Source organism: Mytilus edulis, chromosome 2 (assembly GCF_963676685.1).
Source record: "Mytilus edulis chromosome 2, xbMytEdul2.2, whole genome shotgun sequence".
Classification (NCBI taxonomy): domain Eukaryota; kingdom Metazoa; phylum Mollusca; class Bivalvia; order Mytilida; family Mytilidae; genus Mytilus; species Mytilus edulis.
Window position 1 is genome coordinate 18,389,891 of NC_092345.1, and position 72,089 is coordinate 18,461,979.

At 31.8% G+C, this 72,089-nt stretch overlaps 1 protein-coding gene across 1 annotated transcript; it reads left to right on the top strand.

Annotated features, from left to right (window-relative positions):
- Positions 1 to 1,538: 1,538 nt before the first annotated feature.
- LOC139511625 (uncharacterized) lies at positions 1,539 to 23,207 on the top strand. The gene is made up of 3 exons (XM_071298547.1): positions 1,539 to 1,826; positions 17,843 to 17,996; positions 21,884 to 23,207. The coding sequence occupies exons 1-3, from the start codon at positions 1,781 to 1,783 to the stop codon at positions 22,077 to 22,079; spliced, it is 396 nt and encodes a 131-aa protein (XP_071154648.1). The 5' UTR covers positions 1,539 to 1,780; the 3' UTR covers positions 22,080 to 23,207.
- Positions 23,208 to 72,089: the final 48,882 nt, after the last annotated feature.

Below are 72,089 nucleotides of genomic sequence, written 5' to 3' on the forward strand. Positions count from 1 at the left end.
GAAGCTTTTAAACTGTCTTCACAGTTAGTTTACTATAAAATATAATGCTGAAAGCTTAGTGACATTTAGTGTTAGAATGATGGGACTTTAAACATCTCGATAACTAGAATGCTGATAACACAATGTTGATTGCTAAACTCCTATTTTTTTTAACCTATTATGTTTGTTTGCAGTCAAGTCAGGATTATAACAATAGCTTTTCATTTGTTTGTGTACATTGTATTTGATTATGCTATATGATAAGAGACTTTCCGATTTGAATTAACCTTAGAGTTTTTTTTTTTTTGTTTGCTTTTGTACTTTTTTTCGATCAAGATATTTCTGCAATATCAAAAATACAAAGATTTAAACACAAACCTTATACTTGTTCTTCACTTAGTGATACATTTTGAATTCGTTCATATATCATAGACTTAGATTTCAACAAACGCGTTTTAAATGAAAACAATTAGATCAGTTTGTCATTTTGAGTTTATAGTTTTATTATTTAAATTGATTCTTTTGGCGTATCAATACTTTTTAACTTTCCTTTTATGCAAATTTTCAAACTCAAATCCTTTCCAATAAAATTGCTCATATCATAGATATAGAAAGATGTAGTATGAGTTCAAATGAGACAACTTTCCATCCAAGTCACAATTTGTTAAAGTAAACCATTATAGGTCAATGTACGGTCTTCAACATGAAGCCTTGGCTCACACCGAAAAGCAAGCTATAAAGCCCCTCCCTCCCCAAAAAAATAGATAAAAATACTTGTGTAATACCATTCAAACGGGAAAACCAACGTTCTTATATATGTAAAAAAATGTTAAATTAATATAATTGTCTGATAAATAATCGTTAGTAATTTGTTTATAATTGCCAAACATATCCTTATTCCTATGTATCTTTATGATGATAGTTAAGCCAAGTGTTCATTGTCATCTTTTAACTAAATCCCAACCAAAGTATACTGGCAAACGGACATGCAGATGCCGATATTAACTATCCACTTCTTTTCACAGTATATAATGAATTCAAAATGTAAATTTAATATAGTTTTTCTCTATAAAATATAGAAAACGTAATGTATTATAAAAGTTTTATGTTATAATACAAACATAGACCACAGAAACCGATAGAACAGAGTTAGTGCGTCGCTTATAATTGTCCATAAATTTGTCAATGAAGCATTATCTAGTCAGAGTTTAAACAATCAAACATGCTGATATATTGATTTATGTTACTTAGAATGAAAATTGACGATAATAGCTGACACAATTTAATGGACTACTTGACTTTCGCTTACCATAAACGTTCATTATTCAGTTAAGTTTCTGCATTATCGTTAAAAAAAAAACCCAAAAAAAACAGACAGATAATTTTACACATGTCCAATTTCTCAACACCTACAGCGTATACTTTTTCACATCCATTCAAACAATCTGTAACTATTTTCTTGTTTCGCTATTAAGAATATAACACTTGAATTACTGTCTTAATTAACTATTTCTAGTAAAACTATATTAACTGGTGTTTTTAAACTTCTGATATGTAGTGAAATAAGCTACAAAAGATAAGACAATGAACTCTGATGGCTTTTATTCTGGATGAAAAGCCTACGTAAAACATGATGACAGCGATTGCTTATGGCAAATATGATCGATAAACGTGAATGACAAGGTCGTACACACAATATTCTTCTTAACAAATGGAGTATGCCGGATTCATATTCAGGACTGATATTTTGTAGATTTTCTTGGTTTGAATGCATACCATTTTTTAATATGACATCTGTAATATGGAGTTATTCTTTAATAATACAAGCGATCTACTTCCTCCGTCAGGTAAGAATTTATATCTAATACAAAATCGGATTTACAAAAAAAAATTAATTGGAGAATAATTGTATTGCAGTGAATATACATTAAAATATGTTATTTTAAAAAAAATATTCATTTCAATAAAAAGTAAAAATTCATTAGCTTATTAAATTTTATTATTATAAACGTTTTTGAATTAGAGAAGACGTATATTTTGGTGAACATAGATAATCTAGGATACTTTTGTTTTCAGATATTCATTTTATTAAAATGTACAAAGCCATGCGATTTCTATGATTATTAAGAAATGTCTCACCTCGTTTTTTAGCGAAGTTCGTGGAGATTTGTTACATTTTTATGTTATTTTTGGAGATAAAAAATATACATTTAATTGCTTGTTCGGTCAATGATTTACACTACATCAATAAACTTATCACAGATACCAGATTTGAAATTTAGTATATGAGCCAGACGCGCGTTTCATTTACAAAAGACTCATCAGTGACGCTCGAATCAAAATGAGTTAAAAGGGCCAAATATGTACGAAGTTAATAAACTCATAAAAATTATAAATATAAAATTGATTTCACAAAAAGCTTTCAATTGTAATTGATTTGACTTTTCTTAATATTATTGAAAAAAAAACCCGGCTTTCTTTCTTATTGCATTGATTATATTACTGTTAGTCGTTTTTGAAACCACTCAATTGCAGTATATTAATCTGCTGAAGGCCATATTTAATCAAAAGTAATGCCTTTGTTTTCCCACGTATCTAAACTTTCTTTTTCTCAATTTACGTTTCTGCTTAAATAATAAAAGGAGTGTTTCTTTCGTTTACAAAATCTCATAATTGCCTATTTAGATTATACTGTAAATTCAGAAATTATTGCGAGGTTTTTATTATTGCGAAAAATGCGTCAAAGTTGTAAACGCAATAATACAAACTCGCATTTTGAAATATTTTATATGAATTAAACAGGATTTTTCTCAAAATCGTAAAGATTAAAATCGCATTTAATAATTCTGTTTTCTATGAGATAAAGATAATAGATTTAACAAATTTTTACTCGAAATGTTTAAAGCGTATTACAATGTAATGGTGGCGTTTGATATAAGAAAAAAGTAAAATCACAAAAATACTGAACTCCGAGGAAAATTCAAAACGGAAAGTCTTTAATCAAATGGCAAAATCAAATGATATAACACATCAAACGAAAGGACAACAACTGTTATATTTCTGACTTGGTACAGGCATTTTCATATGTAGAAAACGGTGGATTGAACTTGGTTTTATAGCACTAAACCTCACACTTTTATGACAGTCGCATCAAATTGCGATAATTTTACAACGATGCGTGAACAAAACAAACATAATCGGTAAAATAGTCAAAATATGGTTACATTGAACAGTTGCATTTGACTATTTACCGGATTTGTTATCACATAAACAACACGACGGGTGCCACATGCGGAGCAGGATCTGCTTACCCTTCCGGAGCACCTGAGATCACCCCTAGTTTTTGGTGGTGTTCGTGTTGCTTATTCTTTAGTTTTCTATGTTGTGTCATGTGTACTATTGTTTGTCTGGTTGTCATTTTCATTTTTAGCCATGGCGTTGTCAGTTTATTTTCGATAGATGAGTTTGACTGTCCCACTGGTATATTTCGTACCACTTTTACAGCAGTTTTGACTTATCATAATCAATTGACTACAATTTAGTTCATTTTTGTTGCTGAATAAAATAAAATAACAATAAAAATACAATTATTTTTTAATCATTATCTTTTTTGTTGCTGTTATATCATAGAAGACGCGTTAACCTTTACAGTATGATATTGACCACGTAAACTAGATTCAAATGACGTCAAATTCTCGTTTGAAAATACTGAACCTTCAGTTATATTCAGACTATAAAATTTATATACAAACAATTATGGTTGAGTTTCGTACATATTTATAAAATGTTCATCATGTTCATTGTTTTTAGATGAAAGTTTTTTGTATTTATTTTACCGTTTGCCCTTTACGATAGGATCAATATACTTTTTAAAAAGATATTTTTTAACCACATAAATAAATGGCTTGACAATAGATACCAAAGAAAGAGATCAAAAGACAAATAAAACATCGGCGGTTGATTTCAGGTACACTGGAATGGTAAGGAGATCCTGGTTCATATGCACACGGGTTGATTCTCATATAAGTATAAACCGGATGATAAGTCTTATTCGGGAGATCACATTCGGGAGACAGACGGAATTGTGGTCAAGATTATTAGAACATATCGGTCGTCATTTGTGAAACTGATATTCCCTAACGGTCAACTAACTTGTGACGGTTTCCGTAAAATTTACAAAGGGATAATTTCAACTTCACCGCTTAGGACTCTTGGTTCAATAGATTTGAGTGAGTGGTTAAAAGGAACTAATGATATATGTACGCATTTGAAGAAACAAATCTATTCAGTCAGCTGTTTGTAGTTATTGTTTCTTATATAGAAAGTAATCATGGATTGAACCAAAAAACTGATAGTTAACTAGTATCAAAAGTTAATGTTTAGATCAGCAATCGTTGATGCTGATAATAAGTTAGGATTCGTATTAACTTGAATAAAAACAAATATACACAGAGGACTAAGTTTTGTTAATATATATATGCATGCATTGGTTCAATTATTTCTTTAACATAATACTTAACACAAACTCGAGTTTGTATCTTCAACAAATTAAGGGCTTCAGTGGCCGAGGTGGTTTTATAACTAGTGCCGAATACTTGTCGTTAATAAATTGTCATTGTTAGAAAGATACATACTAAGATGAAAAACTTATGATACCTATTTATCGACAAGCTCAATCCAGACTTTTTACAATCGGGAATTTTACAGACCAAGGGAGTGGATCCCAAACATAAACTTAATATTTCTTGTATACTGGTAGAATCCATTTATTACAAAAAATGTAAACATTGCGAATAACAACGCACAACATCCCAATAGTGAAAAATAAAACTTGTATTCCTAGATTTAAAAAAAAATAATATTCTGCAGATTGAAACATGTGTACAATCTTTTGTGTCCCATTCAATATCATCATTAACGGGTTGTGTTTACCACATTTATGACACTGAATGCTTTTGTTAACTAGAAGTGTGATATTTTTTTAACAACAATACAGTGACTGTTTACCATATCAGAGCACATGACGAATTTTGCAATTCAATATATAATTCGAGTACTAATATTCTGTTCGTGGCTGATATTTTAATGTCTGTCTTCTTTACTATTATCTGGTCTGTTCTTTTCGACTTGCTCATCGAATATACAGCTTCCAACAATCATAATATGATCTAAAATTATCATTGAAAGCCTGGAGGGATCGGTCGGAATTCGGAATTCGATAATTGAATATTACATTACATATGTATATGATATCTAAACTTTTACATTCGAGTTTCGAAAATACAATATTCAAAATAGTCAATCGGAAAACAGCTGTTAAATTTATCAAACTACTGCAGACAATAACATATATTGTACTGATGAATAAATTTACTTAACTGAACTACAACTTGTTAATAATCTATAGCAATTTTGCATCTCCTGAAGGAATATGATATTTGATAAAAACAAATGTGTCTTTGCTTTTACTAAAACAAATGTGTCTTTGCTTTTGCTAAAAACAAATGTGTCTTTGCTTACACCACGGCAAAGAATTAATAATAGTTATCGTTGCAATTTATTTTGTTATCAACATTTTCTGTTTTCCAGTTTGTATATTCTTACATATGTATTTTGCGATTTCATCCTACTATTATGGATATAGTTTTATTAATAACCATTCAATTTTCAAATTTAACTAAAATTCAATCTCCGTACTCAACCATTTTTTATGCTTAGTTGCTTCGTGGAAACCATCAAACAGAAAAAAATAACAAGGGAGTGTAGAAATTCGATTTTAATTCGATTGTACCACTATCGTAACACAATAATCTAATATCTTCCATGTGTTTATTTTGTTGGAATCAATTATACTGATAAAGAGCATTATTAAAATCGGACATAGATTTTCTTTTAAATAGAAAGGATTAGCATCAACGCATGGTTTAAAAAATAACAAAGCTTGCACTGATAAGTTTAATGTGTTTGAAATTAGATTTTAAAACCAAGTTGTTTATTGAAACTTCTATCTGTAGTGTTTGCTACAAGGGGATTTGTCCAACAAAATATACTGATGAGTGCACGTGTCCCCCAATTTCACATCGCGGACAATGTGTGTACACAACTCCTGGTGACCATTTGCTGGAGTGTTTGCCACCATTTGTTTTGACCACATCAGTCTGTAATTTTATTTTCACAATTAAAAGGAGAGTTCTAGAACTTTTGCCATCTAGTTTTAACTGTCCTATCAGAATGGCATCGTATGCACACGATTCCACTGAGACCGTTTGCAATCAAGATCACATACTTGTTCCGAAGTCTAAAGAATTATAGTCATTTCGTACACTAGCCATTTCTTATCCCCCCTATTTCGTACCCTGGCAAAAACCATTTCGTACCCTGACCATTTTGTACCTCATGGAATATCAACATGAATACCATTTTGTACCTCATGGAAGATTTACATGTTTACCATTTCGTACCTCATGGAAGATTTATAAGTATACAATTTCGTACCTCTGGGATATTTATATCCGTTTACCATTTCGTACCTCATGGAAGATTAATAAGTATGCAATTTCGTACCTCATGGAAGGTTTGTATGTTTAACATTCCGTACCTAATGGAAGATTTATAAGTAAACCATTTCGTACCTCGTGGAAGGTTATTATGTTTATTATTTCGTAAATTTGAACTTATTATAGTAACTATTATAGTTGCAGATAATGATTTCTTTGTTGGTTAATTAACCTCATATTTTTAGAGTTTAACTATTAATTAAAGATAATTCCTGCAAACAAACATATTGTAATTATAACTATTCCTAGTTTCCTAGTGCGGCTTAAACAAAACAATCATTGGTGTTTATCAAAAGTCTATGTCTAGATGCATAATTTTATTTATGTTATATTTAAAAAAAAACCCATTAAAATCATGAAAAACTTTACAAAAATATGATACGTAATAGTTAACATGTATAAGTCCATGAGGTACGAAATGGAACATGCATTTGGTCCATAGGGTACGAAATGGATATTATCGTGGGTACGAAATGGTAAATGTTAAGTACGAAATGGCAAAATGTGGGTACGAAATTGCAGAGGTACGAAATGGTCATGGTACAAAATGACTTGCTTCCAGTCTAAACATCATGTGTAATAGACAATATGGTATCTTTATTGTGATTTATGCATTTAGTGGTTGAAGTTGAACTGTGGCCATTTAATCGACTATTTCACCACAATGACACCAAGTTCTAACTCTTGAATAACAGGATCAAAATTGAATACTTGAAACACACTTCATAATGCAATAAATAAACTCATCATATACACCAGGAACAAATTCCGTATGTACGCTAGACTCACGTCTCGTCCACAAAAGACCTCCTAGTGACGCTCAAATCCAAAAAAGATAAAAAAAAAAAAAAAAAAAAAAAAGCCAAATAAAGTACGAAGTTAAAGAGCATTGAGGACCAAAATTCCTGAAAGTTTTGACAGCTTAGGTAATCTATTCCTGAGGTAGAATAGCCTTAGTATTTCAAAAAATTCAAAAGTTTTGTAAACAGTTGATTGATAAGTATATGTTACTGTATTACAATCGTTGTATAAATATCAATCGAATTAAAGTTAGAACTGGGTTTTTACTAACATGAGCAACACGACGGGTGCCAAATGTGAGAAATATCTCTTACCCACTCCGAGAATCTGTGAGCAGCCTCAGTTTTAGTGCAGTTCGTCTTTAGTTTTCTATGCTGTGTACTGTTGTTTTTATGTTGGTCTTTTTAATCTTTAACCATGACGGTGTCAATTTATTTTCGACTTATGAGTTTGAATGCCCCCCTTTGTTATCGTTCGCCTGTCTTTTCCTATACTGAACACACGATTTATTCGTCATAACATAGCAGGTGGGGACATTTACAACAGCGTAGCAGTTTTGTTGTAAAAATGTTCTAATATAATTTGATGTGGTGTTACTATTGATACATTTGACATAAAAGCTCTCAGTGGTTTGTTTAGTTTATAAAGTTGTTTTCATCTAGAGGAGATCTATTAAGTTAAAACGCATGTATGTATAGGTTGCTTGGTCTTTAATCCTACCCTAAACTAAATATGGAGAATTGTTTTATAAATGAAAGTGATTATAATTCTTTCTCTAATTTTTGTGTTATTTTCATATTTCTTGATCGGTGTAAGAAAAATATTTCTCCTCACTAGTGAAATATATGTTCTCGGCAAATGATTAGTTGAAATTTGCTTATGACGTCAAAATATTTTGTCTCTTCTGAATTTTCCTATTGTGACGTCATGAAAAAAGTCGACCATGCCTGATGACGTCGCATATAAAGAGCACAAGTTTCTGAAAATCTTAGAAAAAGAAGAATAAAAATCATCAGAGAAACAGATTCCGACACTATAACTCGTGTATTACGATATTTCTTCACTCTCGACAGTTAAATTTTAATTATTTAAAAAGCTCGGCAAGCCTCGCGCTTTAAATAATAAAATTTAACTGTCTCGAGTGGAGACATATCGTAATACACTTGTTGCAGTGTAGAAATCTATATTTATAATCGCTTTTTATGTATAGTCCTGCTTAGAGTTGCAGTATATAAATCTGCTGAGGACCAGTAATGTATTTCTCTTCTCAATTATTTAAAAAAAAATTTGATTACGTTTCGTCTTTATAACTAAAGGGAATGTTATTTGTTTTTAAACTGATCATCAAAAGTTTGTTTTAGGTTGATTTCCATAAGATATAGGTATTGTGTCATAAGACTAGTGACTGTTGATAATATAATATAATCTTTTGCTATTTTAGGTGTTCGTAGCCCATTAAAAAAAAACATGCAAAATGACTTTCAGATATCAAAGAAATTGAAAGAAGCAGTTAAATAGTTATCAATTTCATTAACGATAAATTTCCAATTTGATTTAAAAAAAAAACCATATACATTGATCTGTAATTCTTATTGTCTCCATAGTAAAGACAGTGGAGGATGAAAGTGAATTTATGTTATTTTTAAGTACTTTGAGTTAGTGTGTTAATAGTACATGTAGTACAGTAACATTTTTTTATTTCCTGACCACAAACAGAGTTTGTTATTCAATATTTAATTTTCTGTTGATAGTTATGAAGGCTAATGATTTTTCTCTCTATTGTCTTTTATCGACGGTTGGTAATTAATATTTCATCGAATGTATCGCTTTAAGCAATTATAATATAAACAATCATTTGAATTGAAAGCCGAGAAGGATCATTCTAGATTCAATAACCAAATTCGAGTTCTTAAGAAATATAACCAATTATTCGTTATCTAGACATATATCTTTTTATGCAATAGCCTATCAGAATGACATCTTATGAACGAAACACTTCCTGTGTGACCCTTAAACATATCCTATTCCTGGCAGAATTGCTTACCATCATTCGTAACAGGGGCATAATGTACGTTTAATAACATTTAATCCTTCTGTGGTAGAATTGGGATATTGACCAGTTTATAGACTCTTGTACCAAAATGACAACATGTTCTGTCTGTTGAATAACATCAACAAAATTCAAAGTTCGAAACACACTTTATAATATAATCAATGTTCCTGTTACTGCCCTGCAATGCTATACTGTACACACAATCTTTGCATCATTACACAGCGGCGGGGACATTTAGATACGGCGCAGCGATCTGGTTGTGAATATGATGACCACGTTGTTTTTCTGTTGCATGTCACAAACTGTTAAAGACATTCTGACATATTTATTCGATTTTTAAGAATTCATCTGATAGTTTTTCATTTATAGAGTGAATACAATCATATATTAATGAACATTGTATTGTGTAAAAGCTATGCCTCTAAATTATATGAAGCGAAAAATAATTACAATAAATTTCAAATTAATATTTCAAAAGATAAAATTTCAAAAAGCCATTAGTCTTTGACCTAGATTTCCGACAACTGGCGTATTTCAATTTTTGCCATTTTAGCACTAGATCCAGATTTTAACAGTAAGAATAGATATAAATATTTTATTGAAGTATGATAACGTTTTTAGTACGTACGACATTTGTTCTAAAGTTACATTCATTATATAGACTGAGCTTACCTTATAAAGATTAATCCTGATATTCACAAACAACACAGTAAATCACCATCTAAACAACATTTGTTTAACGTATGTATTACCATCACGTTTTGTAAAGTACACGTATTTAGCTCATACGTTCTGTTAAGGAGACGGCATGATTGAAGGTTTTCTTCAAATTACAAAAAAAGTTAAGTTCAAAAGCATTTTAAATATCACGCTATTTCTACTGATAAAGAAAATAGGTGATATAATCTAAACTGAGATGTTCCTATTGATATATTTGCAGAGAGGTTTTGGTTATATGTTTGTTTTATCCAAATAATCATCTTTAAAGGAAAATAATTTGTATTATATTGTTATTCGGTTTAAAACAAAACTTTACGACAAAAGAGATGATTTCAGCTTTCCAATTGTGAACATTCCATTTCTTAGTAGCAACATTCCAGCAGCACCTGCATACGGGGTATATATCTCCCAATTGATACGATATTCACGTGCTTGTATTTCCTATCATGATTTTCTTGATAGAGGGCTACTGCTCACAAGGAAGCTATTAAACCAAGAGTTCCAAATGGTGAAGTTGAAATCATCCCTTCGTAAACTTTACTGACGCCATCACGAGATGGTTGACCGTTATTGAATAACCGGTTCAAAGATGATATCGGATATGTTCGTTACGTCGTTACTACAATCCCCTTCCCTTTCATGAATGTGACCTACCGAATTAGACTATTTACCGGATTTTTTATAACATGAGCAACACGACGGGTGCCACATGTGGAACCGGATCTGCTTACACTTCCGGAGCACCTGTGATCACCACCAGTTTTTGGTGGTGTTCGTGTTGCTTATTCTTTAGTTTTCTATGTTGTGTCATGTGTACTATTGCTTGTCTGTTTGTCCTTTTCATTTTTAGCCATGGTGTTGTCAGTTTATTTTTGATTAATGAGTTTGACTGTCCCTCTGGTATCTTTCGTCCCCCTTTTACACAAAAAATGTACCATTTCAAGTTAAAATTTCCGATATTTTTAGAATTACGTTCAAATGCCTTGCGATAACTTTACAGAAAGCCATGCGATAATAACCGGAAGCAGTTGATATAAACCAGAAGTAGATCACAACGAAAGTCATATCACACGGCTAAGACAATTCCTCAAATTTAATGAATAAATATATGTACAAACTAGTTTAAAGAGGGGGTACAATTTAACAGTATTTTCTATAAGTAAACGATAAATGTATTTATTATATACCTCGTAGTAAATACAAGAACACCGTGTGCGTAATATGTTCGATGGAAATCATGCTGCATCAGCCAGCTGTGATGATATCGATATAAGTCACGGCTACAAATGCTTAATCAAACCCTTTATCTGCACGATGTCACGTGATCGATATCAGTCAAGGTATCAAACCCCTTATATATGTTTTACGTAACTTCAAGTAGAAAAAAAGTCTTATCTAGCTGTACTTAAGGTACACGTATCTAATACAATTATAAAGTAGAGCTCTTGGGATTATATTGGTGTTTCAGTTTGATGTGATATTGAAAAAGCCATATGGTATTCTCTATAAGTATATCTGTTGATTTAGAAAATATGAGTTGAGTAAAAAGTAACAGTATATTGCTCAAAATAAAATGGAGTGTTGCTATTAAGGAAATTTAAGATATGCCAATCTTATAATGTGTAATTCATTACTGAGAATGTAAATAATAAACAAGAAACTGCATTTTAAGATGAAAGCAATAATGATGCCAAAAGCATTTTCATATATATTTTAAAACGATAACAAACTTGCCATTATCATCGGCAGTATAACAGGTGCTCCAGAAGGGGAAGTAGAGCCAGCTCCACAAGTAACAAGGAAAAAAGAAGAATAAATTGTGGAATATATCTGTGGTAAAAATATTTCAAACGACAGAATTGATTTTGCTTATGTTTCGGTACTTATACATCTTCGGATTTCAAATGTTTGGCTTTGAGCGTCCCTGATGAAGGTAAATCCAGAAAAGCGCTTCGGACGCAATACATTATTAAACGTGTTGTTTTATATTTTTTGTTCTAATTCACACTGATGATATTGTTATTGATATGAAAAACATAGACAGACATGTCTGATATCATCAATTATATAGTTAAACATAGTTCGTCAATAATATTTTCTTTGAAAGAAAAGTCATCATTTATGCACTACAGTAGGTTCTATATTGATCAAATTACATACTAAATTTTATATAAAAGAAATGATAACTGATATTCAAGGTGTATGGGTATTATTGAAGTTTTTTTTTATGATAATGCAAATAAATGTTCCAGTTATAGCACCAATCTATTACGAAGGGAAAAATTCTTTGTTGAATTTGTAATGCTTTTTTTTTAATTTTATAAGTACCAATATCAGTTAAAGTGCAATTTCATGATTAAAAAAACGTGAGATAGATAATAATTCAAGACAAATCAAACACCAAAAACATGATATAAAAATAAGTAGATGTGGTATGATTATTTTAGATACCAAGATGACAAATTTAATCCTTTCTTATTGAAAGTTTTCTTTTCCTTGTTAGAAGTATTCTGTTGACTCATTGATTTAAAGTTTGTATTTATCAGTTTATGATCGTGATTTTAGTAAATACGGTTGCTTTATTGACAGCTTTATTTATTTCCTGGTGCCATTGGAATATTTTAAATAATTACTTGGTATCTTTTTTTACCTTTGGTATGTTTTGCACATACTTAACATTTGTATTCATTTATTGAAGCTTATTCTTACGACTTTGTTAAGGATGTGAAATGCAATATATTGACAACAGCTTATTATGAAGAGTTACAAGGAATGATTGCATTCAGAATTAAAAGGAATAAAAAGCCCTGCGGTTTGTTTTAGATATCAGGCACTTGTACTCCTTCATACGGCAGTACATGTTTACATTATTTTCATTAAGATGATATTTGGACTCTTTTAACCCTTTTAAAAATTGAAAAGAGTAGTTGTATGATTTATTTTTGAGAAATTGATTTTATAATCTAATGCCTCCTTTTTTCTTTGCCGGGTCTTTGCACTAGTGTTCCCAAATATTCGTGCGTCAATAATTACTGAAATTTCCTTTGTCGACGTAACACGTCGTTGCATCACATTTGTAAACCCCTTCCTCTGAGATATTAATCTGATATAAACAACATTATGTAATCTATATCTTGACAACATAGACGTTCTGGAACCTTTTTAATACTACTTTCTCATACAAATTTGTTGTTATTGAACACTTATTATTTCATTACCTCCAAACACATCGTTTCATTAGTTTGAAGAACTTAATGATAACCAGGCATCAAGTTCAATTATAGCGGAGTTACATAACAACTTAAAATCATCAAGAAAAACAACAGCTTTATCTAATTCAGATCTAATCGAAAAAGTTTGCAGTTCATTTATTATGTTGGTTAAGTTTTGTCTTTGATTGTTTTTCCCTCTTATAGTATAACACACATTATAACCATTTACGATTCAAACTTTTGGACAAAAACAAAACATTTGTTTACATCATCAAAAGGTGCAGTAGTACGAACTTGATTTAAATCTTACTTGAAATTATTTCATGTTTGGGGTGGATTGAGTGCAAAAAACCTGTTTAACGCCGCCACATTCTTTAGTTAATTCCCAAGCTGTTTAGCGACTATCGTTGGTTCACGTCTGTCATATTTGTGGATTCTCAATTGAATTCTTTCATATTTTGCATGTTGAGGCCTTTATAGGTGACTGTAAATCATAGTTTTTTTTCCAATTTGACGTCTGGACGGCTGCCTAAAATTGCGTACATCCACTTTATTTAACTCTGGTGGATATTTGTCTCATAACCAATCATACCACATCTACTTATTTTTGTATCATGTTTTTGATGCTTGATTTGTCTTCAATTATTATCTATCTCACGTTTTTTTATCATGAAATTGCAAATGCGGGCGTATATTAGTCTGTCCACATTATAAGAGCTGTAATGAATAATACATTACATTACAATACATTAAGTTGTTTATGGTATCTGTCTGTCTGGTCTTAAATATTCTTACGAAGGTTTGAACATATTTCTGTCCTTGAGATTCTCGAAAAAGTAATACATATGATTGTTATCTTGGTGAATATTTTGAGGCATATGTTTAATGATGATCTAGACGAAAGGATCCGGTTTTCATTTTTCTGTTGTACATGTATAATGCTTCATTCTCAAAGCGTACTCTTTAACTAATTTAAGGAGTAATTTTCATTGTAATGATATAGACACTAGTATCTTTTACAGCATTGTAGCGTAGTGCCGGAAGTCTTTCAAAACCTGACGAACACTAATTAATATGATGTAATGGTATTAAAAGACCGTTAAATATTTGTCTTCCTTCTTCAACTCCCGTCGCTTAAAATATCTAATCGATATGACTTGCTATAAAATGTGAAATGTATTGGAATTCTGAGGATATTTAAAACGATAACATGTATCAAACAATTACATTAGTAGTACAATGTTACTGTGAAATTATCCGATTTGTACTCTAATAAATTTATATCAACCTTTCAAAAGCCTTTTTAAAACAATTATGGCTATAACGTTATGGACTATGTTGTTCTGAATATTGCAACCATAACAAATATTCATCTTATTTATATATACGTCTTTCAATAAACACTTGTTAACATTGTTAGTAGAATATGATTGTATTCTTAAATTTTTCTGATCAAATATCATTTTCTGTTACATGTTCATATTAGTTTGTTGCGGGTCTACCCGTTGTCAGTTGTAAATACCCAGGGGTTTTCTGTATAAACTATTCATATGAGAGTATATTTGGTAAATATGTATCATATTGCAATTTATAGTAAACGAAGGATTTATGAGGACTGTCGCACCAACTGAATTTTATACTGTAAGGACATGTGTTTTTGAACCATTCTTAAGTAAAGAAGGTTTTTAGTTTTGGTACAATTTCTCCCAAACTAACAATGTCTAAAATTCTGTCAAAGTTTTACATGGAATATGAATGAAATGTAGTGTATATGAAAATATCTTCTTGAAAACAACCGAGCCAATAGAGACAATAACACTATTATAACATAAGAGGTGAATTTTAAAGTGAACGTTCAGTAACATCTTCAAGAATCAGTATATAAGTTTAGAGCAGATATAACTAGATAGCTCTCGGTGAGTTGTGAATCGGACGAAAAACTGGTCACTATAATATAGAAAATTGCGCTGAAAGTGACGTTATGCACACACAAAAAGCCAAACATGTTTGAAATTAAGGCGGTTTTATAACATATTAAACATGGCTGTCATCTGGTATATACATGCTATATTGTATTGTTCACCATAACTAACGTGCAAACGATAATATAAACAAATTTCTAAACAAATTTGTAAATATAATTTAGACCTCATTTACATTCTATTAAAATCGGTAGCAAAAGGTATTAGAATCTCTTGACAAAAACGTCTTTTTTTTTTTTTTTTACAAAAACCTACTTTAACTTATTATTTTATGTCCTTATACCGTTTAAGAGTACAACCTATACATATATTGTAAATAATTTATCTTTTAGAAAAACAATATTTGTAAAGAAAATTAATACCTGTAGCATAATATTTATTTTTCTAATCTCCTGTTCTGTCTTACATTCAGAATCTATATTATTTTATTACAGTTTTGTACTTTTGCTTAGGAGGTAGTCAAAGAGTTTTTTTGGGTGATGGTTTGAATTCATTTCATAAAAAATTTCACGCAAATTAATAAAGAAAAGAGAAAAAATATTGTATTGAAACATCAACAAAAGCATGAACACACCAAAAAAAAAAAAACAGGGATCCAAGGAAATGAATTCTGAGAAATGTGCATCAAACCATATTAAAATATGTATGACTAAACTTTTAACACTGTGCAAAATTAAATGAGTTATGATAAAAAAAAATCCTCCATATCCGACAATTTTATGTCTACATTTGTAATTATTCCATATAAATGATAATTTGACTGACACTCCATAATCCTAATACGCATCTACCTTCACAATAGTCTGACTAAATACAGATCCAATGTCCAAGCTATGTTCATAAGTTTGTTTTTTTATTCTTCATTTTTTTTCTTCAAAACTAAATAAATATGCTATTGCATATTTTTTTCTATAATGACTTGAAAGTTTGAAACATAAAGATTCATTTTATGGAGGGAAATTTAGAAGAAACAGTTTAGAGTCAATGATTTAAACGACAAAAAACAAACAAATTATACAAGAAAAGAAGGAGGGTTAATGAAAATTCAACTTCTGTTTGGAGAATTTATTTTATTTGCTTTCATCATAATGTAGACTAGAATTTATATACAGATGACATTATAAGGGTGTAAAAATCGTAATAAAATTATGTCGTTTCAGTGCTACTTTCTTCCTGAAAATGTCTGCTTTTTGTTTGGCATTGTTCTTGATTAACATTGATAAGGAATACTTTAGACCATAATGAGATGGTCCGATAGGACTTGTTATCTTGCACATAAGGTTGTAGATAAATTGTAAATGTCTGCCATCATTCTAAATTGTATATCCAAAATGTCATGATATAATCTGAACACTTTAAAGTGCAGAAATAATTTTTAGTTCAAATGTCATGATAAAAACATAAACATTTCAAATCTGACAATGTTGACCCAAATATGCCAATTTCATAGATATTCTTGTGCAAAAATAGCATGAATAGATAAGAATCACAGACGCATAATAATATTAGTATTTAAATGCATGTATCTTAAAGCCTTATATCTTGCAATCACATGAATGATGTTATTTTATTGATTTATAATGATTACAATTCAAAGGGGTAAAATAAAGCCTGGTTGCACCTAATGTTTCTAAAAACAGAACAAAACCAAATGTCAGCTGTAAGAAACAGTCAGTCATAAGATAAACCTCGAGTGAGGCAGTTATAAACATGCTATTTCGAAAATATAACACTGAATGAATTTTCTTACTTAAAAAAAGTCCGCTGGAAAAGATACAATTGTCAATGAAATACCATTTTGGAATGAGCTGACAAAAGCATATTACTATAAACTATTATCTTCCACTTCCGTGTTAACTATAGGTAAATTTCATCACGTGCATTTTTGCAGACTATAGCATAGAATCGCACATTTCATAAAACAATAACTGATTCAATAATGCTGTTCCTTGAAAAAAGTAAAATCACAAAAATACTGAACGTAGAGGAAAATCAATTCGGAAAGTCTATAATCACATGGCAAAATCAAATAACAAAACGCATCAAAAACGAATGGACAAGAACTGTCATATTCCTGACTTGGTACAGGCATTTTCAAATGTAGAAAATTGAATATAGAGAAAATAATATATTAGGAAATGTAGGGTTAACGTCAAATTATGTAGCAAATCAACAACGACAGATATCCTACATTTCCTATCTTATAATAACTGTTTTGTACGCTCGATTTATATATTAATAAATCGGATGTCATTAGAATGTATTGTAACGACTCAATCTAATAAAAGATTGAAAAAAAAACGGAAATATTGAAATGGTTTGGAATATTTAAAAGAGGAGGTTCAATTATTACAGTACATGAAAGGAAACAGACAGTAAAGATCAGCAAACATGTAAATAAAGTCCATTGCATTATCATTGATAGTGTACGTAGTATATCTAGGTAAATCTTTTTCTTTAGATATTTTATGCAATATAGTTTTAACCAAATTTCAAGTCTGTATTTAAACGAACGTTTTTTTGTGTTTTTTCTTACAGAACCAACACCGGAAGTAAACAGTACATATGTAACAATAACTGGATTGGTTGTGTTTGGATTTCCTGTAATGACAATGACTATATTTTGTATTCTACGAATAAAGTTAGAAAGAAAGAAGCGATATAGAGGATTTTATTTAGATGACCGAATAGAGTAAGTTATTACACTGTGTTTCAACACCAGATGTGATATGTTTACAAATAGTTATAAATTATCCCAGAGACCAAAGGACGTGGACAAAGGTCATTGTCTTTTATAAATTATCCCACAGACCAAAGGACGTGGACAAAGGTCATTGTCTGGTTTCATATCAGCAAAACTACATGTATCTTCTCTTGCTCAATGTTCAACATTCTCACGTAAGAGGCCGTGGGTTTACATTGATTTATATTTTGTTGATATGTGTGCTCTATGGAGATCGAGTTCCACAGGGATAATTAAATCAGACATGTACTAATACAACAAAAAAACGATGAATACACATACATAAGAGCTTACATACTTATTATTAGTTTCACTTCGTCTCTATAAAACTCATCGGTAGCGCTAGAACCAAAATAATAGTTGTATAAACTGAGGCCAAATCAAATACTCATTTAAATTGTTTAAAAAAAAAAGTTGAAAAGTTGTGCCAAACTGGGCTAATGTTAGCAATGCATAAAGGTAGGAAAAAGCATAAACTCTTAGGTAGGGTAAATAACAGTGAAGTTGGCTTCAAAGCATCCTCGAGGGTTCTCTCAAATAATGAATATTTTAACTTTCTTTGAATTGCATTTATATTGAGGTATTGTTTTGAATTTGATTAAATGTATTTAAACGTTTTTGATGATTATTTTGCCTAGTAAGATCGATTGATTACCGATCATTGCACAGAAACGTTCTAATTTAAGAAAATCAAAAAGACGCACAATATCCTCGATAAATAATACATGTTCATGTCTTTTGCGGACTTATCAGAATGATTATATATATATATATATATATATATATATATATATATACACACTATAATACTGAATATATTTACTGTTATAATGTAACATATTATAAATTGTCAGTGTTACCAAAAAGAAAGAAAAAAAACGCTAACACGACTCATTGCAAAAACATCTTATTGATAAATTTACAAACAGGTTCATCTGATAAAACTATATTAAAGACTGGATAGTGAGACCAGGTTTGGTATTAGATAATTTCCCGCTATCTTTATTATCTGTCTGTAAAGGAGAAAATTAAAAAGTTTTCATGTTTATTAATTGTTATTACTTATCGTGATAATCTCACAATCTTTAAAACAATTTACAATTTAACACTAATGGTTATATTCCTCTTCAATGTGGATAAACAATGTATTGAGAATCTCCCTTTTTAAAACTCTTGGGAGTATACGTTCCATTCTTTTGACAACCAAATTGTTTACAATCAGGCAAAACTTCATAATTCATGATAAAAAAAACATCTTCACAGTTTCTCTGATTGGTGAGATGTGAAGACACTGAATGAGAGTCATATTGTCTTGAATGTGTATGTATAAGATATCGTCTAATCATGTCTGAGTGGCGTAAGTGATGACAATATGTGACGACATAACGGTTAAACTTTTAGAAGATGTTTTATAGTTATGAATTTGGAATGAAATTTTGATAGCACTTCTTAGCAAATATAATTAGTAAATAATTTGAAGACACTTTTAAAATAAAAAAAGTTTGATAATATGAAAACGGTTTTATTTGACTTTGTGAGAAGTAACGCATGACTATTTCTGATAGAAATGTTTGTGGTCATGTATTGCGATCGGATCGTGATAGTATATGTCTTTCAGAATGATTATTATTCCTCAATTATACAGTTCACTTATGTATAAAAAAAAAAAGTATTTCAAAATAAAGTATTGCAAAGTGTTGAGAGCCGTACAGTGACCTTAGTTCTTAATTTTTGTGTTATTTGGTCTCTTGCGGAGAGTTTTCTAATTAGCAATAATTCCACATCTTCTTTCTTTTTTACACGGGATGACCGTGAGGGCATTTCGGTGTATTGCTGTCGCATTGATTTCCATTACGTAACGTTCGTGTTAGGATTGTAGCCGATCTATACACATGATAAATACGCGGACATTATCGAGTGCAATTTAACATTCATTATTGCTTGTTATAAATTTCAGTTTTTTCAAATGTGCTCCTAAACATATTCTTTTAGAACAAAAATTAATAATATGAAAATGTTTTGTCGTTAGCAAAATATATATGTGTCAGTAAAAAATCTTTAGTATCTTAACACACTAACAGAAAAAGTGTGTTAACGCATGCGGAAAAATATCTCAAGAACGTTTGCAATCTCCCATGCAGAGTTATCGGTCCTTGCTCTCTCTCAAGGACCGATAACTCTGCATGGAGATTGAAAGTTTTGCGGGAAAATATGAAGGCCTACTGAAATACAATCTATTAGAAAAATCGAATTTTTAAAGAAGAGTGCCCACCATGCACTTGCACTGTACTACTATTAACTGAGTAGAATAGAATTATATACAAATGAATGAAAAATTATATATATATGTAACTGTAGTATACAAATATTATTATAATATATAACAACAAGCCAGAGTATACTGATGAGGTTGAATTCCCTGTCATTTATTTATCATCCACGCACGAACGAAAAATATCTATACATTAACCTCACTTTCATGTAAAGAGATGTGATTTTTTTTCTGAGACAAGTGCTTTTCATGAGGTTGATGTTTGGTCTATTGACTTTTGAACTATATGAAAATCAGTTTGTTTCTCAAAATTTGATTTAACCACATATTTACAGAAATAAATGATTGTAATAGTTTCATTCCGTATTCAAAAAGACACAACGTAATTGGAGACAATTATTTACCTAAACGAATTGTACTTATATCATGATACCAAATTATACATGAAAAAGCATGCAACGTTTAGCACAGTAAATATCACTTTTCTTCAGGCAAATATGTGTTTTATTCAAAATGCAATTTATATAGAAAAAACACCTAAAAGATTTCTCTTTCTAACATTCTCCAAAAAAAACCCTCAATTTCCACAAATTCCCAAAAGTAAAATTAATAAATAAAGGAAATATTTGACAATGCGCAGCAACATCGGTGTTGAAAAAATGTGTTGTGGTAGTTCTTCATAAGATTTAAAAAAAATTAATCCCAGCTATAAATAATTAGCGAGGGAAAGTTTCATAAGATATCAATTCGTTGTCATGGTTCAATCCGGGGTGTACGGAATTCTACACCGGGATAAATTTCTGTACACCCCAGATTGCAACAAGATTACTTTTGATTTTCATTCACGATTTTTGTCAAAAGATACTGAATGGCAGATGTGATAATGATCCTCTTAACAAGGATTACTTTTTTTTAGAAGATGATGTTCAAAGCGTTAAGCTTTACTGATATGTTGTTATATTTAATGGAAGACTATCAATCCTGATGGTATCAGGAGCTTAGTAGTCAGTACTTCGATAATGCCATGATTTATAGCTAAACTTTCTAAGATCGTCGTTTGTATTTATGAATTATAAACTAAGGTTTCAAAGCCCTCAGGCAAATTTGGTTCAAAGTTATTTGGCTATTATCTTTTTTGTCATTTTTCTCGATATTTTCTTTTAAATTTGATTAACATATAAATCTCATGAAAATTTTATTAACCTATAAACTTCATGAAAATTTGATTAACCAAGAAACTTCATGAAAAGATTAGCCTATAAATTTGACAATGTTCCTGAATTCGACCTTCAACAACTATTGTTAGCGTACTGTTCACATCAAATGAAATGCTTTAATAGTTTAAAAACAATTTACACCAATAATATGATTAAAATATTCAGCAGTACATGTGAGTTTCGCCAAGGTAGTAAAAAATTAAAATAACATTTAATAAATGGTATGTGTTCGGGCCGCTTTTCTTTTTTCTTTACCAAGAAAGCTAAAATTCGATAATTAAAGGCCAATGATGTAAAAAAAGATAAAACTTTCAAATTCTATCATATAAAAGTTTTTTTTTTTACAGTGGGGCAGCCGCACAGTGTCCAATGATACCAAATATAGAAGATGAACAATACGGGACATCATCGTCGAGTGATCTAGAAAGGGCACAAACTTCAAGACGATTTCTGACAATGATTCTTAACTTTATAAGAATGGACCATTCAACGAGCACTGAAGAAGTAGACTTAAAAATAAGCTCATTAGATTGTAAAGTATGATGAACGTATGCTGTATGATATTTAGTACAATACATTTGTATTTGTTTCATGAATATATCATTGCAATTGGTTACGTAAATAAAACAATCATACGACGCAGAAAACTTAAAACGGTTTAAATGATACTTTTGTTTCATAATATTTTCCGATTATGAATTATGAAATTGCAATCGAAGTAAGGTATTACTTGATTTATTTCACTTGACTGGGAGGAGTTTAACCGGTTCGTTCATCATAGACCAGTCCATCTATAAACAGGTATTTCGGGATAAATTCACCAAAAAAGTGTCCAGGTATTCGTCCCATATCTCACATTCAGTTCTTTTGTATATTCGTTTGGTTACACTGATAAACGATTAGAAATCAATAATAATAATAACGGCAATCATCCTTATCACTCACATCTTCAAATAGACGGTCTTGCAAATTAGAATCTAATCTCCACCCGATCAGTTGAAATAACATTGGTAATAATTACTGGAGCTTTTTTTTTGTATATCATAACATTGTTCATTGCTATATCAGAAATGAGTATTTTACCTAAAATTGAAAATTTAAAATGTCTGTACCAAGTCAGAAATATGAAAGTTGTCCATTCGTTGGATACATTTGAGCTTTTGATTTTGTCATTAGCTTAGGGACATTCCGTTTAGAATTTTCCTCGTTTTTCGGTAATTTTTTTACTGTACTTTTTATGTATCAGTCGAAATTAAATGTTCTATGAACTTTTTGCAGTGTAATATTTTTGTAAAATAAACAAAGATTAACTGTGCTCAATTTTTAGATACTTTCGTATATCTTAATCCACGATAACTAGATACAACGATCAACATTTAATTCACATACTGACTATTTTGTACACATTTCAATATTTATATGCACTCTAAATGTAAATATATTTCTTCAAATAAAAGTTACAAGAATACAAAATGTATTTCAATTTCAGTAAACATTGTCGTTATCTGCATGTTCTCATTCACTGTTTATTTCTTATATGCAGCCATACACACACACGTATCATTGTACATCAAAAGTCTTTTATAATTATTCGATGTTTGCCACGCACATGTAAATATGTCTGTTCATATGAAGTGACATGAATAAAGAATGTATTTCAATAACAAAAAACAGTCGTTGTCTACTTTTTCTCATTCACTTGACACATGTATCTCACAGACATGCGCACATGTATCATTGTAGATGCACGATTAAGCCCCAGTCTCAATATACCAAGTTGGACCACGCTCACCGCGATCTCAAATTAATTCAGTTCGTATTGTAGTCGTGGTATGAGCGGCATGGAAATGTAAGTTTTCAATGATTTTATGATGCTAAGTTTATACCACGTTATCACCAGGTGCGACCCATCAGCAGAAATGTCCCATTCTTGGCAGAATTGCTCTTGTACCAAAATGACAACATGTTCTGCCTATCGAAAAACAGCAACAAAATCAACTGTTTGAAACACCCTTTAAAATGTAATCAGTGTTCCTGTTCTGCAATTCTATATTGTACAAACAATTTATTCTTCATTCACAGCGGCGGAGACATTTCGCTACGGTGCGGCTATGATACCGTTGATTCTCTATTGCATGTCACTGACTATTAAATAAATTCTTATATGATTTAGATTTTTTAACAATTCATTTGATAGTTGTACATTTATACACAGAATACAACCATCTCTTAATGATCATTATATTGTAGAACTGTGTCTGTTAATTAAATTTAGCGACAAGTGATTAAATCAAACTTCAATTCAAATGAAAACTTTAAGAAATAAAATTTCAAAAAGCCGTAAGTTCTTGATCTAGATTTCCGACTGTTGATGTGTATCTGCATGTAAGCTTCAGATCAAGTTGTGAATAGTAAAGCTTGCTCTCATATTGTATCGCAGAAGCTATAAGAAACCAATTTTAGTACACACGACATTTGTCTAGACTTACATTTATTCTTTTAAGGCTGATTTGACCTAAAAACGATGAATCCTTATATCAATAATGATCGCAGTAAATCTAAGACAACTTTTTTTTATATTAACTTATATATTAGACTGCTGATTGACTGTTATTCCTTGGTGGTATTACCTACTCTCACACGTTCTGTAAATGATACGGTATGAATGAAGCTTTTTAAAAATTAAAAATAATAATTCTATGGACTTCAGAAATTATTTTAGTTTTACTGATAAAAAAAAACCATAGTTGATATAATTTTCAATTCAGAAAAGTTTGTTTTAATTCATTCATTTTGCTGAGAGGTTTTGGGTATTATGAAGTAAAATTAATGGAACTACACAAAAAAATCGTCTGTTCCCAATTCGATATCTTTGTATAATGCATCTTGTAGCAAAATTATATTATTGTTTTATGTAATACATGCCTATATGAACGACCATATTTCAAAATAAAGCTTATTTATCAGATTGTTCATATTTGCATGAAATAAAACAAATTATAAACTCTTAAACAAATACTATACACAATTCAAAAATATTAATATTGATAAATTGCAGACTAATAGTATGTCAACATCAAAAAGGTTTAAAGGTATGTTGTGTCATTTTAGAGTCCTTTATAACTTGATGTTTAGTGCTGAAGACCGCACTTTGGCCTTAAATGGTTTACAAATTGTTTCATTGGCTCTAATACCACATTTTCTTATATTTATGTAAATTGAAGATTTTGCAATCAATTGAACAGAAAAGTGAAAAATATTGAGAATGAAAATGGGGAATGTATCAAAGAAACAACAAGCCGACCATAGAAAAAACAACAGCAGAAGGTCACCAACAGGTCTTCAATGTAACGAGAAATTCCCTCACCCGGAGGCGTCCTTCAGCTGGCCCCTAAACAAATATATACTAGTCATATGCAACTATTCCAGTCATAATTATGTTCGATAACTCTGTATGTGACTGGTTTAATTAGGATTATGTAAAATGTACTGGTTACCCGTGTAATGATTTCAATATATATATATATAGATATTTAATCTTTGTTACCATCCATCTGTGGTTTCCTTTTGTTAATATAAAATATTATAATAAAATGATTTCATAAACAATCGTATAAAACTAATATATATATTAGGTCTTGTCAAAACTTACATCGTGATTAGGCCACGTTGCCATGTTTGTTTTCTTTGATCACGTTGATGACTTAATTACATGTAATATCTCCACAATCTAGCTTTATCCTTGATTATCATACGAGTTACAATAACGTGTCATATTTAATTGCAATACAAACAGTTAAATCTTATTGAATTATTTGCATGTGCAAAATAAGTATCGAACATCGTCTACGTCTGAAAATTATTTGGTCGCCATTTTGTTATATGTAACTTCGAAATTTTATCAAAACAAATAGCATTTATCCACTTTAACAGAGGGAATCAATGTTTAATTCTATGCTGCATTAAGGTAAGACAATTATTGAAAAGACATGCATCTTACATTTTTTCGATTTTCATCGTACAAATCTTCAAAAGTATACATTCCCATGTCGTCCCAAGCTATCAATGTACATGTAAACTGCATAGTCGGTGCATGTAAATCTTTATTTTTAGTGTGAGAGACCGTTTCTAATAAATATATTGAAGAACATGTGAAAAAAGAAATTTCTTAAGTACAAAAAGACACACTTTGATAATTAATACCGGCATGTCGTGTCGTTGTGAACCTTCAACAGTGGCCGCCATTTTGAAAATGTTGCTGAAGACTGCCAAAATATAAACTTTTCAACCAAATTTCGAAGGAAAAGGTTTAATACCTGAACTGATATGGTTTGCGATTTTATTTAAATGAATATGTTGTCGATCTTTTTAGGGGTTGGGAGGATATAAGTAACAATTAATTAGTTGAGAAAATTGATTTTACAAAAAGGTCTCATTGCAATTTTATCGAGTTTTAACAAAGATGTCAACGGAGGCTGTGTGGCTATGTCACCTCAATTTTCAAACGTATTTCGAAGCACGAAATCATATTTCTGAACTGAAACTTAAAACATATTTAATTGTAAAAATGTATGAACTGTAAAACGCGGGGTTGGTAGGGAAAATATACATTATAACAAAAAAGTTATGACCGTTTTATCTATGTACCCCGTTTACTTTCATTGATAATCAATCGGCCATTAATGATATACAACTTAAGTGTAAAAGTCACGTGATGACGGAGATAGTTGGATATGTTCAGTGATAATGAACGCCATACTAATTTCCAAATTGTACACAAGAAACTAAAATTAAAATAATACAAGACTAACAAAGACTAGAGGCTCCTGACTTGGGACAGGCGCAAACATACGGCGGGGTTAAACATGTTTATGAGATCTCAACCCTCCCCCTATACCTCTAGCCAATGTAGAAAAGTAAACGCATAACAATACGTACATTTAAAATTCAATTCAAGAGAAGTGCGAGTCTGATGTCAGAAGATGCAAGGATTTGTATAGTAAGAAGGATTGGAATGTCGCAGTTTATCGTAATCTCTTCCGCGGCGAGACTTCGGTACTCGCCACTATTACTACTACTACTACTCGTCACTTACGATATCGAAACGAGATTTTTTTTTGTACACATGCATCGAGTTGTGTTTTTATTTTTGTCACGTATAGACAATGTTGTAATGTTTAAGGACTTTATTCATTCTTTTAAAATGTAATTATTATTAATTTTTACTCAAGTTTCAATTGACGAAAAATCATAATTTAACTGTTTTATTTGATGGAAGGTGTATAACGACAGTTGACAGTGTGTTTGTATGTTAACTTCTGTAATTTTTTATTTTCAGTCAATTGTCAAAGAAATTTAAAAACAATCTTTTTCTTGTAAATTATGTCATTATAGCTATACATGCGAATTTGCATCTTCGGAAACCATCAATCTCGGGAAACAGGTGCAAAACCATTTTTGTGGCAAAAAAGAACTGACCACACATTTCAGGACGAATTACTGCATTGCGTTTTATACATATGTCAGTGGCTAGTCATTATCATAAGTTTGGAACAAGTACTGTTGAAGAGGGAGCCCACTGGTAAACCCTATAAAACTGCCTCTGCATGTTACTGTAGCCGGTTTCAATCATCATAAACATATAGGCATAAAAGAAACGTTAGCCAGTGTGTTATAAATTATCAATGCAAGCAAATTTTTTTAATTGTACTAATAACATTACATCTTTAAATGCACTTTTGTTTCTCATCAGAGCACTTTCATCAATTTGTGCATGAATTAATAGGGCAACTTTATAGTGTCAGCTCTCTGTCATACATGTACGACCTCTCAATTATTCCTGGTTATGTATAATACAGAAATTAACTTGAAAAGAGTGACTTGTCATATATCAAAGAAGACTATCTTTTTCTGATTATACATTGGTACACTTTCATATGAGGTACCACTGGCGGATCTCGAAATTTACATAAATTGGGTCCCACTGAATGCCTAAGGGGGGCCGCTCCAGTCACGCTTCAGTGATTCCCTAAATTAAGCAACCCAATTTTTTCTGAAAAAGGGGGGCCCGGGCCCCCCAAAATCCGCCTCTGGGTACGTAACATCAGTTTACATCAAGTATTAAAACAAAAGCAATACTTTTCTGTCTGTAACTTTCATGCTTTCTAGGTCTAGACTGTACCGTCTATAGATATTTATCAATAAATGTCTTTGTAAACATAACTAAAATGTTTATTGTCTAACAGAAGATACTTTTTGTACAATTTTGCCTTGTATTGACTTTATAGTGCACAATTACTAATATACATGTACAACACTGACTGTTGTCTATCAAGGATAGATTGAATAATTGCTTACCGGTACTTCAACATCATTTGATCTTTGGTAAACTGAACTGTCTCATTCGATTGACAATCATACCACATCTCTTTACTCTTAGGTCTTAACTTCAAATTTGGTATAAAAACTATTTTTACAATAAATGACTTTGTTAACATGTACATGATAACTATAAAATGGTTATTGTCTAACAGAAGATACTTTTTGTACAATTTTACCTTGTACATGTATTGACTTTATAGCTCACAGTTACGAATATACATGTAAAACGATTTTTATAGATTAAATAATTGCTTACATCAACATCATTTGTTTCTTTGGTGAACTGAGCTGTCTCATTCGATTGGCCATCATACCAGATCCCGCATCTCTTTACTGTTATGTCTTAATTTTAAATTTGGTACAAAAACTATTTTTTGTGCATGTATTATGTATGGGCTGTGGGTTTCATGTGATAATATTTAACGACCTGCTATGCTGCATGGGTTTTGTTGATGGTGGTTGACATACATTCATTAATTCAATCATTGTACATGTAGACTACTAGTTTTTAAAATCTTCATTTGATATTGGATGGATAGTTGTCTTATTTCAATCATATCCCATGACTCCTTGCTTATTTTACTACACATACATGTACATCGTCAATATACATAGTACACTCAACACCAAGCAGATTTGAAGTATTAAATAAATCTGGCATGTAATGGAATTTAAAAAAAGATTTTCAATGATTTTTTTTTTTATGTTAAAATATAGAAATAATACAATTTAACCCAGGTATCACATTGATCATCTATCAAGTCACTATCAAAGTTCCCTACACACAAAGCGTAGCTTTCACGTGTTGGTATAAGAGATTGAATGTTAATGCTCCCATGAAACATTGTTGGTATATCCTCCATAAATGATATTCAGAGGAACATTCTGGTCAACAGTGACATTCAGTTGTACCGATACACTTGTATTTCTATTTCTATTTGAAGGCATGCCATATATATATATATATATATAAGTCCACATGATTAGTGCATGAATGGTCAACTGCTGTTGGCACACAACTGCTTAGACTTTTTGGGGACTTGAATCCTTGTGCCTAGACATTTCGTCTTGGCATTCACCAGTTTGAGCATTTTGGAAAATACTGAAAAAGGTGTAATATAGTTACATGTGGCAATAATAATACAAAAGCATATGGCTTAAACAATTCCAATATCAAATATGTCCTTAACAATAGCAATACTACCTCAAGATCTTAGCTCTAACAATTATATTTGCAAAATTTATGTTAGATATCTATGGGTTTATGCAAATTTAGGAATAATTTATATTTGTAGCAATGTTTCTATTGTTTTAAAATAAAATATTTTGCAATATTGTAGGATCAAACGATGTCGCAAACAAAAAAAAATCAAAAATAACAATAAAAGGAATAAATGTTAGATATTTTGGATAACAGAATATCCTTTTTATATTATATATATAAAACTCTAACTGGACTTGACTGAAGTATAGTTATGAGCAGTTCGGTCTACAAAAGATAAAGCTCAGGTACATTTGACTAATGCACAGGTTTAAAAAAATTATGACGTCTTGCTATTTTAAGTATTTGCTTTGACACCACAATCTTGCAAGGCTATTTTGATTTTTGCTTTGACACCGTTGCAGGAAAACATCTTTCATTCTTTGATTTGAAGTTGTTGCAGGAAAACATTATTTAGCCTAGCAAAATGCCAGATAGAGAAGGGGGTCAATAATAATAACATGCATAATAAAACAGCACTACCTATACATCATTAAAGGCATTAAAGTAGATGAACTGTGTTGGTGTATTATTTTGATGTCAGTAAAAATGTACATTCATTTGTACAGTTGTACACAATGTACTTTCACAATATTATGATGCTGGTTAACATTGGGCTGAACATTTGAAAAGATTACCATCCATGCATTGTCCCTTTCCACATCGGCAAAGGCAAATCTATAGAGTTTTCTATGGAACATGGCTAGTTAAAATTGATGTAAAACTATTTCAAAACACATGGTTTAACGATTTCCCTTCAGTATATTAACAGGAAAAGTATCAGATTATTATGACAACTGGATCCCCTCCCAATTTAGGCCTGGTAAATTGCGATTCATCTGAGAACCACATTGATTTTTAAAGACAAAAAAAGTATCACAATTCCCTTATTTAGCAGTTTGAGATTTCTTCAATACACTTTATCACCAATGTTTTACGTTTGTAAACATGTTTGAACATTAATCTAGGCTAATTGAAGAACTTTATTCATTTTTCCCAAGCCACCCCCGTTTTCGTTCCAGAACGCCATTTTTGTTGTAATCAAGTCAAAGAAACGTAAAAAAAAATAGGAAAATAATGCATCAATCACTACGAAATTTACTCAATACACGAAGAAATAATATATCTATCAGAAAATATAAATTTTATCACTCATCTCCGTTTTTTGAGAAAGGAGTATAAAAAATAGAAAATGATGATAGGACCGACCAATAGGCGGAATAGGGTAAGGTCAATTCGGTCAATATTCAAATTAATTCTATGGAGCCGTGTATTCTTACTGCGATCGTAAAAGTAATTAATTACACCAGAACCATTTTAAACTTCTTATTTCAAGCATAAAATTTGATAGATATGGATTGTAATACTTACATATCGGGTGTCAATTTGTTTAGGTGATGCAAATGTCCGCCATTAATCAAGGCACATTGAGCATTTTCAAGATGCATCACGGGTAATCACACAAAATCTCGCGCTGCATAAGACATTATACTACAGTCTATGCAAACGTTCACGAGATTCCAATCCTTCTTACTATACAAATATCCTACTTATACAGTCTTCATTTAAAAAACGATGGTGTCAACTTCCGCAAGCAAAGCAGCCATGACATACTTTGTTATGTGGTTATGTTGATGTTTCTTGTTGATTCGAGTTTAATATTGAGATATATAATATTTTCATAAAACTCCTAGCGAATTGTTTTATCGATTTGATATTTGTAAAAATATATTTGAGTTAGCAATCATGAATTGAGTAAACAGCAACAGTATTTTGCTTAAAAATTGATTCTTATTGAAAGTTATGACATGCGCATAATTTGATTTCATAAAATTGAAAACTAAAATGAGAATGTGTCAAAGAGACAAAAAAAACAAACACCAAAGAACACCAATGTGTCTTCATTACAGCGAACCAATCTTGCACCGGAGTCGTGCTTCAGCTGGCCCCTTAACAAAAACGTATACTAGTTCAGTGATATTGGACGACCAACTAAACTCTGACATATTTAATGTAGCACAATACAAAGATATTTTTACTTCCAATCCCCAACCTTTAAAATGCTGTAACTTTTAAAAATTGCATATAAATAAATAAAAGAGGTATATGTAGATAGTTAAAAGAATAATCTTTTAAATGAATGCAATATTTTTGTTATGCAATCATTATGTAATCAATTATTATGCAATTAGTGGCAAAATCTTGGTCAGTTCACTTGAATGAATTTAGCTCTTTCATCTCTATAGCTTCACAAGCAATTTGAACGTTATCTTAATCAGCACAGCAGGAGCTTCAAAAGGGTGTCTCAAATTATCGCTATCGTATTCCATTCTCTCATAAATTTGTAATTAGTGTAAACATCCTTACCACATAAAAGTAGATAATGTATGATTAGGTGTAAAATTTGATCTATACATTCTATCCAAAATCTGAGACACCCTCTTGTAGATAATGACTCAAGGAACAACATATAATAAAATCAACCCTCTAGGGGGATCAATGAAGAAGCTAATTTCAATTGAAAGTGGAAATTTGTTGTAAAATTTTGTAGACACAGTAATCATTATAATTGATTACATAATTGTTGTATAATACTAACATTGCATTAATTTGATAGAGTAGTCTGTTAGCTATCCATGGATACCACTGTTATAAATTTTCAAGCATTATAACGAAAGTTACAGCATTTTAAAACTGGGGAATTGGAGGGTTAAAAGCTTTGTATTGTGCTACCTTAAATGAACTAAATTTAAAAATCATTCAAGACTAACAAAGTCCAGAAGCTCCTGACTTGAGACATGTTTTTGAGATATGTTTTTCTCAAACCACCTCTATACCTCAAAATAAAGCAAAATAAATAATGCCAAAAGCATTGTCAAATATATTAAATATCTTATAATGTGTAATTCATTACTAAGAATGTAAATGATACACAATAAACCGCATTTGAAACTACATTTAGGATGAAAGCAAAAACGAAGTCACACGCATTGTCAAATATATTATTTATAACAAGTTTGCCATTATCTTCAGCAGCATTACAGGTTCTCCTGAAGGGTATGTCGATCGAGCTCCACAATTGACAAGGGGAAAAGAAGGAAAAAATGTCTATGACTTGTGGAATATATACTTGGTAAAAAAAATCAGAATTAGTTTGTTCTAATGATCATCGATGATGTGGTTTTTGATATTAATAACATAGACAGGCATGTATTATATCATCAATATAGTTTCAATAGTGTTAAAAAATAGTTCGTCAATAAATTATTATGAAAGAAAAATCATCATTAGTACATAACAGTAGGTTTTTTGTTGTTCAAATCACATAATAAATTTTATATAAAAGAAATGATAACTGATATTTAGTGTGTATGGGTATTATTGAAGTTTTTTTGTGATAATGCAAAAAAAGGTTAAAGTTATAGCACTAAGGCAATACGATGGGGAAATGTTTTGTTGAATTTGTGATGTTTTTTTATTTTATAAGTACCACTATCAATTCAAGGCCCCAAGGAGACATTACATTTTGAGTAAGGGTTTAAAGATACCAAGATTATATATTCTATCCTTCCCTATTGGTATTTTTCCTTCTGTGTTCGTGATCTTCTGTTCAATCATTGATATTAAGTTTATATTAATCAGTTAGGTTTCTATGCGTAATACTGACAGGAACATGACAGTTCTTATATATTTGTTTGGTGTGAGATTTTGAATGTGCCACTTAATTAAATACTTTCCATTTTGAATTTTTTTCCTAGGAGTTCAGTATTTTTTGTGATTTTACTTTTTGCAGTGAATACGATTACTTTATTAAATCGCCAATTTCAGCACACTTGGCAATACCATGGAGACCAGTATTTTTTGTAATGGAACTTTTAGTACAAAGAGAGATCAAGCGAACTTCGACTGGGAAACTGACAATTGCCAAGTTTTAAATTCACTTGCCGGAATTTATTACAAAGTTGTTTTTTAAATCAATTTTTTTCAGGTAATTATTGTGGGATATATGTCATCAATTTTTTTTAAAATATAGTTTAAGGGCAACTTCACTTATTGTCTTTACAATTTCAAGTATTGAAATTAGTAAGATTTACAAGTAAAAAAAGGAAATATCAGAAATTTCGATGAAAATTCAAAACGGAAAGTCCATACTCAAATGGCAAAATAAAAAAAATGGTTTTAAAACTAGCTAAACATCTCACTTGTATGATAGTCGCTTAGTATTCCATTATATTGACAACAAGGTGTAAACAAAGCAAAAAGACATAATATGTAAAAAGTAAAACAATAGGGTTACAGCAGTCAAAATTGTGTTAATATAATCTAATTCCCTACAAAATAAACAAACAGTAACTATCATCAAAACCCACTTCTCTACTTTGTAAATAACGACAAAGACTCAAAATGCACTACTGACGAGACTTGGGACTAAGATTTTCGTCAAATCCAACATATGTGAGAGTTCGTCTTGATTTTTTTGCCAAATGTTTAGTTTATTGATAAAGAGAACAGTTCAACTTCTGTGTTTTAAAATTCTTAAAATACTGAATTTTTGGGAACAAATACTGAGAAAGAAAAACAGAAGCCATACAAATAATTACTAGGTATCCGTCACTACTTTGGATGTTTTGCACATACTTAGCATTTGTAGTCGTTTATTAGTGTTTATTCATACTTGTTCTTGAGTTCATTAAGGATATTAAATGCAATATATAAAGAAAAACAGCAGCTTATCATAAAGTGTTACAAGGCATGATTTTATTCGGATTCTATAGAAATGAAAGTGTATTATACGGTTTCACATACATACATTTGATATTGATTTAATTTGATAATTTGGACTTTTGTAGCACTGATTGAAAAATGAAATAAATATTTATATGATACGACTGTTATCAAACATTTTAAGAGTACTTTTATGTATCTGCAAATCGTAATGAAAAGTAGGAGATATTGATCTAATTAATTCAAAATGTTCTTGCATCGGTGATACTGAAATAGCTTACGTTGTCAACATAACCCGTCGTTGCATCAAATCAGTATGGAACGCCGGAACTGTCTTATAGTGTAAATATTTAATGTGTTTTGTCGCTTTGCCGTTACGTCCTGTCATTTCTTCTTTATGTTATGTGCAGATGCCTTTATTTCCTGATACGGCGTCTCTGTGTCATGTCAAATTAGTAATTTGTTTGGTCAAACAATTGTATGATATGTCATTGCTAAACTTTGTTGTGTAAAATATGCATTACATTATGCTGTAACTACTATATATACTGTGAATACTTTGAAACTTTATGGTCAACCGCCTTTACATTATCTCATATTTTATCTATGTTGTGTCTATTCTTCTTTTACGTAAGTCGGTTAATAATTGTGTCCTGTCTCAAGTGTTATTGTTATGTCAAATGTTCTAAACGTTTTGTTTTTTGATACACCTTTGTTCTATGTAAATCTCATGATATTATAGTCTTTTGGCGTTATGTTGTGTTTATACATATGTATCTCCAGTGAAAAACATAATACATCATGGTATAATTCATATGCGTTTTGCCTTACAGTTGATACTCTCTGTGAGCATCATTACGTCATGTGCAAATGCCGTTTACATTATGTGCAAACAACTTATACGTTTTGTGCAAACCTCGTTTACTTTATGTTCAAACATCATTCACCCTATGTGCAAACATGTGCAAACACCTATTGCGTTATGTGCAAATACCTATTAAGTTATGTATAAAAGCTACATCATTATGTGCAAACACTATTACGTTATGTGCAAATACCGCTTACGTTATGTGCAAACACCATGTAAGTTATGTTGTTGTTGTTATTGGTTTTGGAAGGCGGCTTACTTATGTAGTAATTGCGCCTTAGATTCATATAACATAATTTAAGATATTATGTATATAATTATACTTTCAGTCTTTAATTTATTTTTAGTATTACGTTTTGGCGAGTAATCTTATGAAACTTTGACGAACATGGTTGCTGAATTACTAGAAAATATATATATGTTGAGAGACACAAAAAAAAAACAATAAGAAAAAAAACCACATATATCTGAAGGTACATGTACTATGTACTATGAAAATGAAAAAAAAATCAAGAGCAAATGATAGTCCCTAATGAAATGTACATTATTAATTGATAGGTGTCATAAAATTGTTCAGAAAATTTATATGGTTGTTCACCTTTGTGTCGTCTGTGATATACTTATATACATGTATATAAAAAAAAAGTATATTTAGAAACCGGTAACAAGACATGTGCTAGTTATATGCTACCAATGTAAGGACGTCTCCCTCGATTGGTGTAGCAAATAAAGAATCCGTAAGAAAGGATTGATTGTAGTTTTTCCTTTTCCATAATGGTATGTTGCATCAATTTTTTCCAAATAAATTGCCAAAGACATACTGGTATTTTGTGATTCCTCATTCCCTGACAAGAAAAAAAAAACACTTCTGTCATTGAACGAGAAATCATCCCTACCTATGCCCTTAATCGCCTATTTAGATTTATATATATATATACAGTGTATAATATATAAATGGAGCAAAAATAGAAAAATATGAAAAAATTTAATACCAGTATATTATTTAAACAATGACATTGTTTGATTTTATTTTTAGTACAGAGAATGCCAGCGAAACATAAGTGCTGGGATGTGCATATATATAATTATACAATAATCTGTGTATGTTTGTCTAACTGACATCCTCTAGTACAAATTTTAGAATTTATCATTTTATTATCATAGAAAAGGATTCAACTCTAAGACTTGTTTCTATTCTAATAATGTATGAGCGTAGTGATTGTGTTTGTTTATTTTTCTTAATTTCTATCAATAAGAGTATGACTATAGTTGTCAGTTTATGAAAATCTGAGAGGACATATTATATTTTTGTTTAAGCTTTAAAGACTTTTAACATATAACGTTACATAATTAAGATAAATGTTGGTGGCACTTTCATATAAAAAAAGGCCTGTAACAAATGTTTCTATTGTTAATTATCTGAGCATAGTGCGATGTGTTTGTTGTTTTCATATCTTTAAAAAATATATATGACTGTAATTGTCCATTGTAGAGAATCTTAATGTGATGTTGTATTTTCCCTTAACATGTACTGTTAACTTATCTAGTATAATAATCTTCAATAGATCAGAATGATTAAATTGAATGTCGATACTTGTTAAATTTAAATGCGTGCATTTCATGGTCAATTAGTACTGGTGTTTGAGAGGTGAATGATTTACTGTTGTATGACACAGGTAGAAAAAGTCTGTTTGATTACGCTCAAAGGACTGACACAAAGGTGAAGTGTGCATTGCACTTGTGACTTGCTTATGCTAGTTCTAATTAAATTTAAAAAGGAAATTATTTCAAATTCGGGTGAGTTTTTCATTTATCTTTAATCTTGCTGGTTGTATACTGAATTGATGAAATATTTTAACTTAGCTACCATCTGAAAAATAATTCATATAGACTTGTTCCAAATACATAATTATTTGTTTTATGATCTCTAGACTAAAGCTAAATGGCACTTATACATGTAGTTGAGAGTCTTCCTATTTCCTTATAAGTATATTAGTTTCCCGTAGATAGTTATGCACGGGACTGAAAGTGTGTGTGTATCCGGATAGAAGGTGTTTCAACGAGAGATCTACGACTCCGTTATTTTTAAGCATATCAAACATCTGTTTACGTTGCACATCATATTTTGAGCAGACTAATAGGAAGTGTACTACATCGTCTGTGACTTTGCAGTTTTCACAAATTTCACTCGGACTTTTCCCTATTTTGTGTAGATACTTATTGACATTAATAGAGCCAGATCTTAATCTGAATATTATTCGTTCATTTTCTCTATTCATTTGTGGTATAGTAATCTTAAATGATACATTATTTTGGAAGGAGTGTAGTAATCTACCCTTTGGGTTGTCTGACCACTGTTTTTGCCAAATTTGTTTTAAAATGTTTTTTGTTAAACATTTGATGTCTTCTTTATATAGGGGAATATGACAATCTATTGTATCTTTATTAAGAGCCACTTTGGCAGTCTGGTCTGCAATTTCGTTTCCTAAAATTCCGACGTGGCTTGGGATCCACTCAAATATTATGTTGCTACCTAGTTTGACTAACTGGTTGTATAAAAATATAATGTCGTATAATAAATAGTTTTTTACCTTAAATAAATTACTCTTTAAGGCTTGGAGAGCTGATAGAGAGTCGACAAACACAACGACATTATTTGGTTTAAATTCTTCTAACCACATAAGAGACAGAAATATTGCCATAAGCTCACAAGTGAAAATTGACATATTCTTAGGCAGTTTGAAACCTTTTTTTATTCCCATTTCAGGTATTGCGAATGCACATGAGGTTTTATTAGAATTTGGATCTTTAGATCCGTCCGTATATATTTTTAAAAACTGGCGGTACTGCGTATCAATCATGAAGTTACTTTCACTTCGAATTAAGTGTGGATTATCCTTTTTCGAGATGAGACTTGAGAGTTGTGTGCATACACGGGGTTTAGTCAAATGCCAAGGGGGTGTCGGGAATTGTTTGTATTTATATATTTGATTAATATCAACATCATGTTGATTAATCATATCTTTTGAAACAATAAAATATGGTTTTTTATTCTGTTTTATTTCCCTGGAGTAGCAGAGAAATGTTGCCTTTTTTGCTAAACTTTCATTAGTTGGATGGTTGTCTTCATGACTAGATATATTTAAAAACGATTTTGTAATAAGGCACTGCCTACGTTCTTCGTAGGGTGGGTCACCCATTTCTACTTGCAGTCTACTTGTGGCTACATTTTTATATGCACCTGTACAAATTCGAAGTGCTTGACTTTGCACCCGGTCCAGTATTTTCTTTACAGAATGTGAGGCAGAATTATATACTTCACATCCGTAGTCTATTTTGGATCTTATAAGAGCAATGTATATGTTTCTAAGAGAATGGCTGTTTGCTCCCCACTTAGTACCTGTTAGAAGTTTCATGCAATTTAGGACTTTACTGCATTTTGCCTCTATATATTGAATATGTTTTAACCAAGTCAATTTACTATCAATAATTATTCCTAAAAATTTCACCTCATTGACTACTTGTAATAGACTGTTACCTAACGTTAATAATAACTTCTCATACTTTTTCTTTCTACTAAAGACAATAGCTACAGTTTTAGAGGGGGATATGAGAAATCCCCATTTATCACACCATGATTTTATATTGTCAAGATCTTTCTGTATTCTCCTTTGAATATAACCAATATTTTTACCACACAGCCATATTGCACTATCGTCTGCAAATTGGGAAATAGAACAATTATTAATACATGAAGGGAGATCGTTTACCATAATATTGAATAATGTCGGACTGATGCAACTTCCTTGCGGGGTACCATTTTGGATCGTGAGAATATCAGAAAGAGTGTTATTTATTTTGACCTGTATTGTTCTGTTAGTGAGAAAACTATTAACCCAACCGAGCATGTTACCCTTTATCCCAATTTTAACCATTTTGTTTAAGAGTCCATACTTCCATATCATATCAAATGCCTTCTGAAAGTCAATAAATACTCCAATTAAATATTCTTTCTTTAAAAATGATTTTTGTATATCGTTATCAAGTCTAATTATTTGTTCCATCGTACTTCTATTTTGACGAAATCCACTCTGATAAGGTGAGTAAATATGGTTTTTCTCAAGGTACCACCTCAGTCTGTTATTTATCATCTTTTCCATAATTTTTACAAAATTAGATGTTAAAGCAATTGGTCTATATGCATGTGGGTCACTTGAATCTTTTCCCTTTTTAAAGCTTGGAATTATTATTGAATGTTTCCAAGCCAGGGGAAGATCTTGTGAGAACCAAATTCTGTTATATAATAAAAGAAGTACACCAAGTGATTTATTACTAAAACTTTTAAACATACTATAGGTAACTTTATCTTTACCAGGAGATGTATCTGATGTATCAGCAATAGCATCCTGTAATTCATTAAGGGTAAATGGTTCATTATAACTCTGAGAGTTTTCAGAAAAATATTGTTTCAAGTTTTCAGCTTCTTTAGACTCAATATGTTCTTTATGTGATATAAATTCTTCTGAATAGTTACTTGAACTACTTACATTGGCAAATGCTTCAGCTAATATATTAGCCTTTTCTTTAGTAGATTCATATATTTTATTTTTATAAATCAAAGTAGGCAAAATTAGAGAATTAATAGTTTTGCCCATCATTCTCTTAATTGTATTCCATACTTGCCCTATATTATTATTATTATTCAAGCCACTGCAGAAGGTTTCCCAATATTGTTGCTGTGTTAATTTAATAGTATTTCTACATTCCTTTTCTTTTTCTTTGTATAATAAATAATCATGTCCACCCCCCGTATGTCTGGCCTTGTTACGAGCTTTATTGCGTTCTTTTACCACCAATGTACAGTTTTCATTCCACCAGGGTACTTCTGGTTTATTATTTTTCCTTCTTTTCTTAGAAGGGATGTGCTCACCAGCAATTTTAATGATAGTGTTAGTGAGATGAGTACATGATTCATTAATATTGTCAGTAACCATGTTCTCACTAAGTTGTTTATGACATGAGCTGGCGAACCCATCCCAATCAGCTTTTTTTATAGTTCCAAATCAACTCTTGTTCGCTGTTTGAACAAGACGAGGTTTGATTCAATGTTAATTGTATTACAAAATGGTCACTACCATATAAAGATTTATTATCTACTGTCCACGTTATTTGATGTGCTAACTGTACACTAGACATTGATATATCAATACATGACAATTGTAGATCGGAGGGGTTTTGTCTAGTACCTGATCCATCATTTAACACTATAATATTATTGGTACTAATAGCATTGTGCAATGAGTTACCTTTAGTGTCAGTTTTATTACTACCCCATAGATAATGATGAGCATTAAAGTCACCACAGATAATAAATTTACCATCAATTTGATTCAAGAGATTTATATAATCATCTTCTTTTGTGTCTGTTGATGCATCATAAAGGCTAATAATGGTGACCATATCACTGTTTATTAATATTTGAATTACAGAAGTTTCAAATTTTGAGTTTATTTCTTTCTTAGAGTATGGGATGTCTACTTTGACATATATAGCAGTGCCACCCCCCTTTATACCGTCTCTAACTGAGAAATCTGCAACTGTGTAACCGTTAATTTCAATTAGATCAGTTTCACTTTTAAACCAAGTTTCTTGTAGACATATTACATCTGGATAAGTAGAGGAATTTGATAAATTCCATATATATTCTGGACCATTGCTATGAAAGCTATGGCAATTCCACTGATGTATGACAAATGAACTAGTCATTATTGTTAATAATATAATTATAAAATACATAATGTTAGTAATGATGTTCTTCAAATTAATACTCTTTAAGTATATATATATATATATATATATATAATTTTGAATTTTATATTCTGATGGACTGGCTTTTCTCAATATAATGATTCATTTGATCTGTGTCAACATTAGACAAGTTTAGAGTTTTGGCCACTTCACTGATGTACTTTACTACATTCTCAACTGTAATTCTCTCCTTTGGAGCATTAATTATATGAGTTATTGCAACAGTCATTATAGATACCATTTGGGAAGCAGTAATATTTGCTTCACCCAATATGGTTTTTTTGTGGGTTTTTGTTTTACTGATATGTTGCTTATTTAATTCTTTCTCAACAACAAAGGTCTTGGTGTCTTCACCTTTTACAATTTTAGTGGCTTCACCAACTGATATCTTTAATTCTTTGCTCTTTTTGAGAGCTTTTTGTTTTTCCACTCTTTTAGGGCAATCTTTGGAGTTAGACTGATGAGGACCTTTACAGTTTACACACACTGCTGTATCAGAATTACACTGACCTTCATGTCTTAAACTACACTTTACACATGCTTTTTCCCTTTTACAATTTGTGGCCACATGGCCAAACTGTTGGCAATTATAGCACTGGATTGGCTTGGGTACAAAAAGTTTGACTCTGTACTTTAGAAACCCAATGCATACAGATGTTGGCATTTGTGGTGTGCTAAAGAACAATTTTATAGTTCTAGATGGTGCTCTTTTGGCTTGTTCTTTGTCATAATATGTAAGCCTTATGGCTTTTGTGACCCCATATTCATTTAATGCATATTTAATGTCTTCCTCAGAATATTCCTGAGGTACATTATATATGCATCCTTGTGAGCTCAGAAGACTTTGTGGTTTAGAGCACTTGACTTGCCATTCACCTAGCTGAGTCGCTTTCATCAGTTGTTTTAGTTGCATACCATCCATACAGTTTACAATAATGTTACCAGATCTTATTGGTCTAATATTTTTAACAATTCCATACTCTTTTGAAATATTTTTTTGAATTTTGATGGGATTTTCTTCTGCTAGGCGAACACCTCTAGCACTGATAATAATATGCTGGTTATCGGGGACAGAGGGTCGAGGGGCATTGCGTAAAGGTCTATATCGGACTGTGGCTGGGGTTTGGATTGCATGTGCATAACTTTTATTTGGACTAGGGGTTGCAAATTTGCGTTTCTTGCTCTCTCTTTCTATAGAATTATCAGACATACCTCTTGTGGAGAAGTCAGACTCATAGCCTCTGCCTACTGAAGAGCTTTCTTCAACAGATTCAAAACAGTCGGACTCCGCCATTTTGTTTGTACTCACAGTATACAAACAAGAAAAAAAATCAAAGTTTTTACGACTAATGTAGTAAAGAACTTACAAAAAATAGCTATACTCTACAGAATAATTGTCTTAGGGAGACGTACAATCTAGTTCATAAATGAATACCTCAATAGACTATCAATAAATTGATTTCAAAACAGATTCTTCTCTCAGTGAAAAAAAACCGCCGATTGATCCGGGACTCGCCGACCCGAGTAAGTTATGTGCAAATGCCTATTACATTACGTCCAAACATCTATTACGTTATGTGCAAACACCTATTACGTTATGTGCACACACCTATTACGTTATGTGCAAACACCTATTACGTTCTGGTAAACGTTTGTTTGACATAGATTAAAACAAAACGCATCAATGATATGTGTTTTGAAAATAAAGAAAATTAAAAGTTTGACCTTTCTTACAAACTGTGGATTTTTATATATTGATTGGTGTAAAAATGCTATATACATACAATGTATCTAGTTGTATGGGAAATTATTTTGCTCTACTCTAAGAGTGTGCGTTATGCATAAAATTGAGAAAGGAAATGGGGAATGTGTCAAAGCGACAACAACCCGACCATAGAGCAGACAACAGCCGAAGGGCACCAATGGGTCTTCAATGTAGCGAGAAACTCCCGCAACCGTAGGTGTCCTTCAGCTGGCCCCTTAAAAAATATGTATACTAGTACAGTGGTAATGGAGGTCATACAAAACTCCGAATTATACACAAGAAGCTAAGATTAAAAATCATACAAGAATAACAAAGGCCAGAGGCTCCTGACTTGGGACAGGAGCAAAATTGCGGCGGGGTTAAACATGTTTATGAGATCTCAACCGTCCCCCTATAACTCTAGCCAATGTAGAAAAGTAAACGCATAACAATACGCACATTTAATATCAGTTCAAGAGAAGTCCGAGTCCGATGTCAAAGACAATAAATAAAATGACAATAATTCATAAATAACAACAGACTTTACGTTTCCCTCGGTTTTAGTTTGTTACCCCGATTTTGTTTTTTGTCCATGGATTTATGAGTTTTGAACAGCGGTATACTACTGTTGCCTTTATTTACTAGTAGTTAACTAACATGCCAGCTCCAGACCTCAATTAAACTGATAGAAAGATTATGTCTTAATCATATGAATATCAGGCACAATCCCTCCCGTTAGGGGTTTAGTATCATACTATCATAAAATATATGAGAAGAACATAACCCGTGTCATGCCAACATCTGTTTTTAAATAAATGTGTTTAGTTCAGATGCGAAGACCCTATAAGTGAATCCATGCTTTGAACAGTTCACTTTACTTGTTGAAAATGTTCACAAATATACAGACACGACTCTAGTTTCCAAGAGGTGCAACCGAACGGAACAATACGATTTAAAAAGGAAGATGTGGTACAAGTGCCAGTGTGACAAATCTTCACAAGAGACCAGGGTGATTTGTTATTACCCTCCCAGTAGGGTTTTCATGTAGCGAGAAACGCGTACTAGATCAATGCTACAAATGTAATAACGTCTCCCACGATTCATGTAGCAGCTAAGGAATCCTACAAAATATTTGAGATTATATTTTCGTTCATTTCCTTTAACAGTTGTGAATATTATTCTGAATAACCTTCCTAAGACTTACTATTTCCTCCGTCCCTGACAAGGCGTGTTTAGACGGGTGGGTGTCCTGAAAAGGGGCGGTCAGGTGACCCGCCCCTCTTATCTGTCAATTTATTTAAAACTAACAGGGATTTTGGAAAATTTTTATCCGATTTTGGATCAGACAGGTAGAAGGGTGTAACAAAAAGCCGCATTTTTCTCTAAAAAAAATATTTTTTTCATATTAAGAACTGCCTTATCCTGTAATCCACAAACATGACGCGTACACATATTTCTTCTGAATGAAAGGGTTATCAGCCTTGTTTCACCTTCACTGGCCATACTCGGAATTAACTCCCGCAACTTGAAACTCCAGATAATGACTTTCATTTATCCGTATTTGGTCCGGTAACTTTTCGAACCGTGTCAACAAGAACGATACAAAAAAGTACATATTCTAGTAAATTGTTAAAGTTTTCTTCTATTATTTTTTTATAAGTGATGTGCATATCGTTTCGTTTGTTGTCTATAAGAATAAATAAATAATTTCGTTGCCAAAATGTCATCATAACATAATTTTCCCTTTGAATTTCAGAAAAAAACTGACTATCTATAAAAAAGATGTGGTATGAATGCCAATGAGACAATTCTCCACGAGACACCACATGACAAAGAAATAAATAACAATAGATCCCCTTATGGCCTTTAACAAAAAAGAACATACCGCATAGTCAGCTAATCTATTTATTTGTTTACCCCATTTAATTTTTCCACCAGTTTTAAAAAAATGGTTACAGTTAAGTAATTCGCTTTTATCCTGCAATTAGCTAGTTATTGTAGACAAATAACAGGTAAACAACATTTTTTTTTGCCTTGTTTGTACATTTACAAATAAATTTTCCTGTTACCCGCTTTCATATTGATCAATCGGTAATATGGATATTTCTTTCTGGGTAATAGTTCATTTTGGGGTTTTCTTCGAGTCCGCGTTTCAATAATTGTAAAAGTCAGAGACAATGGTTAAGATTTAAATACTTATGCTCAAATACCAGGTGCAAATTGTAAACAATATATGTACATTGTCAGAAATATAAAATGTATTAGTTCTCGCTGCGAAACAGGAGAAAATTCGACAAGCTTCGCTTTTGGTCCCGTTTCTAACGCTCGTACAAATAAATTTCACATTTACCGACAAAGTACATTTATAATCAATACATTATTCCACAGTTGTTGATATGAATTTATCTTTTTGTTCAATATTTCAACGATATTGTAATAAATTAGAAACATCAACTTATTTTCCGAACGGAGAGTCATAAATTCAATGAATATTATTGCGGGATATACGGTATAAACGGTAAGCTTCGATGCGTTCAGTTATGAACGCGAATGGTTCGATAAATAGAGAATAATACATGGCAAAATCCATATCATATGTCGTATCATCCCGAGACATCAATATCAGCCCAAGGGCCTTTAGGCCCGAGTGATGATATTGGTCGAGGGTGATACGGCATGTGATACGGATTTTGCCATGTATTATACACTTTATCATATATTTCAACAGAAGAGTATTATATTATATGAACTGTTTTCTGATCCATAGCACTGGGTTACCTTCAGTTCTACTTTTGTCTTGTTTCAAAGGCGTTTTAAAAAAAGAACTGCTCAATTACTTATCCGAAGCACCTGGGTTACCTTACAATTTGCGTGCTGTTGTTTTAAAAATATTTTGTTTATTATTGTTACAGTATTAATTTGTGTGTTTTGTATTTTTCATAGTTGCATTTAGTGTGCCAAAAAATATGAAAACTTGACGTTCGTGACGTCACATACAATATGAAAACTCGACGTTCGTGACGTCACATACCAAACAATGACGTCATTCAAAATTTTTTACCTATTTTGAGGAAAATTTTTCTTAAGCAAAAAAAAAGCCAAAACTGACTATGTAAAAAAAAAAAAAAAAAAAATAAGTAGGGGTGTAATAAAGGGTAGGGGTGTGATATAGGGTATGCGATAAAGGGTAGGGGTGTGATAAAGTGTATGCGATAAAGGGTCCGCGTCAAAGTTGCGCGATATGGATTTAACAACAGGCTATTTATCACATATGCAAAACTACTGTATTTACTACTAAACATATGATAAATATAGCTAATTACACAATGAAATGTTCATAAAAGGGATTTGCTGCACATCATTATTCTAAAAAATATAAAATTCGATACAGATATATATTCTATTGGATCTAAATGTTATCATTCTAAAATTTATGTTTTGACAGTTTCCGTTAAATATTGCCATTTTTAGATATATCGGTCCCCCTTTTCTCGGCTACTGTTAAAGCGAGACTTTTTTTTTTCTTAATAGCTAGCGAGGCATGAAGTTCATATGATTCAATCCAAAGTATCATCAAAGTGCGGAAACAATCTTAAATTGATGCAATCTATTACGCCTTAAAATCGACGTAACATATTTAGTCAAAATTCTTTAAAAAAATCACCTATATAACGAAAAGAAAAACTGTGACAGACTTTAAACGAAAGGGAAGGCTTAAATTCTTCCGTAATTTTCCTGCTATTGATTATAAATTAAGAAAGTTCACTTGCCATGTTTTGAATTGTTGGAATTTCGGAACCCTCTTGTTCATCCGTTTAAAGCACCATGAAACCATTGCCAGCTAACTCCCAGTTTTCAAAAATCTTTAAATGTGCAGTGTGTCATTGATACGATTTGAGTTCTCAAAATGAATCAAGATAAAATAAGGACAATAAGACATTTGTAAAAAATATAAAACCCTTCTTTTGTTTTATTACTTTTTGGGAACATCTTTATGTTAAAGATATGAATCAGAGTACTAAAGACCTGAACATCGGATGACCGCTAGTTCTTGTGGAAGGCCACAAGCACTTGTCTCAGAAAACCAAATTACATCTCTTTACCTGAAAGTGACGTTAAAGTACAGATATATATTTTTTTCTGAGACAAGTCCGTGCGTGGACGATAAATTCAACCTCATCGTAGTAGTGATACAAATCAGTAAACTGTTTTTTTTGTTAAACATTATTTTAATATTTGTAAATTACAGTTACATGTATATATAATTTTCATCCATTTGTATATCATTATATTTCACTATATTAATTATAGTGTTGTGCAAGTGCATGGTGGACACTCTTCTGTAATAATTCGATTTTTCTAACAGATTGAATTTGAGTGGGCGTTCATATTTTCTAGCAAAACATTCAAATTTCCAAGCAGAGTGAGGGAGCAAATAAAATTGAGAAAGGAAATGGGGAATGTGTCAAAGCGACAACAACCCGACCATAGATCAGACAACAGCCGAACAGACTACTAGCAGTTAACTGACATGCCAGTTCCAGACCTCAATTAAACTAATAGAAAAATTATGTCTTCATCATATGAATATAAGGCACAATCCCTCCCGTTAGGGGTTTAGTATCATACTATCATAAAATATATGAGAAGAACATAACCCGTGTCATGCCAGACAGATAACTCTGCATGGGAGATTAAAACGTTTCTGAGATATTCTTCCGCATGCGGTAACACACTTTTTCTGTACGTGTGTATAAATATAACAGATTTTTTACTTTTTTTATGTTTCTAACGAGTTTAACGACATTTTCATATTATTAATTTATGTTCAAAAAATATATTTTTAGGAGTATCCATTTAAAATGAATTAAAAACAAGTGATAGAATGTAATTTTGCCTTCGATAATGTCCGCGTATTTATTATTATCATGTTTATAGATCGGTTACAATTTCAAAACGAAGGTTATGTAATGGAAATTTAGGCGACAGCAATACACATGAATGCCCTCACGGTCATCCGATGTAAAATGAATAGAGAAGCTGTTCATTAAGATATCATTAGATAAACAAACACACGGACCTAAATTTTTTTCTCTTTTTGATTTCTCATTCAATGACCAGTGGCGGAACCAGAATTTTTGAAAATGATGGAGCTGCGTTTGTTGGATCTATAAGCAGTTTGATTAAGAGGAAGCTCGGGACTCAGTTTTGCCAAAACTCCCTGCTAATTCAAAAATAAAAATACAAGATAAGAGATGGCGAGAAAATATCTTCGTCCTCGGTCAATATTATCTGAATAGACGCATATATAATGTGTTGACCTTGTCAAAAGTCTAAAATTCATAAATGTAATTCGGCGCCTTCCAAAACCATGGTATGGTCATGTATGCAAGATATGGCGACCTATGAAATGATAGGCTTGGTGCTGATGAAAGAGAACATTGCATAAATAAGGCCGTTAGTGCTCTCGTTTGAATTGTTTTACATAAACTTTTCAGGGCCTTTTATTGTTGACTATGCGGTATGGGCTTTGCTCATTGTTGAAGGCCGTACCGTGACCTAAAATTGTTAATTTTGGTGTCATTTTGGTCTGTTGTAGAGAGTTGTCTCATTAGCAATCATACCACGTCTTCTTTTTTTATCAACTTATTTTCCGAAATGATGTTGCATGTACCTTTTTTTTGCTTCGAATAACAGGACAGGGCTTTTAGTTTCAGTCGATATACACGCCATCTTAAAATAACTACTTGCCACATATAAATTCTGTTTGGTTGCTACATGATGTGGCTGATATTCAGCAACAACTATTGGCTTAAATGAGATAAAGAATTACCGACTGTTCTCTTCTGAGGATATTAAGCCATCAAATGCCGGAAAATTAACTATGTATATTACATTTCAGATCAAATTTTATTAATGCATGGTCGTTTTATTATGCATATATTACACACTGAAAATTAAAATATCAATCATTAATACGTCTTTATTTGCAGTGCTAATCTGCAATATGCACGATTTGTTTTCTAAAAAATGTATCTGTACAATGTTTTCAAAAATGCATTAAATGTATTTTATGACTTTTGTCAATCTAGGCACACCTCTAGAGAGACACACTTCGAGAATCGTGTCTATATATTTGTAAATATTTGAATTTACAACAAGTAAAGTGAACAAAATATAACAAGAATGGATGTATAACGCACACTCTTAAAATAGAACAATATAATTTCCCCTAAAAACTAAATATTTATATAACATTTTTATATCAATCAATATATAAAAATACCACATTTCCAATACTAAATCAACAACCCGATGCACACATATTACCTTCAGTTCACATTCAGCATCCAATGGATATTACCTTGAAAAAGAATACAGCGAAGTAGTTCAGAGCTTTTTAGAAAGCTAAAACTTATAATTTTCTAAAATTTTCAAAGTGTATATCACTGATGCGTTTTGTTTTAATCTGTGTCAAAAAAGCGTTTACTAGAACGTAATAGGTGTTTGCACATAACGTAATTGGTGTTTGGAAATAACGTAATAGGTGTTTGCACATAAAGTAATAGATGTTTGGACATAATGTAATAGGCATTTGCACATAGCGTAATCGGTGTTTGCACATAATGTAAGCGGTATTTGCACATAACGTAATAGTGTTTGCACATAATGATGTAGCTTTTATACATAACTTAATAGGTATTTGCACATAACGCAATAGGTGTTTACACATAAGGTAAACGATGTTTGCACATAGGGGGAACGATGTTTGCACATAAGGTAAACGAGGTTTGCACAAAACGTATAGGTTGTTTGCACATAATGTAAAATGCATTTGCACATGACGTAATGAATGCTCACAGAGAGTATCAATTGTTCGGCAAAACGCATATGAATTATACCATGATGTGTTGTGTTTTTCACTGAAGATACATATGTATAAACACAACATAACGCCAAAAGACTATAATATCATGAGGTTTACATAGAACAAAGGTGTATCAAAACAAAACCTTTAGAACATTCGGCATAACAATCACATTTGAGACAGGACGCAATTTTTAACTGACTTACATAAAAGAAGAATAGACACAACGTAGATAAAATATGAGAGAATGTAAAGGTGGTTGATCATGAAGTTTCGAAGTATTCACAGAATATATAGTAGTTAAAGCATGATGTAATGCCTATTGTACACAACAAACTTTAGCAATGACATATCATACAACTGTTTGACCAAACAAATAATTAATTTGACATAACACAGAGATGCCGTGTCATGAAATACAGACATTTTCACATAACATAAAGAAGAAACGACAGGACATAAAGACAAAGCGACAAAACATATTAAATATTTACACTATAAGACAGTTCCGGCGTTCCATAAATTAGTATTTCACATCATCTGCAGTCTCATTCTGAGATATTAAGCTGACATGAACAACATTATGTTATATGTATCTTGACAACATAGACGTTCTGGTTAACCTTGTAACTACTTCCTCATAAGATTTTTTTTTAAAGTTATTTCATCACTCCCAAACAAATTGTTTCATTCGTTTGAAGAACTTAATCAAAACCAGACATCAAGATAAATTATAACGGAGTTACATAACAATTCAGAATGATAAGGAAAAAAACAGCCTATTAGCTTAATTAATTCAGATCAAATTGAAAATATTAGCAGTTAATTTATAAATATGGTTAAATGCTGTCTTCGATTGTTTTCCCCCTTAGTTTACAACGCACATTATAATCATTTACGATTTAATCTTGTTGAGATAGGTAGCAAATTTCTGGAAAAAAATACATCATGAAAAGATTAAGTGATACTAAAAGTGAAGCGAAAGATAACAGAGGGACATTTAAACTCATAAATCGGAAAAAACTTGACATCGCCATGGCTAAAAAAGCAAAAATAAATACAGACAAACAAGAGTTTACAAAAGACAACATAAAAACTAAGCAACACGCTCCCCACCAAAAACTGGGGTGATCTTAAGTGTTCCTGAAGGGTAATAGAGGGTCGATAGATACCAGAGGGACATTCAAACTTATAAATCGAAAATAAACTGACAATGCCATGGCCAAAAAAACCTATAACAATAGTACACAAAATAGAACATAGAAAAAAGACTAAGCAACACTAAGCAGACCCTGCTCCACATAGTGAACCTGTCATGTTGCTCATGTTACTACACACCTGGTAACAAGTCTAATTCTGTAGGTCAAATTTATAAGGATACGGGATTGTAGTAACTACATTAGAAACATATCAACTATCATCCATGCAACAAATGTTTCATAACGGTCAACCAATTCGTGATTGCGTCCGTAACAATAACTAAGGAATTATTTCATCTTCACCATTTGGAACTTTTGGAATAATAGCTTTCTTAAGAGCAACAACCCTCTATCAAGGAAATCATGATAGGAAATACAAGCCCGAGAATGTTGAATTAATTGGGAGAAATATATTTCGTATATAGGCGATGCTGGAATGTTGCTACATACAATATAATTGGGATGCTAAAATAATTTCTTGTATCGTAAAGTTTTGTTTTTAACCGACCCTCATTACTAATTTCTAGACATAAGAAATGAGTCAGACGTGTCTGTATCTGTTGTATAAGTTCGATTGGATAGAAGCGTTCAACACACTAAGTTGATTAAAAATCTTAATTGAAATGATCTCTCATGTTAGGGGAGAGTTGAGCGCTTACAAACATATTTTACCCCGCCATATATTTTATGAGACTGTCAGTTCAGTTGTTGTCCTTAGTTTACGTCTGTCATATTTGTTTTTTGTATATTGTTTTTTTTTTATAGATTTGGCAGTTAGTTTATTTCAACTGAATTGTTTCATATTTTTCATGTCAGTGCCTTTATAATAATAGACGATTATACGGTATCAGTTTTTCTAATTGTTAAAGGCTGCACGATTGCCTGTTGTTGCTGATATCCACTTTAGTTTACTTTGATAGTTGACCCTTGTCAATCATATATACCACATCATCTGTTTTTTATAATGGTAATTTTTTATTGTTTTTAGCTCACCTGGCCAATCAATTTGCGTCCGGCGTCCGTCGTCGTCTGTCGTCGTCGTCCGTCGTTGTCGTCCATCGTCGTTCGTCGTCGTCGGCCTTCGTCGTTAACTTTTACAAAAATCTTCTCCTCTGAAACTACTGGGCCAAATTAAACCAAACTTGGCCACAATCATCATTGGGGTATCTAGTTTCAAAAATGTGTCCGTTGACCAAGCCAACGAACAAAAATGGCCGACATGGCTAAAAATAGAACATAGGGGTAAAATATAGATTTTGGCTTATATCTCTGAAACCAAAGCATTTGGAGCAAATCTGATACAGTAACATTGTTTATCAGGTCAAGATCTATCCGCTCTAAAGTTTTTAGATGAATCGGAGAACCCGTTGTTCGGTTGCTGCCCCTAAATTGGTAGTTTTAAGGAAATTTTGCCATTTTTGGTTATTATCTTGAATATTATTATAGATAGAGGTAAACTGTGAACAGCAATGATGTTCAGTAAAGTAAAATCTACAAACAAGTCTATATGATGAAAGTGATCAATTGACCCCTTAAGGAGTTATTGCCCTTTATAGTAAATTTTCAACAATTTTTCGTAAATTTTGTAATCTTTTACAAAAATCTTCTTCTCTCAAACTACTAAGACAAATTTAACAAAACTTGTCCACAATCATCATTAGGGTATGTAGTTTATAAAATGTGTTCGTTGACCCGGCAAGTCAAAAAAGATGGCCGCCATGGCTAAAAATAGAACAGGGGTAAAATGTAGATTTTGGCTTATAACTCTGAAACCAAAGCATTTAGAGCAAATTTGGCAATGGTTTAAATTGTTGATAAAGTCAAAATAAATATCTGCCCTGAAATTTTCAGATGAATTGGACAACTGGTTGTTGGGTTGCCGCCCCCAAATTGGTAATGTTTAAAGATATTTTGCCGTTTTTGGTTATTATCTTCATTATTATTATAGATAGAGATAAACTGTAAACAGCATTAATGTTCAGCAAAGTAAGATCTACAAACAAGTCAAATTACTAAAATGGCCAGTTGACTCCTTAAGGAGTTATTGCCCTTTATAGTCATTTTTTACCATTTTTCGTAAATTTTTGTAATCTTTTACAAAAATCTTCTCCTCTGAAACTATTGGGTCAAATTTAACCACACTTAGCCATAATCATTATTAGGGTAGCTCGTTTAAAAAATGTGTGCGGTGACCCAGCCCTCCAATCAAGATGACCGCCATGGCTAAAACTAGAACATAGGGTAAAACGTAGATTTTGGCTTATAACTCTGAAACCAAAGCATTTAGAACAAATCTGACATGGGGTTCAATTGTTTATAAAGTCAATACCTTTCTGCCCTGAAATTTTCAGATGAATTGGACATCTGTTTGTTGGGTTGCTGCCCCCAATCGGTAATTTTTAAAGAAATTTTGCCGTTTGGTTATAATCTTGAATATTATTATAGATAGAAAAAACTGTAAACAGCATTTATAGTCCTTTATAGTCATGATCAATCGGTGAATACCAGCATTGTGAGAGATACGAAAAAAAAATACATGAGTATATCTATAGTATCTGTATTTCAGTCTGAACATATATTACTTTGATCAATATTTATGAGAAGGTTTGAACATATCTCTGTCCGTGATATTCCCGAAAAGGGATACTTTCAAAGATGATGTAGGCGAAGGAGAATTTGTTTTTTAAGATGCAATGCAGCATTCTTAATGTTTACTCTTTTACTGATTTAAGGAGAAATTTTATCCTAATTATATAGACATCAGTATTCTTTACAGCACTGAAGAACACTTCTGAAAGTATTTCAAAACCTCATGAACGCGAAGTTATAAGATGTAATGATATTTAAAGACTATCATAGATCTTGTCTTCTTTCATCAACTTCAATCTATCAATTATCCAATCGATATGACTGGCTATAAAATGTAAAATGTATAAGAACTCATTAAAAACAATAATATCAAAAAATCCTCCAGTAGTTCAATTTTACTGTGAAATCATCCGATTTGTACAATTATAAATCTATACCAACCTTGTTTTAGATATTTTCTGCAATATAGTTTTATCCTAATTTCAATTGGTCGGATGAAAACAAAACTTTACGACAAAAGAGATGGTTTCAGCTTCCAATTGTGAACTTTCCATTTCTAAGTAGCAACATTCCAGCAGCACCTGCATACGAGGTATATATATCTCCCAATTGATACGATATTCCCGTGCTTGCATTTCCTATCATGATTTTCTTGATAGAGGGTTGCTGCTCACAAGGAAGCTATTAAACCAAGAGTTCCAATTTTACGGACGCCATCACGAGTTGGTTGACTGTTATGGAATAACCGTTTCACAAATGATATCAGATATGTTCCTTACGTCGTAACTACAATCCCCTTCCCTTTCATGAATGTAACCTACCGAATTAGACAATTTACCGAATTTGTTATCACATAAGCAACACGACGGGTGCCACATGTGGAAAAGGATCTGCTTACCCTTCCGGAGCACCTGAGATCACCCCGTAGTTTTGTGGGAGTTCGTGTTGTTTATTCTTTAGTTTTCTATGTTGTGTTATGTGTGCTGTTTTTTGTTTGTCTTTTTCATTTTTAGCCATGGCGTTGTCAGTTGTTTTAGATTTATGAGTTTGACTGTCCCTTTGGTATATTTAGTCCCTCTTTTTCAAGTGTGTATTTAAACGATTTTTTTGTTCTTTTTCTTTACTGAACCAACACCGGAAGTTAACAGTACATATGTAACAATAACTGGATTGGTTGTGTTTGGATTTCCTGTAATGACAATGACTAGAAAAAAAGAAGCGACATAGAGGATTTTATTTAGATGACCGAATAGAGTTATTACACTGTGTTTCAATACCGGATGTGATATGTTACACATAGTTTTTACTTATTCCATACCAAAGGACGTGGACAAAGGTCATTGTTTGGTTGAAGATCAGCATAACTACATGTATCTTCTCTTGCTCAATGTTCAAAATTCTCACGTAAGAAGGCGTCAGTTTACATTGATTTATATTTTGTTGATATGTATGCTCTATGAAGAGTTCCCAAAGGATTGATAAATCAGACATGTACTAATACAACAACAAAACAATGAATACCCATACATAAGAGCTTACATACTTATACACTGAGGCTAAATCAAATACTCATTTAAATTGTTTGAAAAAAAAACTAAAGTTCGAAAAGTTTTTCCAAACAGGGGTAATTTTATCTATGCATAAAGGTAGGAAAAAGCATAAATTCTTAGTGGGGGTAAATAACAGTGAAGTTGGCTTCAAAGCATTCTCGAGGGTTCCTCTCAAATAATAAATATTTACTCAAATGTACTCAATAAACATGACTTAAACTTTCTTTGAATTGCATTTATATTGAGTAAAATTGAGAATGGAAATGGGAAATGTGTCAAAGAGACAACAACCCGACCAAAGAGCAGACATCAGCAGAAGGTCACCAACAGGTCTTCAATGATATTGTTGTGAATTGGATTAAATGTATTTAATCGGGTTTGATCAGTATTTTGCCTCGTAAGATCAATGGATTACCGATCATTGTACAGAAACATCATAATTTAAGTAAACCAAAGAGGCGCATAATATCCCCAAATAAATTATACATGTTCATGTCTTTCGCGGACTTATCAGAATGATTATACATATACTATAATGCTGAATATATTTACTGTTATGGTGTAACATATGATGAATTGTCAGAGTTACCAAAGAGAAAACGTTAACACGACTCATTGTAAAAACATCTTATTGATAAATTTAAACAGGTTTATCTGATAAAAACCACAACTAAAGGTCACCTTTCTTTTAACTCTATATCAAAAAAATATATATTTTTACTTATAAAAGACTGGATTGTGAGTCCAGGTTTAATATTAAATGATTCCCCGCTATCTTTATTATCTATCTGTGAAGGGGGAAATTAAATAGTTTTCATGTTTATTTATTGTTATTACTTATCGTGACAGTCTCACAATCTTTAAAACAATTTAACACTGATAGTAATATTCCTCTTCAATGTGGACAAAACAATGTATTAAGAATCTCCGTTTTCAAAGCTCTTGGGAGTATTAAATCCATTCTTTTGACAACAAAATTGTTTACAATCTGGCAAAACTTCATAATTCATGATGAAAAATACATCTTCACAGTTTCTCTGAGAAATTTTTGGTGAGAAATTATGAAACGAAAGGAGTCACATCGTCTTAAAGTTTTATTTATTAGATATGGTCGAATTATTACATCAGTGGCGTACGCGATGAGATATGAGACTACAATATCTAAATACCATAGAAGTAATAAATAATTATATTGTCTTCATCAAGTATTTTGAAATAAGGCATGGGCTTTTTCCATTATTGAAGACCTTGTGTTGACCTATGATTGTTAAATAGTATCAGTTGGTCTCTTGCGGAGACTTGTCTCATTTCCAATCATGCCACATCTTTTTCTCATTTCCAATCATGCCACATCTTTTTCTCATTTCCAATCATGCCACATCTTTTTCAAATCAATAACACAAGGGAATTAACATTGACGACGAGAAACACCTTTTATGTCATACTACAATCACATCCCAATATACCATCCTACATTTCAGACGTAATCGTTTTTATATGAGAATGTAAATTATATCTTATTCATATAGTAAATCAAACTGCGTGTTTAAACTCTTTATATATGTCATTGAACTGTTAACGACCAATCGCCCTTCCCTAGATTAGTACAGTTAACCCACAATGTTGAATATACTGTTATATTCCATACCAATTCATATAGAGCGTTAGACAAATAGTTCCCAATCGTAATAATAAACAGTTACTGTCTTTTGATGAGGTTGATATTTGGTTTATTGACTTTTGAATAATATGAAAATCAGTTTGTTTCTCAAAATTTGATTGAACCACATATTAGGCGGAAATACATTATTGTAATTGTTTCATTCCATATTCAAATTACAGAAACAGCGTATTTGAAGACAATTATTTACCTAAACCAATTGTACTTCAATCATGATACCAAATTATACATGAAAATGCACGCAACGGTTGACATCATAAATATCACTTTTCTTCAGGCAAATATATGTTTTATTCAAAATGAAATTAATATAGAAAAACCCACTTAAAAAATTTCTCTTTCTAACATTCTCGAAAAATAACTCCAATTTCCGAAAATTCCCAAAAATAAAAGTAATAAATAAATAAAGGTAATATACTATTTGACAATGCGCAGCATCATAGGTGTTGAACAAATGTGTTGTAGAAGTTCTTCATAAGATTTTTAAAGGTTTATTCCTAGCTATAAAAATAAGCGAGGGAACGTTTCATAAGAAATCAATTCGTTGTCATAGTTCAATCCGGGGTGTACGAAATTTTACACCATGAAAAAATTATGTACCCTGCCAGATTACAACAAGATTACTATTTTTTTTCATTTACAATTTTTTTCAAAATATACTGAATGGAGGCAAGATCTTGATCATCTTAATAAGTATTTTTTTTAGATGATCATAATCATAGCGTTAAGTTTTACTGATATGCTATTTCATTTAATGGTTGGCTATCTTAACTCTTAAACAAATACTATACACAATTCAAAAATGTAGATATTGGTAAATTGCAGACTTATAGCATGTCAACATCAAAAGGGTTTTAAGGCATATACAGTGAAACCTGGGTAAACCGAACCTTGATAAAACCGAATTTCAGTTTAAACCGAACAATTTTCAAAGTCCCGAAAAAATTCCCTATCAATTAACGTTAATCTAACCTGATAAAACCGAACCATGTCAACACCGAATTCCGAACGCTTTTTGAAGGCTAGTTAGTAAATTTGTCTTTAAAAATTACCTGTCAAAATCGATCAATATTAATCAAAACAAAAAAGCATTTTTAATTATTTGCATGATTTAATTAAACAAACACAGGAAGACAGAGTATCCCCGAGGGTATTTGAGGTTAATCAACTGGTGAGTTGTTACTACAAACTAATTAACATGTTTGAGTCCATGTCTACGGTGATTTTTAAGTAAAAAAACGTTAAACTGGTCAGCTACCCCCATTGCCGATAATGACAAGGAAGGAACTTTCAGATCAATTAAATGCACGTTACTCAAACAATTACGACCACAAAATCGTAACTGCCATTTTGTAGCTACACTGTTTAATTAAAAATAGTTTTAAAGCTTTTCACTGGATTAAGAAGTCATTCAACACACCAATTTAATGGTTTTCGATTGTCGGATTCCCGTTAGAGGCCCTCTATATTTGATTCGGATGCTCCCAAAGACTTCCGTTAGCTATTCAGCAACGATAAAGTCTGGGAATAAACTGGACCCCTGCTGTTGTTTCACTCTTATCATGTGGCGAAGTATCAATCAACCAGTTTAGTCCAAGAACTCGTGTTTACAATGACGATCTCGATTCAACTACGAAATCGTCATTTGACAAACCTGGGAATCTGAATAAGTCAGTGAATTATAGATGAGAAAATAATTATCAAAAGCAAAATCCCTCCATGTCGGAAGTCTCACAACGACAAGCGTGATTGATGGAGTGGCGTTTGAATTATTAACAAAAATGAAGCAATACGTCTATCCTCATCTACTTATATTTTTTACATTTACACATTAATCAACACAAATATAAATTGTGGTCTGTTGTGTCACCCATAATCCTTTGTCAGTAAGTGCCAAAATTATTTTGGTGTCGACTTCCGTTTACCTCTATAATTCGAACATCTGTGAAAACTGAACAAAACGCAAAGTCCCATGGGTGTTCGGTTTGAACAGGTTTCACTGTAGTGTCATTTTCGATGCTGAAGACCGTACTTTGGCCTGAAATGGTTCACGTTTTATTAATTGTTTTATTAGCATTCATACCACATCTTCTTACATCTATGATATTTTAAGATTTTCTAATAATAGAAAACAGTAAAGTGGCTGCTTATTATACCGTCTACATTTAAAAACGATGTTTTCTACTTCCTCAAGCAAAGCAATCACGACATACTTAGCTAATTTTTTTATAAAACAGCTAGCGAATTGTTTTATCCAATGGATATTCGCAAATATATCATGAATTTACTAAACAGTAACAGTATAAGTTTTAAAATGTATTCTTGATTCTCAATTAAGCCATGCCCATAATATGGTTTCATAAAATTTAGAGTGGAAATGGGGAAAGTGTCAAAGAGACAACAACCCGACCAAAGAACACCAATGTGTCTTTAATACAACGAAAAAATACCGGACCAGAGTCGTGCTTCAGCTGGCACCTTAACAAAAATGTGTACTATTTCAGTTAAAATGGACGGCATACTTAATTCCGAAATATATATAAATTATATATAAATATACTAAATAAATAAATGATTTGGACAATACATTGAAGGTATAAAAAGTCATGAGAATTCCGAATGCAATTAGGTTATATCCGGGCACTCTGGTTCTAAACCTTGGTTCCATCTGGGTTTTCTGGTTCTGAACCTTGGTTCTTTGGTTCGAAACCATGGTAACTGGTTCAACATCCGGGTTGTTTGGTTAAAGCAACCCAACTTCTTGGTTCCATCTGGGTTCTATTCTAGAATATTCTAATGTTCCCGTTGAACATAACAGAAGATAACCGCAAGTCTCCGAATAAAAAGGTAAAGTAGGTCAAAGACGCTAAAATTATTTTATAACATTAAACATTTTGGCATCGACGGTAAAGGAAGTTATATAAGGTATTTATCTTCTCATTTTAATTATTTTGATAAGGAATCTAGATAAAAATAAAGCATCGTATAGATTTTTAAAACAAACCGAAGTATAATACGTACAGTACATCGAACATCCTTTTATTTAATTCCGTCATTTTGTTTTCTTTTTTTTTCTCCTTTACTCATCCCTTATTTACGTAAATATGTCTAGACAGTGGCGGATCCAGAACTTTTCCGAAGGGGGACCCGCTCCAGTCATGCTTCAATGATTCCCTATATAATCAACCAAATTTTTCCCACGAAGGCCTCCCCCCCTGGATCCGCCTCTTGGTTCCATCTGGGTTCTATTCTAGATCATTCTAATGTTCCCGTTGAAAATAACAGAAGATAACCGCAAGTCTCCGAATAAAAAGGTAAAGTAGGTCAAAGACGCTAAAATTATTTTATAACATTAAACATTTTAGCATCGACGGTAAAGGAAGCTATAAGGTATTTATCTTCTCAATTTAATTATTTTGATAAGAAAACTAGATAAAAATACAGCATCGTATAGATTTTTAAAACAAACCGAAGTATACAGTACATCGAACATCCTTTTATTTAATTCCGTCATTTTGTTTTCTTTTTTTCCCTTTAAAAATCCCTTATTTACGTAAATATGTCTAGACAGTGGCGGATCCAGAACTTTTCCTAAGGAGGGCCCGCTCCATTCATGTTTCAATGATTCCTATATAATCAACAAAATTTTTCCCACAAAGGTGGGGGGGGGGGGGGGGGGGTTTGGCGCCTATGCTAGGAGTTTTAAAACCACCCAATTAGGACATGATGTTTATATGGCTAACGATATGTGCATCTAGCCACTTGACCAGTTGACGACTTGCATATATATTTGATTGCACATTTATTATCAAGTTCGACTGATTTTTTTTTAATGGCTTTTTAATAATGTCAGATTTGAAAGAAATACATGTGATGTATATGTAAGAAATCTTTTTGTTCAAAACAGAATGTTAAAAGACATATAGAGGAAAGTTATGATCAATAAGTTGGTAAGCTTTCATTAGTTGGAAGAAAAGTCATAAAATATAATAAAATATGTAATAATGTACAATAAATTTGTCAAATTTGATACTCATTCAGTCGTTGTGAAGGGCATGCATATAATCATTCGACCAAAAAAAAGAAATCAAGATTAAGATTGAATATTTTTATAATAAAATTATATGTACATGTGTTAATGACAGTGCTAGTGGGATGTGTATCACCAGCACAGTAGTAAGAACTTCTGTGTTAGCGCCATGATTTAGGAATATGAAGAGTTACACGTACTAGTCCGTCTGTCCCGAACGTCCCATACAAACGGGTTCCGCACTTCTTACTTTAGTTTCCCTCAACTAAATACTACAAAACTTATACACAATATATAAAAGAAGCTGGTGCATGAGTGCCAATAAGAACTCTCCACACGAGACTAAATGACACAGAAATTAACAATTATAAAATGTAGCCTAGGTCACCACACGGTCTTCAACAATGAGCAAGGTTCATACCGCAAGGTCAGCTATTAATGCACCGACATGACAATGTAAAACATTTCAAACGAGAAAACAAACGGTCTAATTCATGTACAAAAAAATAAACGAAAAACAAGATAGGCACGTGCATATAAAATGAGGCGCGGTTAAAAATGTTAGAGGGATCCCAACCCTCCCCCTTATGTGGCATGAGTGCCAATGAGAACTCTCCAAAAAATACCAGATGACACAAACACTAACAACTATAGGTCATATACAGATTTCAACAGTGAGCAAAGTCAATACCGCATATAGTCAGCAATAAAAGGCACTGAAATGACATTGTAAAACAATAATCAAACGAGAAAATAAACAAACAAATTTATGTACAAAAAATGAACGAAAAACAAGTATGTAACACATAAAAAACGACATTCATTGGATTACAGGCTCTTGACTTACCACAAGCACATGCATACCGAATAAGGAGGGGTTGAACATGTAAGCGGGATCCCCACCTCAACACAAAATCAAATTTGAAATTTTTAAGTGTCACTTTTACCGTTCAAGAGTTATCATGTCCCTTTAAAAAATATAAGAAGTGCTGACTCTTTCGTTTCCTTTCTCTTAAATAAGTCTGACTCAATCAAATGTAAGGAACCTTATACGCGATTCACATTACCCCATAACACAGATCTATGAAGCTCAATATTGGGTCCCGATGGCGTCACTGTTCATGATTTTTTTTCAACCCGGAGCCTTGAGATAGGAAAACTGCTAATCTAGTGTTTCCGTTCTTTAACTTTAATTTGCCTCAGCCAAATGTTTTGAAACTTATTCGCAATGCTTATGGTCACATTTTTAGTACGGTCAAAACTACGCGAATCCTGCATCTATATGTGGACGTTTACTATTTTTTTTCACAAGCAGGGGCATCTGTGATTAATAGATATATTCTACATTTATTTCAGTAATCAGCTTATTTACTTCCATTGAATTCTTTTTTAAATAGACTTAACTTGCACATTCTTTTTCAGGATCTCGGTGCAGTTTGGTAACAGACAGTGATATTTCAAGTTAAATGTGACCAACTTAACAAAGTGTTTCACTAGATTGAGCTCTCTGTCTTAGTGTACTTTAATGGTTCTTAGCATTGAGTTCAGTTTATTGATATGCGTATACCTTCTGTGTGAATTTTTATGATGTAAAAGCAGACATTCCACACCTACATGTCCATGAAATGAAATCTAAGGTAAAATGATTGAAACATTTTGCATTATCTATCACAACTGGCAGCACACGATGCTACTGAAGCAGTAAATTTTCTTACTTGATATTCACGGAAATTAAAGGATTTAGTTTCATCTGAACCAAACATTCTTAAAAATTGAGAATGGAAATGTGGAATGTGTAAAAGAGACAGTAACAATGTCAAAAGAGCAGAAAGCAGTCAAAGGCCACTTATGAGTCCTCATAGCTGACTATGCGGTGTGGACTTTGCTCATTGTTGAAGGCCGTACGGTGACCTATAGTTGTTAATGTCTGTGTCATTTTGGTCTTTTATGGATAGTTGTTTCATTGGCAACCATACCACATCTTCTTTTTTATATCTTCAACAAAGCGAGAAAATCCCTCGACCAGAGGCGGGCTTCGGATGGCCCTTAACAAAATGTATACCAGTTCAAACTCCAAATTATAAAATAAACTTACCATTGAAAACATACAAGACTAACAAAAACCAGAGACTCCTGACTTGACGTCAAGGTAATCATACCAAGAGACACATCCAATATGCAAATGTCAAGAGTCATAGTCTGGTCTAGAGATCCTTGTAAGGGAGCTACCATTTGATTTTTATGGGGGGGGGGGGGGGGGGGGGGCTAGGATGAAAAATTTTGTCCTGCTTTTTTTTTTAGTTGTAATCCCTGTCCTGCCTTTTTATTTTTTACTCTATTTGGTCCTGCCTTTTTTTTTACTAGTTTATCCTGACTTTTTTACACAAATTGTCATCCTGCCTTTTTTTTTTACCAAGTTGCTCATCCTGCCTTTTTTTTTACTCAAAACTCCTGTCCTGCCTATTTTTTTCAAATTTCATCCTAGCCCCCCCATAAAAATCAAATGGTAGCTCCCTAAAAAAAACAAAGCGGATTTTGATAAAAGGGTCATGGTGGTACACAAAACTAACAATATATCTTATGTATCTAATATATCTTAGAAAATGTGGTACGAGTGCCAATCATACAGTTAATTCTCCATTTAATTCGAACAAAATATACAAGTTTTACATTGAGGGCAAAGGTCAAGCTTACATGAAGTTTCTCGTGCCAATAGACTCATCATCTTATGACAATACATCTACATGCCACATATTCAGAAGCAAGGTCAATTGAAAATTATATTTTGAGGTCAAGGTAATATACCGAGGAACACACTGCAACATGATGACACACATGTATATGCATACATGTAGGTCACTTATACAATGCAAAGTTAACCCCGTCTTTTACTAAAGTTTGAGCAGGATTCTTTGCAACGATCATCTTAACACATATAATTGAGAATCGAGTCGTGCAGTTATGTCAAGAAATTAAAACGGTAAGATTAGACTATAAAACAGTAAAAACTAGCCTAAGGGTTTACCATTAATTTTTAACCCAACCATATGATAGTACTATGGTAAACTTATGGAAACACATGATACAGTCATGAAATTGAATATTTGAAATAGTATGACCAGAAAAATACAAGACAGAGTTGTAAACTAAAGAAACTAATGATACATATCGAATTTTTAATCCCAATGTACAAATTAGGAACCGTAGTTTTCATTCAATTTATTTATCTAAAATGTACGCTTGGGTTAAACAATGGAAATTAACACTGTATATTTATATAAACGATCATTCTTGTAAACTAGAATTAAAAAGCATACAAGACAAACAAAGACAAGAGGCTCCTGACAGGCACGAAAATGCGGCGCGGTTAAACATTTTTTGGAGATCTCAACCCTACCCCTATATCCCTAGCCAATGTAGAAAAAAAAATATAGTAATACGCACAGTAAAACTCAGTTTAAAGAGGTTTGAGTCCGTTGTCAGAATAGGTAACAAAAGAGAAACTGAACAAAATAACAATGATACATTAATTAACAAAAGTATACTGGCTATCACTGATATGCCAGCTCTATACCTCAATTAAACTGATTGAAAGATTATGTCTTTGTCATATTGGTATCAAGCGCAATCTTCCCGTTAGGGATTAAGTATCATACTGTCATAGAATATATGTGAAGAACATAGCCCGTATCATGTCCAAAACTGGTTTAAGAACAAATGTGTGTATATCCGATGCAAAGACCCTAAAAGTAAATTAATATTAAAGCCAAATTTACCATCTTTAATGACCTGACAACAGCTTCGTAACTATATCCCTTTTCAATAAGTCTGTATGAAGGTTTTGTTGGCTTTTGAGATGAATGCCGACATTTGTATGCTTTGTAAAGACTATTACCATAAACGATTGGATGTGAAATGTCTGAACGTGTAAGATGTCTGCATGTTGATTTATATTTACGAATGAAGTCCTTGTACCGATGATAAAATTTAGTAAATATTTTGACTAATTTGTGATATCGAATACCCTGGTGTAATAATTTTTCAGTAAAACATAGATTTCTTTCGCTAATATCTTATACGTCGTTACATACACAAGCGAATCGTATTCATTACTAAGAATGTAATTGCATTTCAACATAAAAGCTAAAAAAAAAACAATTCCAAAAGCATTGTCAAATATATAACAATATTGCCATTATCGTCGGCAGTATTTATGCAGATGTCAAGAAAGATAAGTCGGCCAAAGCTCTACAAGTGACAAGGGGGAAAGAAGAAAAAATGTGAACTATACTTGTGGAATATATCTGGGGAAAAATATTTCAAACGACAGAATTAGTTTCGTCTTTATTGTTCTAGTGCTCATTGATGATGTGGTTATTATAAATAACATAGACATACATGTCTGGTATCATCAATATAAAAAAAATGTCAATAATATTTTCTATGAAAGAACAATCATCATCGAAGCACAACAGTAGGTTCTTTATTGTTAAAATCACCTATAAAAATGAGATATAAAATATAAAAGAATCGGTAAATAATATCCAGTGTGTATGGGTATTATTGATGATTGTTTTGCTGATTATGCAAATAACAATAAAACACCCCAAGTATCCAAATAACAAAAACGAAGAAGAAAAACAAAATATCAATACTGACGAGGTTTCTGGCTTGGAACTAAGGTTTACGTCAAACAAACATATGTAATAGTTCATTTTATCCATAAGAATTGTTTATTGACAAAGGATACTGCTTATCTCTCTGTTTAAAAATTCGTTCCATATTGAATTTTTCAGAACAAATATTGAAAATAGAGTTAAGAAGCAACAAAAATTATGACTTTTATACTTTTGGAAATGTGCACACATATACAATTTGTATGAGACTTAGTACCGGTAGTGTCGAACTTTTAAACGATTAGGTAAATTTAATATGAAAACATACACCATCTTTTTATAGCGTTCAACAAGGCATGATTTCATTCACATTTAAAAGGATGACCTGTGGTGTTTTTTGCTATTGTATAAACGAACGTTCTTTCAAAAAGTGTTACATATTTGTTTCATTATAAAAATTTAAATCACTTAAACTATCGGTCAACCGGTTAATCGGTCGAACGATTATCCGAGGAACCAGCTAGGCAAAACTGTACGATTTGACAACACTACAAATTAGTGACAAGCGGATTTGCTCCTCTGAGGAGGCTGTCACGAAACGGTTACAGGAACTTTGCGGATTTTTTACAAAACGAGGTTATAAGAAATTGGACATAGATAAGGGGTTTGCGCGCGCTAACAATAACAGCCGCAATGACCTCTTACAGTACAAACGAAAGAGGCGCAGCAAAATAGTCTAGTTTGTTCTAACATACAATCCAGCCTTTACTAACCTTTCACGTTTGATCCGTGCCAATTGGCAAACTATTGCCAAACACCCTAAATTATCTAAGATCTTTCCCAATTCTCCTGTCTTAGCTTTTCGGAGACCAGCAAGTCTCAAAGAATTATTTGTTAGAGCTGACGTCTCCTCAAATAAAAGCTATTCAATTGCAGGATGGTGCAAATCATGTGGTAACAGACGTTGTCTGACTTGTCCACAAATACTAAATACTCAAACATTTACTTGCCACTCGACTGGGTCTGTGTACACTATATTTTGCAATTTAACTTGCAAAACCCAGAATGTTGTATACCTCCTTCAGTGTCGATGTGGCATGCAGTATGTTGGCGAGACAGAGCAGCCATTCAACAAACGCATGAATGGTCATCGAAGTGACTACACTTGCAAGCCCGACCTACCCGTAAGTCGTCATTTGAGATCATCTGGGCACACACAAGCTGATCTCAAAAACCTTACCATCACAATCATAGACCACAACGAGGGTTGGTCGAAGGTCGACAGAGTCGCTCGGGAAAGATTTTGGATAAGAAAATTACGGACAGTTTCCCCAGAGGGCATAAATGCAAAAAACATAGAACGAGTCCCTCATTTTTCTGTCATCACTTGTTTCCAGTAACTCCGGCTTTAGTACTGGCTTTACAGTTCGAAATTCTTTTTAAAATACCAGTTTAAATTACAGGGCTTCATTCATTCGGGATGGATGTATAAGTACGTAGCCACGTTCAATTATTTTACCTCATTCGATCAAACTTATTTTTCTAATCATTATTAGACTGCTATTCGTTTGGGAGGCTTAAATATGTAGTTTCTGTTGCAATTGCCCTACCGTTGTCAAATTTGAAATTTTACACAAACTTGGATCGGTTAGGACATATTTGGTTTTTTTGTTTGAGGACTGCCCTCAATGCAGTTATAACATCTAACTGTCACAACCTTTGGAAATTTAGAGTTGTGCCAGTTCACATCGAAAATAACTGTTTTCATTTGGCATATCTTTGTAATCTTTGCGCCGTGTTTGGAAATTTTAAAAAATTGTATTAGCGTCTGTGGTGTTCGCTTAAATTATATAAATTTCGAGATTTAGAAAAAGTTTCTCAGTTTGAATATTTTGACATGATTCATTTGACATCGTGCTATTATTGAAGAAGGATATCTGTTATCCGAAATATCTAATATTTGTTCATTTTATAGTTATTTAATAGTGATGTTGTACCCTTTTTGACTTGTTATATATTATATTTTGTAGTGTACAGAATCATACTACATGATCCATCGCTCTGTAAGATTGATCGTTGACTATGTATTCAGTCATTATATATGAGAAATTCTCTAATCCTGGTACATTTGTAACCTCCATTGACCTAATGGTTACATTGGTTACACTGGTTACACACATGCAAGAATCCCTTTTATCTTGTTACCATGGCAACCCCATTATTCATGGCTGTGAGGTTACATAAGTTATTTAGGTTACAATGATTTAGGGTTACAATGGTTACATGCATGGAGAATCAGGTTACAATGGTTACATGTATAGGGAATCAGGTTACAATGGTTACATGCATGGGGAAGTCGGGTTACAATGGTTACATGTATGGGAAAGTCAGGTTACAATGGTTACATACATGGAGAATTTTGTTACAATGGTTACATACATGGAGAAATAGGTTACAATGGTTACATGTATGGGAAAGTCAGGTTACAATGGTTACATGCATGGAGAATCCGGTTACAATGGTTACATACCTGGGGAATCGGGTTACAATGGTTACATACATGGAGAATTTGGTTACAATGGTTACATGCATGGAGAAATAGGTTACAATGGTTACATGTTTGGGAAAATCAGTTTACATTATGGTTACATGCATGGAGAATCAGGTTACAATGGTTACATACATGGGGAATCGGGTTACAATGGTTACATACATGGAGAATTTGGTTACAATGGTTACATACATGGAGAAATAGGTTACAATGGTTACATGTATGGGAAAATCAGGTTGCAATGGTTACATGCATGGAGAATCAGGTTACAATGGTTACATACATGGGAAAGTCAGGTTACAATGGTTACATGCATGGAGAATCAGGTTACAATGGTTACATACATGCCTGGGGAATCAGGTTACAATGGTTACATTCATTGGGAAGTCAGGTTACATGGTTAAAATACTTGTGACTTTATCTTTTTATCGGTGGCTATAAAACTATGTCCACCATGATGGCCCTATGTGTCCATCATTATACTCCCTGTTGCTAATTAATACACAAGGTATTAATCAAAAACTAGTCAAGGATAAAGGGAAATCATGACTGCATTGAAGTGTTAAAATTACATAACCTACAGGTAAAGTGTCTCAGGTAAAATATGTGTTTGTCAAATTTAATTACTGTGATTATGACCAGAAAATTCTAAAAATAAAATGAAATAATACAACTAGTTGAACCAGAGACATATAAAACACATATAACCTTATAACATTTTTTTTTTAAATGTCTTGTGACTTTGTTTTGAGGTTAAAATTTGAAGATTAAATGAATGTCATCTTCATATATAATTAATGCAAACTTTCACAATACCTGTCTTTTTCTATTGAAAAGGTGTTTCTAAAATCAATTTTCTAAATTCAAAATTGTTTATACTAAGAGAGACGGATCTGCATTTAACATTGTTTAACAAATGTTTAAGATAATATCTTTAGGACTTATTTTAAATATAATTTAGGCAATTCATTATTTCTCTATTGAATAAATATATTCAACATATATTTATTATAGCAAAATTTGATAATATTTTGTATTGTCATATATATCTGAGACTACTAGACAAGTATCTTTAAATAGTCTAATTCATTCAAGTCCCTGCAGTTATTACAATGTATTAACTTTATCTAAAAGGTCTGGTCTTAAGTGAAATATTCTTGGCAAATGTATACAAGATTATATGAATGTAGGACAGAGAGTCACAGCTCAAAATTTCACGGAAAAAAAAAATCACAGGACAAAAAGTCACAATTCAGTTTTGAGATTATTTTTCTTTGAATAATAAAACACTTCAAAAAAAAATTTGTATTTGCCTTGAAGTTTAATATATGAAGCAACTTTGTAATTAAAATGTATTTAATAAATGTCATTAATAATTATCAAATAATTGTTTATTATACTTTATATGAAAAAAAAAATGCCAAAGTGACTTGGTACTTAAATTGGTTCATTTTGCCAATAAATATATCCTTTGCATATTTAAAATTTAATACATTTTCATTATCAATGTGTATATATATGTATCATGCCAGTCCAGCAGTTTCAACAATATAATACACAGAGAGAAAAAAATTGATTTTATTAATAGACCATAAAAATGTCACAATCTATAGACATGGTAGAAGTGTATTTATTTTTTCTGAAGACAAATTTTGTTTATTAACTGACAGATTTTAGCCAAACTGACGATAACATACTTGATTTTCAATTGTTTTAAAAAGCAAGAAAATTTTTCATTAACTAGTTTTTTTTTCATAATGCAATTAAGATTCACTTTATTCTGAGAGCTAAGAAAATTTTTTAATATGATAAAAAAAAATGAGCGATAACAAAAATTAATGAGCATTTATACAAATTTGATATTCCACTGCAATATCTATGTACTGTTTAAACTGTTTATTCAAAATACACTCAGACGCAGATTTCCTGCATAACAGGAGCGACAAAGAATGTAGGACAGAAAGTCACAGGACAAAAAGTAATAGACAAAAAGTCACGGACAATAAGTGACAGGACAAAAAGTCACAATTATTTTTTTCTGGCTATTTTCTTTGAATAAAAAACGCTTATTTCTACAAAAATATTTTGGTATTTTTTTTAACTATTGTATATAAACCAACTTTGTATACAAAATTTATCCAAAAAATATCAAAGATGATTAAATAATTGTTAAAAAAACAAAATGTGAAAGTGGCTTGTCACTTTAATGGCTTCATTGTGCCAATAAATATATCCTTTGCATGATTTTTATTAAATAAATAATCATTTTTCAAGTATAATGACACATTTCCTAAACTTTAATATGAATATATGAATTAAAAAGTGAATACATCACTTACATATTCAAACAATTGGCAACAAATTATTTGTGACCTTTTGTCATGTGACTTGTTGTCCTATCTTTGTGACTTTATGTCCTGTGACATTTTGTTCTGTGACTTTCTGTCCGTTTACTGAGACAAATACACATAAATTTACAAATAACATAGATAGCGAAATGAGTAGAATACATAAAATGAAACAGTAAAAATATTCTTTTAACAAAACAAAATATATACCAAATCTTTTGACCAGATCGCAAAAAGTCTGTGCAATCTGTAAAGTTTAAATAACCATGTGATCAATATATTCAGATATGTGCATTAGGTTGGTTCTAGAACACCCAGACAAAGTCCTAGTAATATTCCTTATTATTGTATAGCAATATAATATTTCCCACAGAACGTAACCAAAAGTTAGCGTGCAATAAATTCTAATATTGCACTAGTGCAATAAATCTTCAAAATTCATGACGTCATCAACGTTTAAATCTTAGTTTAAACCATTTTTTTACTTTCAAATATTATATTGCTATACAATAAAAGGGTTATTGCATGAATATTGGGGAATATTGTCCCTCGTAGAACATATATTGCACTCGCAAGCTCGTGCAATATAAAATTCGACTCGGGACAATATTCCCCAATATTCATGCAATAACCCTATATTATTCCCAAAACTCAAACTAATTACTTATATACAATTTTTGTTGATATCTAGAAGTATCTTATTCATCAAATTTGTCTGAAATTTACTGAAATAATTTAACACAATTAAATCTTTAACAAAAATTGAGGAATACTTTGTTTATTTAATTCATTTGTTATAATAGTTTAATATTGTTTTAGTTTTTTTATTATTTAGTTTATACCTCATTTGTTGTTTGTGTTTTGACTTGGGACATCGTAACTGTTACAACTAGCCTAAGTCCTCAAAATTCAAACATATCTTATGTTAGAAGACTTTCTTAAGACTAATTAAGATGTGTCCTAAGACCAATACATGTATACCATGTATACAGGTTGAAAACATATATATGAAACCACAGCACAGGGAATCTGATGTTTTAGCGCCAAAGAAGAAGCCTTTTAAGCAGCAGATGTTTAACCCATTTTAGTGAAAATTAAAAATGTCAATGACCATTTTAGAGAAATATTTTAACCCATTCTAATAAATAATGTATGATCAATAAAAAACTTGAATAGACTCAAGACAGCACTATAGAACATATCTTGTCCATTAAAATACAGCACTAATAGTCTTAAAGATTAATTCAAATGTTAAAAGTCTGTTCTAGTCTGTAATTTATATTCCAGATTAAATACAGCACTAAAAGGTTAAATCAAATGTTAAAAGTCTGTTCTACCCTGATATTTATATATCCTATGAGAAAGTACATAATGGGCTCTGCATGAATATACTCCCTGTACAATACTATTCATAGAATTGCATACGGAACTGTTCTTTCTCTTTATCTTGTCTAGAATGTGTCAGTGCACATTCCGGTATACTTTGTAATTTTAAATATGTTGTTGTTTGAAATTCAATAATAGTATCAAGGAAAATGTAAATAGCTGGGTGACAACTATAAAATTGCTCATTATAATGGACATAGAAAGACTCTGGACCATCAATTGGTTGCTTTGAATTACACTGCCCAAAGCTTAAGTGGGAATATAGAATCTTCAGTTCTTCCCAGTTTCTTCTAAGAGATAATCTGCGAATTCGATACATCTCTTATTGTATTTCCATGATGAACATATAAACAACTTAAACATTAAACCAGTATAAATTATTGTTCATGGTTATAGTGAGGCTAGTATTATTCAACCAGGGTCAGCTTTCGCTAAAATAGACTATCCACAATACAGGAGAACAGAGTAATCACACGCTAAAATGGGCTCTAATGTAGGCGCTAAAATATTCCCTAGTAGTCTTTTTTTTTCTCTCGCTAAAATGTCCTGTGCCCAAGCCTGTATTATGTGGTAATAAGCATTGTGTATAAGTTTCAAACCATTTGGTTGAGGCAAACTAATGTTAGAGAACGGAAAAAACTTGCATTTAAATGCTAACAAATTTGGATTTTATGTTACTTTAGGGGGATGCCTTATTTGTAACTCTAAGCCATTCAGTGAAGTCAATAACTACCATCATGACCATTAAATTTTCAATTGTTTATTTGATATGGTCAGTGTGTATTTATGTCTCTGATATGGTTGATTGAACATGATAATTTGCAATTTGCACAAAGTCATCAGTCATGTGTAATGTGCTGATTATAAAGTAATTTAATTACAAAGTCATTATATCTGTAAATACCAAACTTTTTATTTATGGTTTTATATGCTTATCTTTTCTTACAT

What these genes read in the sequence shown, in the direction of transcription:
- LOC139511625 (XM_071298547.1), top strand. Translation starts at nt 1,781, where the DNA reads ATGGAGTTATTCTTTAATAATACAAGCGATCTACTTCCTCCGTCAG. An exon ending in CGATCTACTTCCTCCGTCAG is followed by an intron (nt 1,827 to 17,842) that starts GTAAGAATTTAT and finishes TTTTTCTTACAG; the next exon opens with AACCAACACCGGAAGTAAAC. An exon ending in TATTTAGATGACCGAATAGA is followed by an intron (nt 17,997 to 21,883) that starts GTAAGTTATTAC and finishes TTTTTTTTACAG; the next exon opens with TGGGGCAGCCGCACAGTGTC.